The 72,089-nt window shown below is 42.3% G+C and overlaps 2 protein-coding genes and 1 long non-coding RNA gene across 3 annotated transcripts in view; 2 read left to right on the forward strand and 1 right to left on the reverse strand.

The window, feature by feature from the left end:
• Positions 1-497: 497 nt before the first annotated feature.
• Positions 498-12,383, reverse strand: LOC127582416 (uncharacterized). Its single transcript, XR_007958112.1, has 3 exons — positions 12,136-12,383; positions 8,485-8,614; positions 498-2,527 (listed from the first exon to the last, which is right to left on the reverse strand). It is a non-coding gene; the product is annotated as an uncharacterized LOC127582416 (long non-coding RNA).
• A 376-nt stretch (positions 12,384-12,759) lies between these two features.
• Positions 12,760-46,999, forward strand: smim7 (small integral membrane protein 7). The gene is made up of 5 exons (XM_052037636.1): positions 12,760-12,870; positions 18,283-18,324; positions 25,622-25,674; positions 41,445-41,535; positions 43,614-46,999. The coding sequence occupies exons 1-5, from the start codon at positions 12,845-12,847 to the stop codon at positions 43,627-43,629; spliced, it is 228 nt and encodes a 75-aa protein (XP_051893596.1). The 5' UTR covers positions 12,760-12,844; the 3' UTR covers positions 43,630-46,999.
• An 8,722-nt stretch (positions 47,000-55,721) lies between these two features.
• The window catches only part of crsp7 (cofactor required for Sp1 transcriptional activation, subunit 7), a 217,112-nt gene continuing 200,744 nt past the window's right edge, over positions 55,722-72,089 (forward strand). Inside the window, exon 1 of the mRNA XM_052037628.1 lies at positions 55,722-56,139. Coding sequence (XP_051893588.1) covers positions 56,077-56,139 — 63 coding nt within the window. The 5' untranslated portion in view covers positions 55,722-56,076. The remainder of the gene's footprint in view (positions 56,140-72,089) is intronic.

Below are 72,089 nucleotides of genomic sequence, written 5' to 3' on the forward strand. Positions count from 1 at the left end.
CAAAGAAAATGTAACCATTCTCTGTACAACCCATCCTAGTAAAAACTCTGTGCTTTTATCATTCCAGAGAATCTATGCTGCCACCTCTGTCGGGCCGGTACAAGAACATAAGAAATAGGAATAGTAGACCAACCAACCCCTCAAGCCAGTTCCATGAAGATCTTGGCTGATCTGCTTCAGCACCTTTTTCCGGCATTATCTCCATGATCCTTGATTCTCTTAATGCCCAGAAATCTATCAATCTGTACGGAGCATCTCCAACAACCCCAGCATGTCCAACAGCCCCAGGCAGTACTGAAGAATTCCCCTAGTGATGAATTGGACATTCCCCAATAACCAAGAGGGAACAGTACGTTATCAGACCCAATTTTCAGTCGTGCAGCTAGTGGGGATAACAAAAGATACCCCAGTCTTTGAGCTGCATCAAAATCCAAGTGAATTATTTGAAGCTGTCCACAAGTAGTGAGTGCTGCATGGGTTAAAAGATGGCGAGCAAGTGAGATAAGATATCTTTTATTAGTCACATGTACATCAAAACACACAGTGAAATGCACCTTTTGTGTAGAGTGTTCTGGGTGCAGCCCACAAGTGTCACCACGCTTCCGGCGCCAACATACCATGCCCACAACTTCCTAACCCGTACGTCTTTGGATTGTGGGAGGAAACCGGAGCACCCGGAGGAAACCCACGCAGACACAGGGAGAACATACAAACTCCTTACAGACAGCGGCCGGAATTGAACCCGGGTCGCTGGCGCTGTAAAGTGTTACGCTAACTGCTACACTACCGTGCCTGCCCACTTATAATGACAGCTCTGAGTCCAGCCGTGTGCTCAGCTCTGCCCCAGTCTCAACACAAGATTGGAGGTTCCTTGGTCGATATGAAAAATGCAATTTTAGCGACGCTAGGATTCGACAGTGGAGACCCTGTGGAAGGTATAACTAAGTGCAGACAGCGAAAGGGAGAACACCCCACAGTGTCTGCATATAGTTTCTGGCTTCACTTTGAGGGGGTCCAGTCCAGGCCTAAGTAGATACAATTTGTCTGCAGTAAAGAGACAGTTTTAGACATGCACTTTAGTCTCACATTGAACTGAAAAGTTCCAACAGGCCTGTAGTAATTTTGATCCCACTGATGATGGTCACACTGAGGCATGGGTATTAAGGAGAATGGCCCAGGCATGAGAGAAGGAGATGCAGGGGTCAGGTTCTGAATCAGGAAAGGCTCCAGGGATAACTAAAATGTTTCCTCTCCGAGAAAATACACAGGGTAACGTATGGAGAGATGAAGGTTGGGGTAGGGGGGCAACAGAGAAGTTATTGAAGGGGAATATCACAACAAAGGAGCATACCTTCACCCTATCAGGAAGATGGCAGTGGGGGCCAAAACCCAAATGCAATGGTTCAACTGTGGTACAGTGGGTCATTATGCCCAAACTGTGTGACAAAGTGGTTTTATAATCCAAGTCTCATCAAAGATCAGAGTTTGGAATGTGAGAAATCTTGGAAGTTGCTGGAGTTTAGTTGATGTGGGCATGTTTGAACGTTTGCTTGTGCATGATCAGTAACTTCCAATATTCCTATGTTTTAAAGTCTTAAAGTTTAAAAGTTAAAGTTTAAATGCTGCATTTAATTGGCAATAAGGTGGTACTCTTCCTATGCACTGCCGCACTAGCCCTTCTTGTGGTATAGGTCACGATGTGGGGATGTCGGTGCAGTCTGGGCAAACAACTGCAGTGCACTTTGTAGAACATACACACTGCAGCTACTGTGAACAGGGGTTAGGTGGTGGTGGAGTACAACGTCTAGGATGGTGGATGAAGGGCCAATCGAACGGACTGCTTTGTTCTGACGGTGTTGAGCTTCTGGGTGTTGTTGGAACTCCTGACATGCCTTACACATGGCAAAGCACTTGGTGTCAGGAGGTGAGTCACTCATCATAAAACACCCAATGTCTGACCTGCACTTATAGCTGGAGTACTTATGTAGCTGTGGCAGTGGTGGCCCCAGGATGTTGATGGTGGGGAACTTGACAGTGGTATTGCCATTCAATGCCAGGATGTTTTCCAGGTCTTGCTGCCTGTAGGTTGCCTTTTGGTGAGGGGTTGCAAATGGAACAGAACATTGTGCAATAATCAGCAAACATCCCAGTTTTAACCTTGTGCTGCGAGGACGGACGTTGCTGAAACAGCTGAAGATGGTTGGGCCTTGGTCACTGCCATGATAAATTTCCTGTAATGCCAACGCAGGAGTACTGGTAATGGGAAGGAGTCCAAATCTAAGAAACGTCACTTTCCTTCTGGTGGACATCGTTTACAGTCACTCAGATGAATCCAGCGTTCCTGGCCCTGTACTTTCACAGCTGTAGGAGTTTGGAGCAGTATCTGGAAGGGGCCTTTCCACCGAGGTCCCAATTTAGGGCACTCCCAATCTCGTATCAGTACCGAATCTCCAATTTCCAGGTCAGGCAACTCCGCATCCTGTCCTTCCCGTGGTTTAAAGGCGCTCTTCACCTGTGAATGAAGAAACTTTAAAGAGGACGTTAGCTGTCTGAAATACCTTTGTAGTTCATTCCCCATGATGTTAAGGTCAACCTGGGTGGGGGGCTGGGTGTCAGCATCCCGTGGGGTTCTTCCCGGACGTCCATAGACAATTTCGGTGGCTGACACCCCGTGGCCGAGTGGGGGGTAATTCTCATGTGGTATAATGCTAATGGGAGAACCTTCAGCCAATTTAGACCCATCTCTGACGCTAATTTAGCTAATTTATTCTTCAGGGTGCCGTTGGCTTGTTCTACTATACCCACTGCCTGAGGGTGGTAGGTGCAATGGAACTGTTAGAACATAGAACATAGAAAAACTACAGCACAATTCAGGCCCTTCGGCCCACAAAGCTGTGCTGAACATGTCCCTACCCTAGAAATTACTAGGCTTACCCATAGCCCTCTATTTCACTCAGCTCCATGTACCTATCCAACAGTCTCTTGAAAGACCCTATCGTATCTGCCTCCACCACCGTTTCCGGCAGCCCATTCCACACACTCACCACTCTCTGAGTAAAAAACTTACCCCTGATATCTCCTCTGTACCTACTCCCCAGCACCTTAAACCTGTGTTCTCTTGTGGCCACCAATTCAGCCCCGGGGAAAAGCCTCTGACTATCTACCCGATCAATGCTTCTCATCATCTTATACGATATGCAGTGCCTCGCACAACTCCTTATTTATTCTCCCTATGAAGTGGAGACCATTGTCTGAACTTATCTGTCGGTGTACCCAAACCTCTGTAAGCAATAACTTTACCACTGTTGAGGCCTTATTGTAGTTGGAAAAGCTTCAATCCATCTACTAAATACATCAACAATAATATGACAGTGCTTATAGCAATGTACACACGGTAATTCAATAAAATCAAGTTGTATACATTCAAAAGGACCCCCTGGCAAGGGGGTTTTGCCTGGGGTGCACCTCACCCCTTTCCCAGCATTGGTTTGTTGGCATATTAAACACGATCGTATTTTGCCTTGTGCTGCTTCCTCCAATCTGGGGTGCCACCAGGTACGCAGTAAGATGTTACTCATTCCCTCCTTGCCAAGGTGGGTGGCAGAATGTTGGCAGTCAATAAGCATCGGTAACAAGGAATCAGGTATACACACTTGACCGACTGGAGTGGTCCAGAGGCCATGTGACGCAGAGTCCGTACAACCGTGCGCCTTCCATACTTGTTTTTCTGAGTCGGGGCGTCCCCCTGTAAGTGCTATACAGTGACCATGTCTGGGGTGCCCTGCAATGTTATTGTTGGCTTACAAGCAACCGCCTGTTTGTCCGCAGTCGGAACAATATTAGTCCCCTGGTGAGCTGCCAATTTAGCCTCTGCATCTGCCCTGTTATTACCCTGTGTTACTGGGGAGGCGTCTGAGAGGTGAGCTGAACATTTAATGATGGCCAATTTATTAGGGAGGAGGATGGCCTGGAGGAGGTTCTTTACGTAAGCCACATTCTGTATGGGGCTACCTGTAGAGGTTAGAAATCCCCTGTGTGTCCATAGTTGGCCAAAATCATGGGCGACTCCAAAACCATAGTGGGAGTCAGTGAAGATGTTAGCTACTTTGTCCTTGGCTAAAATACAAGCTCTGGTCAGGGCAAAGAGTTCTGCTTTTTGGGCAGAGACTGGGGTCTGCAAAGAGCAGACTCTACAACATGGGAGTCGTTTACTATGGCGTAGCCGCAAAGGTGGGTTCCCTGTTCAGAAACAGAGGAACTACCGTCGACATACGGGTTTAAGTCTGCTGACTGGAAGGCCTTATCCGAAAGGTCCGAACAGGGTGTAGTCAAAAAGTGGTTTCGCATTAAACGGTCATGTGGTGGATCTGCAAGATCCTCCGGTGGGGCCTCTCTCTAGAAAGGAGGCAGGGTTAATGGTGGTGCAGTAGGCAAAAGTGAGGAGTGGGTTATTCAGGAGCGCTACCTCATATCTGTTTAAGCGGGCCTGGGTAAGGTGTTGCATCTGATGGGAGGTCAGGAGTGCCGTTACGATATGGGAGGAATAAACAACCACTGAGTGTTGCAGGGTTATACTGGAGGCTGCTGTTACCAGGGAGTAGATCGTTGGAAGCATCTGAGAGCACAGTGGGAGCCCCCTGGCAACTGGGTCCGGCTGAGTGGAGTAATATGCCACCGGTCTTTTTCTATCCCCATGGGTTTGAGTAAAGACGGCTATAGTGCAGTCCTCCAGGACATTCACAAAAAGCTGAAATGGGCGATCATATAGAGGGCATCCCAGGGCCGGGGCTCTGGCAAGGGCCTATTTGAGCTTATCAAAGGCCTCCTTTTGTTCCTCCGTAAGTTCAAAAGGTCCCTTGGACTGACTTGAAGCCAGGGGTGTGAGGTGCTTAGTAAGGAGGGCCACATTAGATAGCCATTGTCTGCAGAAATTTACTAAACCTAAGAAGGCGCGCATACCCTTTGGTGTCGAGGACGGTGGGGTAGCAATGATGGGTGTAATACATTCAGGAGTGAGCTGTCGCTCAGTAGCACTTAAAAGGGTGCCCGGAAATTTCACCTGGCGCTGGGTTCGTTTTACTTTCTGTGGAGGTATTACGTGTCCCCAAGAATGGAGTGCATTAAGTAAAATCCTCCGGGTTGGTTTTATGGTTGGGAGCCTGACTCATGGTTAGGCACATCTCCTGAGGCTTCCAAGGGGTGTATATTAGGATCGTAGGTTTAGTGCCCGCTTGGGTTGGATCGGGGTTGGGAACACTCCTATTGGGGAACTGTCTTTTAGCCTTGGCTCCCTTTACCTCATTCAACATAGGTGATGGGTCGGGATCTTTAGGGTCATCATTATCAGTGGTAGAATCGGAGTCATAATCGGTGCCTGTCTGAGGATCTACTAAAGGTCTGTCCCCTACCGAAAAGTTCCGTCGCTTGTCTGTGGCCTTAGAGCCATTCATATGCGGGCTTCCTCTCCGTCTAAGCTGATTTCTAGTTCGGGACGCAATAGGGTCATGGGATTGTCCTTGGGATGGGACTTGGCTAGCAGTCGTTGGTGGTGAGAGCAGAACGGTTTGCAGACTAGTCGCATTATATGGGGGTGGCAGTGAAATTGGGGGGTAGATAGGGGCTGTGGGTTGGACCATCCAATCCTCCTCATTTTTGTCTGTATCATTACTTTGGAACAACAGGGGCATGCCAGACATGTCGGGGGGTACCTCCACTTTATCCTTGTTTTCTCTCTTTTTATTCCTACATTTTTCCTTTTTTCCTGATCTACCCCTTCCCTCTCCCTTCTATTTCTATCAGCATCGTGGTCTCCACACTGAGACTTCAGAACTTCCCGACTCTTGGGATTTCCTTTTTCATCACACACACTAATCCCCCTTCTATGTGCATTATGTTCCCAACTACTCTGTTTAGATCTATTTGTCAGGTCTTCAGCCGTTTTCCTCCAAGTCGACATTAATATTTTCCATTTTTCCCCTGTATTGCCTTTTCTGCCTTTAGACACTTATCCACATCCCAAGTTCCCATCATGGCCATATTTCTTTCTTTTTCAATCTTTTTATTGAATTTCAAATTAATTCAAATTGATGTACAAAACATTAATAATTATATATACGGTGCGAAGAGATCGGGATAACAAGTTAATATATATACTCACAAGGAGTAAAATATATAATCTGGACCTCCTGCTCTCTTGCTAAGTGAGTATGATACAAAAAAAATTGAGAAGAAATTTAATTATATGAAAAGAGAACCCCCAAATCAAAAAAAAGTATAATAATAGACAAAAGCAAACACTACACTTCAAAAAAAAACTGGACTGGTATTTCTTTGGTTAAAAAAAAACATTATCATGTCATCAGCTCCGCTCCTCTAAATTCAAAGGTTATTGAAGGGGATTAGGAAAAGGTCAGTTTATATCATATGGAAATATTGAATAAATGGGTTCCAAACTTCCTCAAATTTAAGCGAAGGATCATCAGTACCACTCCTAATTTTTTCTAAGTTTAAACATGTTATAGTTTGAGAAAACCACTGAAATGTGGTAGGGGGTATAGGGTCCTTCCACTTAAATAGAATGGATCTCTTGGCCATTAACGTGACAAATGCAATCATACGACAAGCAGAAGCGGATAAATGGCCAGAATGCATCATCGGTAACCCAAAAATTGCAGTAATAGGATGAGGTTGTAAATCAATATTCAATACACTTGAAATAATATTAAAAATATCTTTCCAATATTTTTCCAAAAGAGGGCAGGACCAAAACATATGTGTCAGGGAAGCCACCTCCGAATTACATCTGTCACATATAGGATTTATATGGTGATAAAAACGGGCTAACTTGTCTTTAGATGTATGGGTCCTGTGAACCACATTAAACTGTATCAAAGAGTGTCTGGCACACATAGAAGATGTATTAACTAATTGAAGAATTTTCTTCCATGTCTCTGCAGGTAAAAGTATCTGCAGTTCTCTTTCCCATTCATTCTTAATTTTATCAAGTGTCTCTAGACGTATTTTCATAATCAGATCATAAATTATTGCTATCAAGCCCTTCTGATAAGGATTAATACCTAAGATTTTTTCTGTAATTTCAGTTTTATATGGTCTCGGAAAAGAAGGTAAGATAACTTTTAAAAAGTTTCTAATCCATAAATGTTGAAAAAAGTGTGATCTAGGCAAATTGTATTTATTAGACAACTGTTCAAAGGACATCAAACAGTTATCAATGAATAAATCATGAAAGCATGTTATTCCCTTCACTTTCCATAAAGAAAAAGCTAAATCAATTCTGGATGGTTGAAAGAAAAAATTAGATTGGATAGGACTTGATAAAATGAATTTATTCAATCCAAAAAATTTATGAAATTGAAACCGTATTCCTATTGTATGTTTAATTATTGGGTTAATCATTTGTTTACTCAATTTAGTAAGTGCGAAAGGGAATGAGGCTCCTTAAATAGAAGCTGATGAAAATCCTTGCACTGATTCATACTCAAGATACACCCACTGAGGACAGTGAATTACATCTAAATCTTGTGCCCAGAAAATTAAATATCTAATATTAATTGCCCAATAGTAAAATCTAAAGTTAGGCAAAGCCATCCTTTTTTAATTTTTGTAAATATTTCTTACTTAACATTGTGTTTTTATTCTGCCATATATATGAAAGAATTTTAGAATCAATAGTATCGAAAAAGGATTTTGAGATGAAAGTTGGAACTGCCTGAAATAAATACAAAAATTTTGGTAAAATATTCATCTTGACCGCATTAATTCGGCCAATCAATGATAGATACAATGGGGACCATTTAGTAAACAATTATTTAACGTGATCAACTAAAGGTAAAAAGTTAACTTTGAATAAGTCCTCTGGTAATTTTAACACCCAGATACGTAAAATAATCAGTCACTAATCTAAATGGTAATTGCTTATAAATTGGGACGTGCATATTTAATGAGAAAAGTTCATTCTTATTAAGATTTAATCTATAACCAGAGAACTCATGGCCATATTTCATTTCCCAATTTCTTATTGAGGCATGCCGATAATTTACGGAAGTTATTCTCATTTTTTGGGTGGTTTTTACATAATTTAGATAGTGGGGTATTGGACCCAGACTTATCGAGAGTTTGCCCCCTTTTTCAACCATAAGGTACAAATCGCTACAATTATCTGTAAGATCGGTCTCTTTCCTTCACCCGCTTCAGGTTCCTGACCTTTCCGTGGAGGACTTCCCCTCTTAAGAACCGGTCTAAGGCAGGGTGGTAGTACCGGAGAACCGATCTCAAAACTTATAACACTAAACCTTAAAATTCACAACCTTACAACCCAAAACTGGGGACTCAAACCCCTTACTGTTATTACTCCGAGGACTCGAACCTCCTCTTACCTGTGGCACTCAGACAGGTTCGCAAAGAGTCCGTCAAGAGGATTGATCAGGTGTCCGACTCCCTAAGAGGGATCAAGGCGAATCTTACCTTGTGGGCCCTTCCGTCTCAGGTAGTCGTTATCCCTGTCGATCACTCACACCGCTTCCGAGACCTCGTCTTGGACTCCTGGCTGGCTCGCCAAATTGTTATCCCAATTTTAAGTTCCCACTCCTGCCTGCTGCAAAATCACACAGTGCCACGGATTAATTCTGTTAAAATGCATTTATTACCAGGGACAATTCTCCGGACTCTCATGCAGAGTCTTTATCGGAGGTCTTCACAATACAGAAGGGCAGACATCAATTTATACAGTCCTTGTCACACACTTAAACAATGCGGCTGCACCAATTTCAATTGGGGAGCCGAATATACAAAGACAACCATCACACTCATCGTTTTAAGACCAACCTCACACTCATTGTTGAGGACAACCACCTGGTCTTGAGCCAGGGCCTTGCGTGCGTGGTATTTTTTAATTAGTTATATGTACGGTCACAATTTCTTAACCCTTTACTTCATTAGTAGTAAAGCTAGTGACTGTTTCTTTGTTTTAAACTTTTCCAATAAAACTTTGTGAAGCACCAAGTTGTTTTCAACTCATTTTTGGACTCCTGAAAGAACTGAAAGAAGCCTTTTTCCTCCAAACATACCTTTGCTCATTGTGGCCAAAAAGTTCTATTTTAACTTCTTCAGTCCACAGGATTTGTTTCCAAAACGCATCAGGCTTGTTTAGATGTTCCTTTGCAAGCTTCTGACACTAACTTTTGTGGTGAGGGCACAGGGAAGTTTGGAGAAAAATGGGTGCAGAATTTCATGAAAAGAACACCTCTCCAACTGTTAAGCACGGGGGTGGATCGATCATGCTTTGGGCTTGTGTTGCAGCCAGTGGCATGGGGAATATTTCACTGGTAGAGAGGAGAATGAATTCAATTAAATACCAGCAAATTCTGGAAGCAAACATCCCACGGTCTGTAAAAAAAGCTGAAGATGAAAAGACGATGGCTTCTACAACAGGATAACGATCCTCAACACACCTCAAAATCCACAATGGACTACCTCAAGAGGCACAAGCTGAGGGTTTTGCCATGGCCCTCACAGTCCCCCAACCAAAACATCATCAAAAATCTGTGGATAGACCTCAAAAGAGCACTGCATGCAAGATGGCCCAAGAATCTCACAGAACTAGAAGCCTCTTGCAAGGAAGAATGGGCAAAAATCCCTCAAACAAGAATTGAAAGACTCTTAGCTGGCTACAGTAAGCATTTACAAGCTGTGATACTTGCCAAAGGGGGTGTTACTAAGTACGGACCATGCAGGGTGCCCAAAATTTTGCTTCGGGCCCTTTTCCTTTTTTGTTATTTTGAAACTGTAAAAGATGGAAATAAAAAAGTAATCTTGCTTAAAATATTAAAGAAATGTGTCATCTTTAACTTTATGCCTTTTGGAAATCAGGTCATCTTTTACTCGCTTAGCTATTCACAGTAACAGAAATTTTGACTGGGGTGCCCAAACTTTTGCATGCCACTGTATGTCAAATGCAGGCGAATGGGACTAGTTCAAGTAGATAACTTGGTTGGCATGGACGAGCTGGGTGGAGGGGCCTGTTTCTGTGCTGTATAACTTTATGACTCTAAAACCACGTTTATGTAATGGAAAGTACTTATACTTAACTGCTTTTAAACTGTAATGACAGTCTCAACTATCAATTTCTCAACAGAGTGAACTCTCCTGTTTGGACAGGTCCATGTGATGGTCTTATCACAGTGGGATAGATTGAGCCTGGTGGTATGTGCCTTAGACTCCTGTATCTTCTGCCTGGTGGGAGAGGGGAGATGAGAGAATGACTTGGGTGGGTGGGGTCTTTGATTACACTGGCTGCTTCACCAAGGCAGCGAGAGTTATAGACTCCCTGGAGGGGAGGCTGGTTTCCGTGATGTGCTGAGCTGTGTCCACAGCTCTCTGCAGTTTCTTGTGGTCCTGGGTAGAGCAGTTGCCATACCAAGTCGTGATGCATCCAGATAGGATGCTTTCTATGGTGCATCGATAAAAGTTGGTGAGTGTCAAAGGGGACATGCCAAATCTCTTTAGCCTCCTGAGGAAGTAGAGGTGCTGGTGAGCTTTCTTGGCAGTGGCGTCTATGTGATTGGACCAGGACAGACCTAGGAACTTGAAGCTCTCAACCCTCTTGACCTCAGCACCATTGATGTAGACAGGTGCATGTACACCACCGCCTTTCCTTAAGTCAGTGACCGGCTCTTTTGTTTTGCTGACATTGAGGGAAAGGTTGTTATCATGACACCATGTCACTAAGCTCTCTATCTCCTTCCTATACTCTGACTCATCATTATTTGAGATACGGCCCACTACGGTGGTATCATCTGCAAACTTGTAGATGAAGTTAGAGCAGAATCTGGCCACGCAGTTGTGAGTGTATAGGGAGCAGAGTAGGGGGCTGAGGACGCAGTATCAATACCAATCCATCTTTAAGTGCTGCACTGAAATATGTGAATACAACATTAATATGTTGAAAACTAGGTGATGGACTAATTGGTAGGATTATTGTTAGAAAAATTGAGATATTCATTGCTCAAAATTATTAATTACATAATGCAGTTGTAATGGTTAAGGTATTGATGTCAAGGAGGAAATCATACAAGGAACAGAAGAATGTTGAGCTGTCATTCTCTAACTTAAAAACTTCAATAGATGAATTTTTAACAGCACTCTAAAACCAAGTGTTTGTCCCAGGAGCCTTGGCAAGGCCAGGCTACATTTCGTTATCGAGGAATAAAACACATCATGCTTTCTGGAACGCAGACAGGGAAAAAAAAGAGATCCTGACATTAATCCTTCCAGATAAGTCGGTTGAGTCAACTGTGTTGCTGGCATCAGGGTGGGCTTAGCAGAAGGTATTGTCTAAACAGGACAAAGCAAGACCACATGAGTGAAGTCAGAGATGGAGAAGGGACACCTAACCATGAAGGAGTTGGTTGTGGCACTTGCTTGTCTGTGATTGGTTCATTAAGGTCATTAGGCTGGTGATGGGCAAGGGGCATCAGCGATGGGTTACTTAACGTTGTGAACAAAGCACAAAAGGTAGGCAACTAACTGAAGGCTCTTTGAGGTGGAACCACTGGTTGACTTGACTAACCAGAGAAGATAAAGACCAAGAGGAAAATCAAGAAGACCACATAGGCACCAGGCACCTACAGCTGATGGGGAAATATCTCATTGTTCACTATTTGACTGACCATCTTATTTTTATAGGTTGGATGTCTCCTTTGCATTATTATATTCTGAGAATTATAACTGTAAACTTTTGTAAACCAATAAAACTGCTATATTCGTTGAGCCTTTGAGTAATCTGTCATTTTAGGAAAAAGTTAGTTTTATTATAATATCAATCTTATGCTGTAGGACTTGAATCCACAACAGCAACGCCACACTCAAAGCTATGATAAATTGAATAAATTTTGTTTTCAATTAAGTGACCACTCAGTGGCACGTCTTAGGTCCATTCATTTTCATCAATGACTTTCCACCAGCGCAAGGTGAGGGAGATATTTTAATGACATACAATTCTTGTTGAATTCAGCCTGTTGGTTGGATCACTTGTTTTCTCGGCAATGAAGCTGATGCACCAGTTGGTCTTTCAGCCAAGTGCTGACGAGGCCCGACTCTGCCGAACCGGCCACTCACCAGATGATCCATTGCTTCCCAGATCCGGGGGGATTCTCCTCAGATCGCGAACTGCTCCACGGCCATAAACAGGAGCTGTGGACGGGTGCTGGGGGTGGGGCACCGGGATTGGGACACCGGGATTGGGACAGGCGAGCAGGGTGGGCTCTTGGAATGGGAGGGGGGATCCCGGTGGGGTCGGGTCCCGGGGGATGGGGAGTTCGGGACCCCGGGGGTGGGGTACCGGGAGGGGGTCCCGGAGTGGGGGTCGGGTCCCGGTGGGGTCGGGTCCGGGGGGTGGGGGTCCCGGTGGGGTCGGGTTGGGTCCCGGGGGGTAGGGGTACCGGTGGGGTCGGGTCCCGGGGGTGGGGGGGTCCCGGGGGGTAGGGGTCCCGGTGAGGTGGGGTCGGGTCCCGGGGGGTAGGGGTACCGGTGAGGTGGGGTCGGGTCCCGGGGGGTAGGGGTCCCGGGGGGTAGGGGTCCCGGTGAGGTGGGGTCGGGTCCCGGGGGTGGGGGGGTCCCGGGGGGTAGGGGTACCGGTGGGGTCGGGTCCCGGGGGTGGGGTCGGGTCCCGGCGGGTCGAACGCAGGCCGCCGTGCAACCAACCTTGCTGGATATTACCTCCGCGTCACTCCGCTGCGGTTATTGGCTGAGCGGAAGGGAGTGCGCACTGTGATTGGCGGCGGCGGTTGCGGCGATAGGTTGCGCCGTGCGGCGGAGGCGGACGGAGATGATCGGAGACTTTCTGTTGTTCGGGTAAAGGCCGCGGGTCGGGACCGGGGGACCCGGGGGGACTCCTGTCGGAGGGGGCAGCTCTGGCCCAGGCCCCGGGAAGCGGGAGTGCGCAGGCCCGGGCCTGACGTGGGACTGGAGGGTTGTGGCCGGCGGCAGGGGTTGGGGAGGTGGGAGGGCGGCGGCTGTGGGTGAAGTGTGGGACCGGGGTGGGGTTGGGGTTGGGGTTGGGATTGGGATTGTGTGTGGGGTGTGGGTGGGGGGTGTGTGTGGCGGGTGTGGGTGGGGGGTGTGTGTGTGGGTGGGTGTGGGGGGTGTGGGTGTGTGTGGGGGGTGTGTGTGGGTGGGGGGTGTGTGTGGGTGGGGGGTGTGTGGGTGGGGGGTGTGTGGGTGGGGGGTGTGTGTGTGGGTGGGTGTGGGTGGGTGTGGGGGGTGTGTGTGGGTGGGGGGTGTGTGTGGGTGGGGGGTGTGTGTGTGGGGGGTGTGGGTGGGGGGTGTGTGTGTGGGTGGGTGTGGGGGGTGGGGGGTGTGGGTGTGGGTGGGTGTGGGGGGTGGGGGGTGTGGGTGGGTGTGGGGGGTGGGGTGTGTGTGTGTGGGTGGGTGTGTGTGGGTGGGTGTGTGTGTGTGGGTGGGTGTGGGGGGTGTGGGTGGGTGTGTGTGTGTGGGTGGGTGTGGGGGGTGGTGGGTGTGGGGGGTGGGGTGTGTGTGTGTGGGTGGGCGTGGGGGGTGTGGGTGGGTGTGGGGGGTGTGGGTGGGTGTGTGTGTGTGTGGGTGGGTGGGGTTTGGGATTGGGTGGGTGTGGGTGCTGGGTGGCTGGGGGTGTGTGGGTGGGTGGAGGGCTGGGTGTGGGGTTGGGGGTGTGTGGGATCAGGCTGGGGTGGGGAATGGGCTCTAATAGTTACTGACCTGTCAGTGCTGGTGATGCCCAGGTATACTTTAGGAAAACGTAGGCCACAATCCTTCCCATATGACTGCCTAAATTATGGTTTTAATTACTGTTGCCTCTAAGTTAGGCTCATGAATTTTGCACAACTTCACGTATAAGAGAGAATGAAGCTCGGATGGACAGATCCTAATTTAACCTGTGCCTATCAGTTCCATTCCCTGAACGGAAGACCTGATAAACTAAGAAACGATCAGGCTGTTCAACTCCTCATACCTGCTCCAACCTTCAATAAGATGATGGCTCATCTTTTATCTTCATATCAGTTTCCTGCACCTTGATTCCCTTTAAAAATCCATTGATCTGTCTTGAACATACTCAGCATTTCACAGCTGCCTTAGGCAGAGAATTCCAAACATTCACTTCCTTCTAGGTGAAGAAGTTTCTTCTCTGTCCTGAATAGCTCATCCCTCATATTTAGACTCTAACTCTTGGTTCCAGACACCCTATCCTGGAGAAACATCTACCTCTGTATTTACTTTGTCAAGCCCCAAAAAATTTGTATATTTGAAGATATCACCTCATTTATGTAAACTGTAAGAAGATATCTTTATTAGTCACATGTACATCGAAACACGGTGAAATGCATCTTTTGCGTAGAGTGTTCTGGGGGCAGCCCGCAAGTGTCATCATGCTTCCAGCGGCAACATAGCATGCCCACAACTTCCTAACCTGTACATCTTTGGAATGTGGGAGGAAACTGGAGCACCTGGAGGAAACCCACGCAGACACGGGGAGAACTTACAAACTCCTTACAGACAGTGGCTGGAATTGAACCGGGGTCGCTGGCGCTGTAATAGTGTTACGCTAACCGCTACACCACCGTGCCTGCCCTACCGGTTGGCCAAGTCTACTTAATCTCTCTTAATGCAACAAACTTGTCATTGCAGGAATAAAACTGGCTGTACGCCCTGTCACAAGTATATTCGTGGCATGGTAGTGTGGCGGTTAGCATAACACTATGACATATGCTATAACCGTTTACGCTATAAATGGGTTTCCTCCCACATTCTGGAGACCTGCAGCTTTGGAGCTGTGGGCATACTATGTTGGTGCCAGAAGAGTGGCGACACTTGTGGGCTGCCCCTCCCCCCCCTCCCCCCCCCTCCCCCCCCCCAGCACATTCTTAGTAATGCTAAAAGACGCATTTCACTGTGTGTTTCAATGTACATGTGACTAATTTATATCATATATTGTTCATTGGATTGGGAAGCAAGTCCTGTACATATCCAGATGCTGTATCTCCAGGGCCTTGCATAATTGGAGCAAGACATCTTTACTCTTGCATTCAAATCCTCTTGCAATAAGGACCAAATTACTGTTTTTCTTCCTAATTGCTTGCTACTACCAGCATGTTAACTTTAAGTGATTTGTATACAAAAAGACAACCAAATCCTTCTGAACAACAACACCTTTCTCCCTCTCTTTATTTTTTTTTACAAAAGTGGATGACCTCATTTTCCCCACATTATATTACATCTGCCATGTCCTTACCCATGCACGTTTCTCCCTGAAGCCACTCTGCCTGCCCCTCACAGCCCAAACTGCCACCTTGCTTGGTATCATCAGCAAACCTGGAAACATTACCTTTGATCCTTTCATCCAAACCACTGATGTAGATTGTGAATAATTGGAACCCAGTAGCTTCCAACCCATTTATTTCTACTGTTTTGTCAATTAACCAATCCTCACTCCATGCCAGTAAATTGCCCCTCTCACATTGTTTCATTTTGTATGGCCACTGATCGAAGGCCTTCTGTAACTCCCACTACACATCAGCTGGGTCACTCCTTACTATTCTGATAACTACAACCTCCGAAATCTAATTGTCATTTCCCTTTCACTTCATCATGTTCACTCTGCCCAATCCTATTTTAGTTTTCTAAGTACCCTGTTGCTGGTTCTTTAATAACAGATTCCAGCAGTTTCCCGATTAGTGACATCAGGTTAACTGGTATTTAATTTATTCCATTCTTTCTTCCTCCTTTCTGTAAGAAACACAATCTGTGGGAACTATACCAGAGTTTGTGGAACTTTGGTTGGATGGCATATAAGTGCATCCCCTGTCTCCAAGCCACCATCTTCAAAATCTAAGATGCAGGTCATCAGCTCCTGGAAATTACTCCAGTACTTTTTTTTCACGATGATAGTTTTCTTGAGCTCCTTATTCCTTTTGGACTTGTAAATCTCTACTATTTCTGGGAGGTTTTCAGTATCTTCTACAAAATATTTGTTTAAATCCTCTGCCACTTCCTTATACTCCAATATCATTCTTCATGTCTCAGCCTGTAAGGACCCATAGTAACAATCAAATCTTTAGCTTTGTACTTAACTGGAGAATCTCCTCCTAGCTGTTGTTACATTTCTACTAGCCAACTGTCATACTCTGCTATCCCTTATCAATGCCTTGTTCCTCCTCCACTGAATTTTTAATTTTTACAATCCTTACCGTTCTTTTCAGCAACATTAGTTGCCTTTTCCTTTGATGTAATGCAGGCAAGCCCTGTGTTATGCGGGGGGGGGGAGGAGTTGTGTTCCTAGAAAACGGCCTGTATTGCTATTTTCTATTGTGAGAAACAGCGTCATTTTGTGTTTATTTACATTTTTTCACACAAATTCCATGACAGTGAATTTTATTCTGTATCACAAATTTTTTGGGCGGTGATTTATGAATTCTGTAAGGGCAAATTTCTGTCACCTCATCGACCGTAACGTGAAGGTCGCCTGGATGGTCTTGATAACCATTACTGGAACATTTTTTGTATTGGGTTTTTGTGCCTTAAAGAGATAAATAATTTTAAAAATAGTTTACATGTAATATTTAAATGTTAGTTATTGCTTGTTTACTGTCATACCTCTTAGTGTGGGGTTTGCTGATACACTTTGTGTTAAATATCATTTTTATTGGCCATTGTGGTTTGTTATATTCAGATTGAACTAAATCATTTTCAGTTTATTGTTAAACCTTTTTCACATTGTTATCGCTTTTATCTAAAGGCTACATTTATAAGATCATCAATGAATCCTTTCTCATTACACAATGCTCAGTCAGAAATAGCCTGCTCTCAATTGAGGACCAATGATCAGACTTTAACGGACTGACCTGGACAACCATCTCCTTATTGCCCCAAAAATAGATTGGGCGGGCACGGTAGTGTAGCGATTAGCGTAACACCATTACAGCACCAGCGACCTGGGTTCAATTCTGGCCACTGTCTGTAAGGAGTTTGTACGTTCTCCCCGTGTCTGCATGGGTTTCCTCCGGGTGCTCCGGTTTCCTCCCACATTCCAAAGACGTACGGGTTAGGAAGTTGTGGGCATGCTATGTTGGCGACACTTGCGGGCTGCCCCAGAACACGCTATGCAAAAGATGCATTTCACTGTGTGTTTCCATGCACGTGTGACTGATAAAGATCTCATAAATGCATTCCCCACATTGCTACTGCTCACGTGGTTTGCCCAGTCTGTATGTTTGCCCAATCATGCCCCATGATTATTGCCTGACCCTTGTTACATGCGTGTCTAATTTACTGATTTTGAGTTTGGGGATCTATAGACAACCCCCACCAGTTTGTTTCTGCCCTGTGCTGTTTCCTATCTCTACCCAAAGTGGTGCTACTTAATGTTGTTTTGAGCTCAGTTGCTTCCTCTTTAATGTCTGGGCTACCACACCACCTCTTCTGTTCTTCCAGTTTCTTCTGAGAGTTAACTACAATATCCTGAAACATTTAACTTCCAACCTTGGTCATTTTCCATTCCTGTCTCTGCATTGTTTATTAGATCAGACCTACTTATTTCAACATGTGTCATTGAATCATGGATCTTGTAACCACTCATATGTGCATTCAGAATAAAAAAAACTTCAATTTTGTCTTTTTACCAGTGTTTTCAGCTCTGACTGCAATTCTTGAAAAAATGGTTTTGTTATCTGTACTGACCTGGATGATCTCAAAGGGCAAGCCTTTTTTAAAGAACTGATGTACTTTTAACTTAATGCAGAGTTATTTTATCTAGTCCACAGGTTTGACTGTCTTTTTAACCAGAGGCATGGTTCGAGGCAAAGACTTGCTCTCTCTCGCCAAAGCAACCAAGGCTTTGCCACAAACTTTAAATGTTTCTGACATTCATACATTAAAAGTATTGGTTTATTGTTGTCACTTGTACCGAGGTACAGTGGAAAAACTTGTCTTACATACCGATCATACAGGTCAATTCATTACACAGTGCAGTTACATTGAGTTAGTACAGAGTGCATTGAGTAGTACAGGTAAAAACACTGTATTAGCACTGTATAAACCTTCCAACAGTGAAAGGTTACTTCTCCAGAGGTGTCAAGCTTTCAGTCAGAAGAAACTAACTGAACACAGGTGTTTGGACAAAAAGAAGTAAACGTGTTCCAATTAATAAACTAGCGGGCAAAGGGAAGCAGCAAGGGTGGGAAATTATACAACATCAATTTTTTTTGTGTTTTCACTTAGTTTAATCTCTTGCAGCACCTTGCTGATGAATGCAGGAGCTGTGCTGAACTTCAAACTGTGAGTATAAACACCTGGACAGGGATGAGTCCGGGCTTCTCTGGCTGTATTGTATGTCTTTGTTCCATTCAGAGGCTTTAGAAAATATTATTGCCTGATTTTTTTTGATTGAGGAATGAGAATGATGGGGCATTGCACAAAGGGCCTTAAAGATACAACATAAAAGACTTTTCAGTTGAATTTGGTATTGAAAGTCCCTGTATTATGGAAATGTATGCTAGAAGTGCCTTCCCATGTGACTGATAACCATTCTCAAGGCTGTGGCTTTTGAGGGAGTGGTTTATTCTCTTATTCCTTTTTATTCATTCTTGAAATTTAGATGTTTTTGGCATGGCAAACATCTTCACGACTTGAATGTTATTAAGAAGGAGGCGATCTCCATTGTGGATCAGGAGTCCCAGACTGGTCAGGGAACAGTAAATGACTGGAAACTACCTCCAATGTGTTCACAGCTTCTCCTGTCCTGGCAGCTGACCTGCTGTGAGCCAATTGATGTCAGCATAACTGTTTCTCACCTCAGCAGGAAGGTCACCAGTTTAAGTCCTACTGTGCAAGTGACTCTGTAACTGAGGAGACTCCTCGAGGAAGTTCTTCATCATCAGAGATGGCATGACAACCCATAAATGTAAACATTGCCACCTTTTGGATAAGCATTGAACAAGGTTGGCTGAAGTCCCAGATTGTCGTGAAATATACTGATTCTTCTTTGAGTACTTTTGCTTATTAGTTTAAAAGTATTGGAATGGTATAAAATATATAATGAAAAATTGCCCTTTCATTATATTTATTGTATAGGTTACAAGGAGTCTGTTAGCTTTCTATTTGGCATGAGCCGTGAGGGGGACTGTTGGCGGACCGTCATGGAGGGGCAGGAGGAAGTGGGACGTTTCAAGTGCATGTCCAAGCAGGATTCGCAAACTTATTTCATTCATCAACTGATGCGACCCAAAAACAATGGATTATCTGGTCTTGTGTTTATTTGTTGTGGAGGCAGATCAATGATAATTTTCAAAAGGGAATGTATACTTGAAGGACAAAAAGTCACCATGCTGGGGAAAGAGTGGGGAATGAGAAAACTTGGAATACTTTGTTGACCCAGTTACCTCCGTAGGGTATCAACTGACGTGTCGAACAATGGGACTCTAAACCAAGGTTTAGTAAAACTTAATCTTTACTAGCACTCAAGTTCACATTTGATTACTGTTCCAACTTGTACTAAATCGCAAGACTCACGGCTTGGACTCAAATACTATCCGTGTGGGATGAACTGACCAGGCTCATTCCGACGGTGGTGGTAGTCTTCTCTGAGTTCTGAACTCAGGACCTCCTCACAATGGTTGTTCCTGGGTTATCGCTACTGAGAGAGAGAGAGAGAGATGCTGGGAACCACAGAACAAAGAAGCACATTGAAGGAAGGTCATGTGATGGATGCCTAGTTGGTATCAACATGAGAGCATAACTGAGACAGCTTCACAGCTCTGTGATGTGACCCTGGAGAACTGTGCCAACAGATTAGTGTTCTGGGAACCACCATCCTGTGAAAGGGACAGTCTGATGAATTGGAAAGTATGAACAGGCATCTTATAATTAAAGGACTCTCTAGCCTGATTAGAAGACATCCATGTCTTGTTTACCCAGTCATTGAATGAGTGACAATTTGAAATGCTTGACTTCAGAACTGTGAGAGTCCTGGGCCAGGGCAAGAACAAAGAAAGCCCTCAGAAGATCAGAGGAAAAACCATATGGAAGAAGGGCTGTCAGAGATATTGGGAGCGGTAACCTGGGAACAACCATCGCAAGAAGGAGGCACACTCGGAGAAGACTACCACCCTCGTCGGAGTGAGCCTGGCTAGTGCATCTCACATGGGTGGTATTTGATTCCCAGCTGTGAGTCTAGTGATTTAGTATAAGAAGTGATAAGTTGGAACAATAAATCAAATGTGAAGTTACTAGAGGTCAGTGGTGCACATGCGTGCTTAATTAACTCCAGTGCTAATAAGGATTAAGTTTTACTAAACTTTGGTTTAGCGTCTCTGTGTTTGACATGTCAGTTGATACCCTATAGGTATAACAGGGTCAACACTATCATTCCCTGAAACTTCAATTCTCATAAATCCACATGCCTGCAACATCTGCTGGCTTGTACTCAAGGAGAACAGGTGGTCTCCTCCAGCAAACGGCATGAGTGATACAAAATGTACTTCTGCTCCATGCCAGAAGCAGTCACCCCTTCAGATATTGTTGCAGCCCTGTCAGCCTCTAAAGTCATGTGCAGCTGACTCGCCATCAAAGATATGTGATTGATTCACCTTTTAAATAACAAAGGTTCTGCATGGAACACTGTGAAAGTACTTAAGAGTGCGGCTGATAAAGGACAGCGATCTTCAGAATGTGGGCTTTATTGAGGAAGGAATGAGTTATTTTTGTTTTAAAGTATTATCTACATTTAGTTTAGAGTCACATCCTTGTAGGTTTGAACTCTAGGTTTCAGCTGAAGTAGTAAACAAGTAGCTTTCAGAGAGGCCTACATTGTAATTGTGACTGGAAAGCCCATTACTATTGAAGTTTACTCACTAGTCAGTTGAAATCAAGCAGTTTAGTTTAGGTGTTCAACAGTGAGGCTCGTAAGTCAGAGGGGTCCTTGAGTTGTGGGCTTTACTGAGTAAGAGGTCTTCAGTATGAAGTGGGGGCAGTAGATTCAACTCAACACTGGCATTGATTTGAAAGTGCAATGTCAGTGCAAGTCAGGTTGGCTAATGAGTGAGTAGCTCGTGAGTACTTTCTGCTAAATGTCTACTTTAAAAGCTGTCAGAAAAGGTGAATGTAGCTTAGGAAAGATAAGAAGTGGGGGGAAATAGCCAGCTGTTTGATGCATTTCTAATAACAGGTTAAAGGTCTACACTACCCCAAGTACAGAAGGTAATACAAATATATAAAAAAGGGAAAATAACTAATTGCGTATGATAATTGAGTGATTAATTCATATACATGAAGGATGACAGGACAAGGTGATTTGTTTGGCTATGCATGAAAGAGTTACTGGATGCAATGGGATCCAGAGCAAACACACTTGCAGAAAATGTTTGAGGTCAGTAAATCAGGGAGGGACAATTACATGGACACTTTATGCCTGGAAGTGGTCAAACCCCATAAAATGGGATCTTCTGATTTGGACAGTAGTCAGAGGCGAGCGCTTGTGACTGCAAGTGAGGGAAGTTAGTGGTCCGAGAAGGAAGGAGTGCAGGAGCATCAGCCTCTTCAGTTATCCAAAGGTTTTATCAGCCTCTTGGGATGAACTAACTGACCATTACATTGTGGTAGCAGAAGACTTTCAAATTGGAGGAGCAAATGAGAATTAGTGGTAGTAAGGGTCAGAGTAGTGAGAGACAAACATTCCACAGTAGCAAGAGCAAAAGTTCAGAAAGTTTGTTGCCTGCTTAGTAACAGTGTTCAGGACATTTGCTCAAGGCTGCAGAGGAGCTTCTAGTGGGAGAGAGAGGATCCAGTCATTGCGGTGTCAAGGGCAAGACAAAGAAATATATTCTGCATAGTCAGTATGAGGGCCTAGACATGTAATGAAGAAGTAGAAGTCATAGAGTTACAGTCGTGCAGCATAGAAAGAGGTACGTCAGCCGACCAAAATTAAAGGCACAGAGTCCCTTATGGAAGGAGTGTACAGGCCCCTAACAGTAACCGCACAGCAGGACAGAGTATTAAGGAAGAAATAATGGGAATTAGTCAGAAAGGTACGACAATAATCATGTGGGCCTTAAAGTACTTCTAATGAAAAAGTAGTTGGACAAAGGAAGCCTAGATGAATTTCTAGTGTTTTCAGGATGGTTTCTTAGAACAGCATGTTCTGGAGTAAATAGAGAGCAGGGTGTACTGGACCTGTACGGTGCAATGAGATGAGACTAATTATTGATCTCACACTGAAGGTGCCCCAGCAATGATCATAGTACTATTGAAATCTTATATTCAGGTTGAGGAAGAGAAGAATGGGTTCAAGATGAGAATCTTAAACTTATTATGAGTAAATAAAGGTAGAGCCAGCTGAAGTGAGCTGGCAAAGTAGTTTAAGGAATCAGTGGCAGACATGTAAGGGGATCTTCAGAAAATGCAGAATAGGTGCATTCCAATCAGAAAGAAGAAGTTTCCAAAGGGCGTGCAAAAAGAAAAAGTGTGTAATTGCACGAGGGTGGCAGGTTAGAAGACTGAACAGAAAATATAAAAATAGCAAGGCATGACTAAACAAGTAATAAGGAAAAAATTGAGTGTGATATAAAGTTAGCTGGCAATACAAAAACAGATAGTAAGAGTTTCTATAGATAGAAAGAGTTTAAAAAATAAACAAGTGTTAGTGCTATGGAAAGTGAGTCCGGGGAGTTAATAATGGTAAATGAGTAGATAGGTATTTTATCAGTCGTCTCTTGAGGATGTAAGTAAAATCTCAGTAATAACTACACATCAGGAATAAGGAGGATCACAGGGAAAATCTCAATCAGTGGAGAAGTGAGACTGAACAAATTGTTGAAGCTCTGAGTCCTGATGGACTTCATCCTTGCATCTTAAAGGAAGCAATAGTGAGCTAGTTGATGTGTTAGTTTTAATTTTCCACAATTCTAAGTTTGGGCAAGATTCAATTAGGGAGGGAGGTAGAAAGCGGGTAACTATAGGCCAATTAGCCAACATCTGTTGTAGGGAAAATGTTGGAATCTATTATTAAAGACATTATAGCAGGACACTTAGAAAAATGCAGGGTTACCAGGCAAAGTCCAATATGGTTTTGAGAAAGAGAAATGATGTTTCACTGACTTCAATAGAGTCACAGTCATGCAGCACAGAAACAGGTCCTTCAGCCCACCCCATCTCGACCAGCCATCTACACTCATCCCATTTACTGGCACTTGTCTAGATACTTCTTGAATGTTGTGAGGGTCTCTGCCTCCACCACTGTCTCAGGCAGTGCACTTCAAACTCCAGCTGCCATCTGGATGAAAAAAATACTTCCTTATATCCCCTTTGAACCTCATACTCCTTACCTAAACGTGTCCTCCTGTTTTAGACACCTTTGCTTTGGGGAAAGGTTTATTCTGTCTGTCCTATCTCTATGCCTCTATCGTCCCCCTTGGCCTCCTCTGCTCCAAGGAAGATAAATCCAGCCTATCCATCTATCTCCATAACTGAGACACTCCATCACAGGCAACATCCTCTGCACCCTCTCCAGCAGAATCACCTCCTTTCTATATCAAGGTGACCAAAACTGCACACAGTGTTCCAAATCTGTGCTCACTGATGTTTTATAAAGCTACACCATAACTCCCCTGCTGTTATGTGGATGAAGGCTGGTATCTCTTATGCCTTCTTTGCCACCTTATCTACCTGTGTTACCACCTTCAGGGGTCACAAGAGGTTCTGCAGATGCTGGAATCTGGAGCAAGTCCTGATGAAGGGTCTCGACCCGAAATGTCGACTGTTTATTTCCCTCCATAGATGCTGCCTGACCCGCTGAGTTCCTCCAGCATTTTGTGTGTGTTGCACCTTCAGGGGTCATTGGACTTGCTCCTCAATACTCCCTGAGGCTTGACCATTCATTATGTACGCCCTACCCTTATTTGACCTCCTCAAATGCATCACTTTTCACTTATTGGAGTTATTTGAAGAAATAATATATGCCGTGGATAAGGGAGACCAGTGGATATACCACACCTTGATTTCCAGATGGCATTTGATAGGGATCACACCAAAGGTTATTGCAGACAATTAAAGCTGATTGAGTAGGACTTGCATATTGGTGAAGATAGAAGATTGGCTGGTTAATAGGCAACGGAGAGTGGGCATGAATGGGTTTTCTGGTTGGCAAGATGTAATGAATGGTGTGTTACAGGAACTGGTACTGGGGCCTCAACTTCTTCAAAGTTATATAAATGCCTTGGAACCACTGAAAACATGGTTACTAAATTTGCTGGTGACACTAGAAAGTTAAGAAAGTAAGTTGTGAAGGGGACATAAGAAGGCTACAAAGGCATATAGATAGATTAAGTAGGGAAAAATATCTGACAAATGAAGCATAAAGTGGGAACGTGTGAAATTGTCCATTTTGGCAGGAAATATAAAGGTAGCATGTTATTTAATTGGTGAAATATTGCAGAGCTCTGAGATGCAGAGGGATCTGGGTGTCCCAGTGCACGATTGACAAAAGGCTAGTAGGGAAGTACAAGAAGCAGTTAGGAAAGCTGATAGAGCGTTATCTTTAATTGTGAGAGGAATATAAAAGTAGAGAGGTTACGTTTCAGTTATGTGGGGTATTGGTGAGATCCCGTCTGAAGTCCTGGACCTGAAACATTAACTGTTTCTCTTTCCACAGCAACTCCCTGATCTGCCGAGTGTTTCGAGCATTTTCTGTTTTTATTTGAGATTTCCATTACCTGCAGTTATAATTTTCATGTACTGTACAAAGGGTTGTACTGTCTATTATGGTAGGGTAGTAATGCATTGGAAACAGTTCAGAGGAGGTTTGGTAAACTTGTACCTGGAATGGGTCGATTGTCTTTTGAAGGAAGATTGTATGGTCAAGGCTTGTTTCTGCTTGAGTGTCGAAGAGTGAGAGGTGACTTAATTGAAACGTACAAGATCCTGAGGGGCCTTGACATGGCAGAAATGGAGAGGATGTTTCTGCTTGTGAGAGAATCTAGAAGTATGGAGCACTGTTTAGAAATAAGAGATTATTGATTTAAGATGGAAATGAGGTAAATAATTTGAGGATAGTGAAATATTTTGGGACTTTATTCCTCAAAGGTCGGTGGAAGCAGAGTCTGAACATTTTGGGACTGAGGTTGATAGATTCTTGATATCCAAGGGGATGAAAGGTTGGTGGGAGGATGCAGCCCTGAGTTTGCAGTCAGATCAGCCGTGACCTTGTTAAATGATGGAGCAGGTTTGAGGGACCGGGTGCTCACTCCTGCTCCTAACTCGTATGTTTGTATGTAGTCAGAGAAACCTGATATAATTTCAGCATGGAGCTTCAGTAGAGTGTTGCATGGGGATTGATGTCATCTACATGTGCTCTGTCCTGTCAATGAGCTCATCATGTTTCGTCTATGTTTCAGTGTCCACAAAACATGTAGTCCAGCCACATCAGACTGATGTAAACACTAAAACCAAAATTCATTTATGGTCGCCCACAACAACATTCATCTACACATTGGAATTTCTGGATCGATGTAGCTGTCGGTCTGGTATCTCTTGCTTGCACTGTGTGACTGATTGAATGGCTTTTTTTCTTTTTGTATTTTAGAAAGAGAAAAGAACTGCAGGGTTTTGGAGAAGATGGGCGACAGTTGACTACAGGTAAACAGGAGTTTTTTTTCAGGGCTTCTAAATTAGAATTTCCTTCTGCAATGTGATCCTTCATTATACCACTTATGTTATTGGAGCCAGTATGATCAATTCCATGTGAGAGGGAGGATTATTATTCGGTAGAGTCCCAACTGTTATCTGTTCCATCTTGCACTCACTCACTCACCAGACACACATCACCTGTGTCTATGTCACACAACTGTTGATATGTAGGTTTGCAAAATTGCCACCACACTAGTTTGGTGAGTTTTGAACCAGCTCTAACCTCCTGTCATTGTTGTCCTGACATCAACTACTCTGTGTTGTTCACGTTGGTTTGGAAAGGAGTTTTAGCAGTATCAATCTGAATTTCTCAATTCTATTGAGGAAAATACTTTTCAGTAGGAAATGGGAGATATGCAGCTCAGAACTGTGTATCTAAAAATAAAACCAATGGGTTAGTTTGAAATGGTTGGAATTTTCGAGTTATGTAAAATAGAACTCATATCTCAGAAGAAGCATTCCTAAGTTGCATTGAGGAGAACCTTTTTAGTCAGTATGTAGAAAGCTCAGAAGTGAGAGGGATGGGGGGGCAATTTTGGATTTGGTTTTAAGGAACGAAACTGGGCAGGTAGCAGGAATATCAGAAGGAGAGCGTGTGGATGGTAGTGATCGTAATTCAGTTAGATTTAGCATGGTAGTGGAAAAAGACACAGGTAAAATGGGAATAAAAATTCTTAACTTGAGTCAGGCCAAGTTCTTTCGCTGAGAGGTGAGAAGGCGAAGGCAGTCAGTCGCTGATCAGAAGGTAGTGTTTCAGAAGGAGACTGAGGTTCAGGATAAACATATCCCCACAAAGGAAATGGGTGAGACTGCCAAATTGTGGGCCCTCTGAATGGCAAAATGCAGAGAGTAAAGTAAGGTAAAATTGGTTTATTATTGTCACATATATTGAGGTAGTGAAAAACTTTCTTCTGCATGCCGACAATACAGATCATTTCATTACGTCAGTGCATTGAGATAGTATGAGGGAAAACAGTAACAGAATGCAGCATGTAGTATTACAGTTCAGAGAAAGTGCAGTGCAGACAGGCACTAAGGTACAAGCCATGACGAGGTAGATTGTGAGGTCAAGAGTTCACCTTATCGTACAAGAGGTCCATTCAATAGTCTTATAACACCAGGATAGAAGCTGTCCTTGAGCCTGGTGGTACGTGCTTTCGGGTTTTACTAAATTAGAAAATCTGGTAAAAGGTACTGTTAAAATTTATCTTCTGTCCGATGGGAGGGGGGAGAAGCGAGAATGTCCAGGTTGGGTGGTGTCTTTGATTATGTTGGCTGGTTTACTGAGACAGTGAGAAGTGTAGACAGAGCCCATGGACGGCAGGCTGGTGTTCATGATGTGCTGAGCTGTGTCCACAACTGTCTGCAGTTTCTTGCGGTCTTGGGCAGAGGCGTTGCCATACCAAGCCATGATGCATCTGGACAGGATGCTTTCTATGGTGCGTTGATAAAAATTGGTGAGGGTCAATGAGAACACGCTAAATTTCTTTAGCCTCCTGAGGAAGTAGAGGCGCTGGTGCACTCTCTTGGCCATGGCATCTACGTGGTTGGACCAGGACAGACACGGCAATAATGGGAAGTTTACGCCAGACACTGAGAGTTTAGTACAGCAGAAAGCTGAGTAGAGTATAGAACAATCCCAGGTAAAGTTAAAAGAGGAATTAGGAAAGTAAAGAGAAGGCATGAAAAATTGACAAGTAAAATCAAAATCCAAAGATGTCTTTTATGTACACGAGAGCAAGATGGTAACTAAGAGAAGAGTGGGATCTGTTGGGAGCAGAAAAAGTAATCTGTGTGTGGGGAAGAAGGGTGTTGGTAGGGTTCTCACAAGACAAGGGAGCAGAAGTAGGCCATTCGGCCCATTGAGTCTGCTCCAAGGAAAAGAAAGGGAAAAAGGAAAAAGAAATGGGGGGGAGAAAAGAAAAACTATTCTAATCCCAATTTCCGGCCTTATCGCCATATCCCTTGATACCCCGACTATTTAGATATCTATCTTTCTCTTCCTTAAACACCTCCAATGATTGGGCCTCCACTGCTGTACGTGGCAAAGAATTCCATAAATTAACCACCCTCTGGCTAAAGAAATTTCTCCTCATCTCTGTTTTAAACCTGTACCCTCTAATTCTAAGATTGTGCCCTCTGGTCCTGGACTCACCCACCAAGGGAAACAGCTTGGCCACATCTACTCTGTCCAGGCCTTTCAACATGTTAAATGTTTCTATGAGGTCCCCTCTCATTCTTCTGTACTCCAGTGAGGACAGTTCTAAATAATATTTTGTAGCAGTCTTCACAAAAGAGGGGATGATGGCTCAGTTGTAAGAAGAGTGTGAAATGTCGGATGGAATAAGCATAATGAGAGGAAGTATTGGGGTTTGAAGAATCTTTGAAAGGGGTAAAACATCAGGCCTGGATATAATATATCCCAGGTTGTTTAAGAAAAATAGCAAAGGAAGAAATTGAGGAGGCTCTGACCATCAATTTTCAATCTTCGCTGGCTTCAGAAGTAGTACCAGAGGACCGGAGGACTACTAACATTGTACTGTGGTTTAAAAATGGAGAAAGTTTTAAATTGAGTAATTTAGTTTAACTTGGGTAGTAGGAAAGTTATTGGATTCAAATTTCAGAAACAGTGTAAACCTCCATTTAGAAGTGTACAGATTAATTATGGATTTATTAAAGGAAGATTGCATCTGATTAACAGTTGAATTTCTTGAAGCAGGGTTATAGAGTCATACAGCATGGAAACAAGCCCAATTGGTCCATGCCAACCAAATGCCCTTTCAAGCTAGTCCCATTTGCCCACGTTTGGCCCATATCCTTCTAAACCTTTCCTATCCATGCACTTTTCCAACAGTCTTTTAAAAGTTATTGTTCCTGCCTCAACCAATTCCTCTGGCAGTGCATTCCATATATGTACAATCCTCTGTGTGTAAAAAAAAAGTTGCCCCTCAAGTTCCTATTAAATTCCCCTCCTCCCCCCCCCCCACCCTCCACCTTAAACCTGTGCCCTCCAGTTTTTGATTCCCCAACCCTGGGGGAAAAAGACTGAGTGCATTCACCCTATCTGTGCCCCTCATGGTTTTAGACACCTCTATAAGGTCACCCCTCAGTCTCCTATGCTCCAGAATCAGAATATCACTGACATGTGACATGAAGTTTGTTTTGCGGCAGCAGTATAGTGCAAGATATAAAATCTATAAATAACAAAAATAAATAAATAGTGCAAAAAAATAATGAGGAAGTCTTCATGGATTGTTCGGAAATCTGATGGTGGAGGGGAAGAAGCTGTTACTGAATCGTTGAATTTGGGCTTCAGGCTCTTGTACCTCCTCCCTGACGGTAGTAAAAAGAGGGTGGTGAGGGTCCTTAATGATAGATGCTGCCTTCCTGAAGATGTCCTCGATGGTGGGAAGGATTGTGTCCATGATGGGGCTGGCTGAGTCTACAACCCTCTGCAGCCTCCTGCGATCCTGTGCATTGGAGGCTCCGTACCAGGCTGTGATTACCAATGAAGGTAATGATATTAATGTAGTCTTCATGGATTTTAGCAAGGTTCTTGACATGCTCCCACATTCCAGCGTAATCAATAAGTCCATGAGATCCAGGGGAGAGGGGCAAATTGGGTCCAAACGGGTAGAAAACAAAGGGTGATGGTTAATGGGTAGCTTTTGTGAATGGAAAGCGATTACCAATGGATTCCACAGAAGTCATTTTTCAGTTCCTTTCTTTTGGTAGTAAATATGTAGCAGATGATGTTAGAATTGGTTCTTTGGTTGAGAGTGAGGAGAAAGCTTTAGATTGCAGGAAGATATAAATGGTCTGGTCAGTTGGACAGCGATTTGTGAGGTGATGCATTTGAAGAGGTGCGACAAGGCACATGATAAACAGAGTCTTCCGAAAGGACTGGAGGTACAGAGGGACTTCAGAGTGTACATCCAAAGGACCTTAAAGGTAGGGGGACAAGTAAATAAGGTGGAGAGGCATATGGAAACACGAGACTGCAGGTACTGGAATCTGGAGCAAGACAAAGCGCTGGAGGAACTGAGCAGGTTGAGCAGCATCTATGGAGGGAGGTGGACAGTCAATGTTTCGGGTCAAGACCCTTCATCTGGCCTGGAAGGCACATGGAATGCTTTCCATTTTAGGTGAGACATAGAATATAAGAGCAAAGAAGTTATGCTAGAATTATACGCAATACTATATGCTGGAATCAAGCAAATCCCTTGAGGACTATATGCGATGTAGGAGTATATTTAAGAAGGGAATCAGGAGGGCGAAAGGGGACATGAGATATCCTTGGCTGATAATGGAGAATCTTTAAAGCTTCTATACGTATATTAAGAGCAAAAGGGTAAATAGGGAGAGAATAGGTCACCTTAAGGATCAGTATGGTTGTCTATTGTGGAGCCATAGGAGATGGATGAGCTCTTAAAAGAAATTTCTCATCTGTATTTACTGTGGAGAAGATCATGGAAGCTAGGGAGCTCAAGGAAGAGAACAGTGATGTCCTGAAACCTATTGATATTATGAAGGTGGAGCTGTTGGCCTCTTTAGCTGCATAAGGGCCTGACCAAGTGTATTGTAAAATATTGTGGGAAGCTAGGAAAGAAATTGTTGGGGCCATGGCAGAGATATTTGTATCAATGTTAGCCACGGGTGAGGTACTGGAAGACTGGGGAGTGGTTAATGTAGTGCCTTTATTTAAGAAGGTCTGCAAAGACATTGGGATGAGTACTTGGATGGGAAGGGTTTAGAGGGATGAGCAAATGCAGGCACATGGGACTGACTTGGTGAGCACCATGGTTGGCATGGATGAGTTGGGCTGAAGGGCCTGTTCCCATGCTGTATTATTCTAAGACTCTATGACAAGCCAGGGAACTACAGGCTGGTGAGCCTAACATCAATGGTGGGAAAGTTGCTGGAGGGGATTCTGAGAGACGATCCATGTGCACTTAGAAAAGCAAGGACTGATTAGGGATAGTCAGCATGGCTTTGTGTGTGGGAAATCGTATCTCATGAATTTGATTGAGGTTTTTTTGAAGAGATAACCAGGAAGGTTTATGAGGGCAGGGTGGTAGATGTTAGCAAGGCCTTTGACGAGGTCCTGCATACTAGGCTGGTTCGGAATGTTAGATTACATGGGATCCAGGGTGAGCTGGCCAATTGGATACAAAACTGCCTTGGTGGTAGGAGCCAGAGGGTGGTAGTGGAAGGTTGCTTTTCAGATTGGAGGCCTGTGACCAGTGGTGTGCCACAGGGATCAGTGCTGGGTCCGCTGTTGTTCGTTATATAAATGATTTGGATGAGAATGTAGTTGGCATGATCAGTAAGTCGTGGATGACACCAAAACTGGTGGAGCAGTGGACAGTGAAGAAAGTTGTTTAAGGTTGCAATGGGATTTAAATCAACTGGGGAAAGTGGGCAAAGGAATGGCAGATGGATTGTAACTCAGAGGAGTGTGAAGTGATGCATTTTGGTAAGTTAAACCAGGGCAGGACTTGCACAGTAAATGACAGGGCCCTTGGGAGTGTTGTTGAACAGAGAGGCCTAGGGTTACAAGTACATTGTTCCCTGAAAGTAGAGAGACAGGCAGACAGAATGGTGAAGAAGGTTTATGGCACCCTTGCCTTCAACGGTTGTGGAATTGAGCACATGGGTTGGGACATCATGTTACCAGACACTGGTGAGATCGCACTTGGAGTATTATTTGCAGTTCTGGTTGCCATATTATTGGAAGGATGTGATTAATCTAGAGAGGGTGCAGAAAAGATTCACAAGGATGTTGCTAAGACTGGAGGGCTTGAGTTATAGGACTGGGCTGGGATAGGCTGGGACTGATTTCTCTGGAGTGAAGGAGGCTGAAGGGTGACCATATAGAATTTTATAAAATCATGAGGGACATAGATAAGGTGAACAGTCAATGTCTTTTTCCCAGCATAGGGGAGAAAAGCTGGAGGGCATAGGTTTAAGAGAGGGCAAAGATTTAAGGGGGACCTGAGGTGCAAGTTTAGAGTGATATGGGCCAAACACAGGCAAAAGACTAGCACCTTGGTCGGCATGGACAAGTTGGGCCTAAAGACCTATTTCAACGCTGTCTACAGCTTGTCACCACATTACAGCAAAGATGTATTGCACAGGAGAGGATGCGGAGGAGGTTCACTGGTATGTTACTGGGACTGGAAACTGTTCATTAAGAGGGAAGATTGCTTAGGCTTGGACTTGGAAGCTGAGGGGGGAGGGGGGCCATAAATGACATGTATAAAATTATGGAAGGCTAGAGGGAGTAAACAAAAGCAAAAGGGTGAGAATCCAAGGGCATAGATTTAAGGTAATTAGAAGGAAATGTGGTAAAATGTTTTCCTGCAGAGTGCAGCAGGGCTTTGGAACTCCTTGCTACAGTACTCGGATGTTCACTTGAAGAGCTGTGACCCTGTAGAGCTAAGGAGAGCTCTTCTTCCACTGACCCGGAAATGATGGATTTTCGTACATCTTCTCTGATTCTGAGATGAAACGTTTAAAGTGCTGGCGTTTATTTGTTGAGGGGTTAAAATAGAGATATAAATAGTTTCTGAAATATTCAGATTTGTGAATGTGTGAATGGAATGACACCAAGCATGGAGAATGGTGCACATCCCGTGCTCAGCCACCAGGTGGCAGGCCTGGCTAAATTTCAGCAGCCCTTTCCCTTCATTCTGTATGGCCTTACGTTGCCAAATTTCCCTCAAGACGCCAAAAGTAATTCTCAAAATTTAGATTATTCCAGTTTATTGAGACTGCATTGAAGGTTTGTAAGGGTACAAAATTAAAAGCTAATGTGAACCCAGCCCAATCCTGGCTAATTCAAACCCCACTAGAGCCCAGAAGGGATTTATAATTTTTTTGATGCTCAGTTTGAACTCAATGCACAAAGTTGTATATTGTTGAATTTAGAGCTGAGGGGAAGCGGTGCAGTGAGAAACAGGAACTAGTTTATGTGCTACCTGCAGTTCCCTAGCTATTTGGATCCAATCCTATCCCACAGTGCCAGAAGCATCTGATCCAATCTAATCCCTGTGTAAGGGCTTTTCATTCTTTGCTTTGACCCCAACCCAATGAAAAGTTGTGTCTGTTTAGTCTCAGGTCAGATATCAAGACTGTACTATGAGATTAAAAGTCTGAAAAGCATAACAGAAGAATCAAGTAAGGGATTTTTTCAAAGTCAGCAATACCATCTTTAAGTTGAGATGTTGGACTGAGGTACTGTCTGCCCACTGAGTAAGCATAAAAGATGTTAAATTCAAAGAGTCATTTGGTGAAACAAAGAATACTAGACCCAAGACATTCTATTGCTCAAAGCCTGTACTTAGAGAGACAGATTCAATACTGTTCACACTCCAAGTTTATCTAGTGGGTAGACTTATTCTGATAAAAATGGATCCAAAAGATTCTGCTGTTGATGCACATCACTGTGAACAATTAACAGCACTTGATATAAATCAGAGTGATACTGTTAACAGGAGTTTCCTCGTCATTGTTTTGCAGAAGAGCAATGTGTTTCTTGACATTTTTCTGGCCAATGCAACCTTAAAATAAATGATTTGGCCACTGTCACATTACGTGAAAGATCTTGCTATGTGAAAAATGTGCCATGGTATCTTGTTACGGTACATCAGTGGCTGAACTTAAAAACTAGCTAATCTGCTTTGGGTAACTGAGTCTGTGCACTTCACTGTAGAAACGAGAGGTTGCTCTTTCTCATTTCTTGCTTTTTTTTTCCTTCTTGTTTGTTCCTTTCTCATCTGTCTTTATCTACTGTTTGTCTTTCTCTGGTGCACTGTCTAGCATCTGACTTTGGTTTATCCTATCCCCTACCCTGCAAAGTGGTGTACCACAGGGATCAAGGCTGGGACTGCTGTTATTTACCATGTACACAAACATGGATTTGAGAATAGCGAATACAATTTGAAATGAGTAGATGGCACAAAATTAGAGGGTATCGTTAATGTGGAGAAAGACTGCAAGAAAAAAATCTTAACAGATCAGGTTTAATTTAGTTAAATGCAGTGTGGCTGGAGGAACAAAAGAAAAAAAGTTCTGCTGGAGTGTAAATCAGGGACTAAATAGAAAAGTGATAATGCAAGGTAATAAAAACAAAGAGGAGGTGATAATCCAAAACAATTATCTGAAATTACAAATTAGGAAGGAATGCTGAAAATCTGCATGAATGGTAGGAATGTGATGATTTGAAATTGTTGAATTTGTACTGAGTCCAGGAGTCTGTAATGCGTCCAATTAGAAGATGAGATGCTGTTCTGGGGTTTTCATCTAAACAGACCAGAATATTTCTTGGAAATATGTACATAAAGTGGTAGAGGAACAAAACAATCTGAGGATGTGGGCAATGTGGTCAGTGGTTCTTATTGCTAAGGATACCAGTAGGTAAAATCTCTCTCCTTCTACATATTGAATTTTATCTGCCTTTTTATTCTTTTTTCTAGCACTGGTGTGCAACCTTCATAGAATCATCCAGCATGGAAACAGGCCATTTGGCCCACCATGTCCATGCGATCTAATGGGCACCCTTCTATATTAAGCCCATCTTCCAGCACTTGGCCCAGAGCAATTCAGTTCCTCGTCTACACACCTCTTAAATGCTGTCAGTGACTCTGCTTCCATCACTCTCTCCAGCAGTGTGTTTCAAGTATTCACCACTCTCTGGGTGAAAAAGGTCCCCCTCAGGTCCCCTCGAAATCTCTTCCCCCTTACCCTAAATCTGTGTCCTCTAGTTTTATCTACTTCTGATATGGGGAAAAGTTTCCTGCATTCTACCCTCTCTGTACCCATCATAATGTTATAGACCTCAGTCATGTCTCCTCTCAACCTCCTCTGCTCCAGGGAAAACAGATCCAATCTCTCCTCAAAATTGAAATGCTCCATCTTGGGCAACACCTTGTTGAACCTTCTCTGCACCCTCTTCAGCACTGTCACATCTTTACTATAGGTGGTGACCAGAACTGTATGCAGTCCAGCTGACCAATGCTTTATAAAGTTGGATCATAACTTCTGTGCTCGTGTATTCAGTGCACCGACTAATGAAGGCAGGTGTCCCATATCCCTTCTTAACCATGTTGTCTACCTGCGCTGCCACCTTCAAGGATCTTTGCAAAGATCTTTGCCAGAATTTTATACGCTCCTCACCAGAGAGGGACAGGTGTACATATATTGCTAAAAGGTTGGAATGCAGGTTACAAAAAAGGCTATCTAGAAACCAACTACATATTTGAATTCATTTTTGAATATTCTTTATCTCCTTAATACCTGGATGAGGGCAAAGCAACCAGTAAAATTCTCTGTTGCTGTAACTAACTGCCTGGATGGAGTACTTTGAGATGTTATCTTCGTTTGTAGCTGTTGGCAGGTGTATTCTGTTCTGGCTAACTGCTTTATTAATCTGCATATGACACATCTCCCTATTTGTGCTTCATTAATCTACATATTGTGCCACGTAGAGTAAGAAACGTTTGGGAACTGCAATTATTTCAGTGAATTTACTTCGCTCTATCTATTCATTTGACACCAGAAGGAAATTTTATTCCTGTAGGATATGAGAACACAATTCTTAGATGAAGAGCAGGATCCATCCAAATTACCTCTCTCATCTTGTCTTGATGAGTTGTCATCTAATAAAACAGGTAGTCTCTGTGAGACCTACAATGGACCTACAATTCTGGTGGAAACTGCTGGGCACAATTACACTTAGCCATACATTGTACACTGGGTTAACCATATATGGGAAGAAATCCACTCACACCACAGCAGAGCAGAGCACTGGCTTTTTCATGGCTGGTGGTGCGGTTGAGAGAAGTAATTGTTTTCTGGGTTTGTTCCAACTGTTTAACTTTTCGTTTGAAATCCATGGTTTTGTTTTGTTATCTTAATTCCTATCTTTTATTTTGCTTGAAGCATAGTCCCTTGCCACCATCTCCATTTCTTTCTCCCTGTTTTCTACTTCTGTAAATCTTTATGATGTTCATTCTGTTGCTTTTTCCTTCTCTGGCACCTCTGGGGAATTGCCAGAGTCTGTGCTCCAGCTGTGGCTGCTGCTTCAGTCGCTCCTGGATGGGAGGAGGGGAATAATTTACCTGGCGACAGTTGAAATCTGATTCCCTGGTGACTTCTAATCAACAAGGTCTCCTGTACACCAACAAAGGAAGCAGTTGCAGGCAGTTTACCTCCATTTTAGATTGTGTTATTTTGTCTTCAATCACATGCTTCCTAAACTCGTGACGCAGTGAAACTAAGTACAGGTCTGCTTCAGGTTACAAATGCCTGACTCATGGACACCATTTGGTAGACGGGTGGGATGGACGGGGATAGATATACCAGCTGGGGTGGGGCTGCAGATGTCTTCTCCTGGGTGGGAACGGGACGTTACCTTGTACCTCTACCCCCCCACCATGGGTGGAGCTGAGCAGAGCTGGGGGCACTGAGCAGGCTCACTCGCTCAATGAGTCAGTGAGGCCGGCCGGCAGCCGTTCTTCCTGCGCCTGATCGCTCTCCCGTCACAGCTGTTTCTGTGATCCTCTCGCACACGCTGTTAAGGTTACGAACTGTTAAGGTTACGAACAGTTCCCAGGAATGGAACCCTGTCCTGGGGGCTGCCTGTACAGCACAGCATCTGCAGCTTATGGGAGAGAACGTCATGAACATAAGAAATAGAAACACGAGTATTCAGCTCTCATTCTCACTTTGCCATTCGGTAAGATCACAGCTAATCTGTTACCTCTACACCACTTACCTGTGCTGACACCATATCTCTGATTTCCTTAATATCCAAAAAGATATCAATCTCTGTCTTAAACTTGCTCGGTGACTGAGCCTCTACTGACCTCTTGGGTAAAGCATTCCAAATACTCTCAACCATTGGCAGAAGAAATTTCTTCTCATCTCAGTCCTGAATGGCTAAACTCTTATTTTGGATCTAGGCACCTCAGCCAGAGGAACTATTAAGAGCCCTTGATTGCATCTCATCTCTTATCCCCTCTTCTCACGGGTAGGGCAAGAAAAGAATTCTCCTGAGCATCACCTGACACATCACCATATTTTACATTTGGTGCACCATCCTTCACAACTTCTGTCAGTTTCAACAAGATCCCACCATCAGACACACAATCCTGCCCTCTCAGCATTTTGAAGGGATCAGACCCTTGACGACTTTCAAGTCCGTCCTTCTGTTCCCACCAACCACGTCCTGTCTTGTGGTTCTTTCCTATGCGACCACAGGAAATGCACACCTGCACTTTCACTGCCTCTCTTCCCACCACCCAGGGACCCAAACAGTCTATTCAAGTGATGCAGCGATTCACCTGTAGTTGTTCCAACCTAGTGTACTGCATTCAGTGTTCACAATGTGGCTTCCTCTACTTTGGAGAGACCAAATGCAGATTGGGGGATATTTTTGTGGAGCATCTGCATTAAGTCCACAGGAGTGACTTTGAACTTCTGGTTCCCTGCAATGTTAATTCCCCGTCCCACTCACACCTGACTGATCTATCTGTGGCCTCCTGGGCTGATATAACAAGGCCCATTGCAAGCTTGAGAAACCATATCTCATCTTCATCTGAGCATGTGGCAGCCTTCCAGGTTCAACATTAAATTCCCCAACTTTAGGTTTAAGTTTGTATCTGAATTGGCAATTTCTGTCTGTCATTGTTTTTGCTCAGTTTTTCTATTCATATAGTTTAGTCTGCTGGGTATGTCCAACAGCCTTGCTATCAACAACGCATCACACAGGCAAAGAAGCATAATATGCTTCCAGCTGCCACTTTAACTCATTTGACCTTGCCCTATTCAAGGTATTCCTATTGTTCTACCCGTCCCTCTCTGCTACTGAAAACTAGCTTGTTTCTCTCTCTCCCAGTTCTGAGAAAGGATCCCAGACCCGAAACCTCAGCTGTTTCTCTTTCCACAGATGCTGCCTGACTTGCTGAGTGTTTCCAGCATTTTCTGTTTTTTTTCCAGATTCCAAGAATATGCAGATTTTTTGATTTTCAGAGGAAATATAATCCTTGCATCTATCCTGTCAATCCCCATAAGAATTCTGTATGTTTCAATGAGATCATGTCTCATTCTTCTAAACTCCAGAGAATATAGGTGTAGTTTGCTTAATCTGTCCTCATGGAACATTCCCTTTATCCCAGGATTCATCCGGTAAACCTTTGTAGCACTCTCTTATTGCAAGTATTATTTTTCCTTGGGTAGGGATATTGGATTGGACCATAATATTCAAGGTGCTGTCTCATTTAGGCCCTGTATAATTGGAACAAGACATTTTCACTTTTGTTCTCAAACCTGTCTGCAATAAATGCTAGTGAGTTTGCCTTCATGATTGCTTGTTGAATCTGCATGATTCGGGTAGAAATATATGTAGGTATAAGTGAAGACCTTTTAATCTGTCACCGTTTTAAAATAGTTTACTTTTTCTCTACCGAAGTGATAGGTTCACATTTTTCCACATTGTATTCCATCTACCATGCCCTGTCTGTGTCTCATTGAAACCTCTTTGTATTCTCCTCACATCTCGCACCACCACCCAGCTTTGTAAGGCCAATAAATATGGATATATTACACTTGGGCCTTGTCTAATTAATTAATGTAGGTTGTGAGCATCTGGGGGCTCGGCAAACTATCTTTCATACACTTGCCAAATAACTATTACCTGCCAGTAACCACACCACTTTCCTACTAGTTTTCATTTCATATTGTTGGATACTATGTATTACCAATTACTTCCTATTGTTGTACACCTTTGATTCTGTGCAACACCTTGTTTAACTTCCCTACATACTTGCTGAGGTTTTCTTTCTTGTTCTAGTTCTGAACTTGTGTGTATTTTTGCAATCTCTCAATTGGCCTCCAGAATTAGTCCACTGTTCATGAGAATTCCTTTCTGGGGTCCTCATTTCTAAGCACGAATAGATTTAAAATTACACAAATGCAAAATATACTCCAGGGATAATAAAAAGTTATGAAACTATTAGAATAAAATGGTTCTTATATAAACATGCTGGAAACACTCAGCAGGTCAGGCAGCAATTGCGGAAGGAGAAATGGTTAATATTTCAGATCAGTGGTCCTTAGTCGGATTTTCATTGACTCCAATGTGAGCCCTCTCACTGAGTTACCGACTGTAGAACTTAATTTCTTGACAAATTCCACTTACACAGCTGCTTCAATACAGTAAAAGGTCCCAGTGAGCATCACAGCAGCTTTTTTTAAACAAACTTTGGCATCAAAGCACATTAGGAGGGATTGGTCAAATGGCCAAATGCTTGGTCAAAGATGTAGATTTTAAGGATTTGAAAGGGGAGGGACCCAATATCCTTGATTGACATGAAGGCAAGCTGTTTTCATCTCTGGTTGTTTCAGACCACAATTTCTCGCTAGTAAGACAAACACAGGCCTTCACTTCCTGAAGACTAGCTGGTGAGCAGCCAGCCAAGTTTTCACTCAATCTCTTGCAATCTCCTTCTTTGTACTTCGGCACTTGGATATTTCTGTTCACTTTCTTCCTTCATTATTTATTTAAAACGTGTTAAAATTATGTCTTTTCATTGTATTGTTAATTATTTGGTCACGCCCTCATCATGTGACATGGTTATCCCTGCCCTGGGCCCCATGCATGCTCCTGACACCTGCCTCTGGGACAGAATGTTGTGTTGGGCCTTCTAATACAACAAATCCCAATGTCATAATTTGTTGCCATGCTATAGGAAGGATGTGAACGCACTGGAGAGGGTGCAGAGGAAATTTACCAGGATGTTGCCTGTAATGAAACGTTTCAATTATGGGGAGAGACTGGAAGAGCTGAATTTGTTGGGACCTGAAAGAGGTGTACAGAATTATGAGGGACATTGAAATGGTGGAATGAGAAAACTTTTCCCCATTAAGAGACCTCTAAAAATCGATAGCATAGATTTAAGGTGAGGAATAAGACAGTTAAGGGGATCTGAGAAAAAAATTTCACCCAGAGGGTGGTTGTAGTCTGGATACATTGCTTGAATGGGTGGTGCAGATAGGTACCATCACAATATTCAAGTATCTAGATGGGCACTTGAATCGCCAAGGCTTAGAAGGCTACAGACCAAGTGCTGGTAAATGGGATTGGTGTAGATGGGTACTGGGTGGGCAATGATGTTGGGGGGGGGGCAAAGGGCCTGTTTCTTTGCTGTATGGCTCAATTTATCCCAGTGAAACTGTGATGGAGACTCCTCCAGGAACCCTGCAGCCCTACTGCTCAGAATCTAGTGTATGTCTTATAATTGGTGTTCTGCATAATTTTTTCATAGTTCTAATGAACCCACTAGGACTTTTTAACCATATTAAAGCCGCTATGTTAAGTGAGATTTGTTATAAAACTTAGTTCTACAGCCCATGGCTCCAGTGATTGGGATTGATGAAGATCTAACATGCATGGCTCTGAGTTAAGCATGTTGTCTTTTCACCTTTGGCACCTGAGTTTAAAGACTTAACAAACTTAAATTGATGTAGCATCATTTGGGTCCCTTTCAAGAAATACCAAAGCATTTTACTGTTACTAAAGCCCTTTTGAACAGTAATCATTGTTGTGATGTGGTAGACAAGGTCTCATTTGCATACAGCCAGATCCCAAACATGATAATCATTTTACTATGTTAGTTGAAATAAATATTGGCCAGGACACCAGGATGAACTTGCATTATCTTTCCTGAATATTTCCTTGACATCTTTTATGTCCACTTGAGCAGGCAGGTAGGATTTGAGGTTAACAGTTCTGATAGTGCAACACTCCCTCAGTTCCAGAGTGTTTACCTGCACCATGTGCTTGTGATCTGGGGTGAAATTTATATAGAGGATCTTCTATCTTGGGCTAGAGTGCTACCGGCTCAGTTGCAGCTGATGACTCCCCCATGAAATCAATTTAGAGCATCTCAGTTTCATTCCTGGTTGGTGGCTGTTGTACAAAATGGAAAAGGCACCTTGGCCACAGCCACCAGCACTAACCTTAAAGCACTGTGCTGCATCTATTTTTATATGAATGTGATACATATCAGGTACAAATTGGAGACCCAAGAAGATTGCTTATCTTCCTTAGTTAACTTGGAAATGAAAATGATTGCTTGATCTAAGTGGGGACGTGCTGGTATTTTACTTAGCACATGACATCCCAGGCTGAATGTCTTTTAATGATCATAGATTCACAGAGAGGGAGAGGGAGAGAGAGAGAGAGAAAGAGAAATACAGCATGGAAACGGGTCCTTCAGCCCAATGCCCACATTGACCATTGAGCACCCATTTTTACACCAGTTATACCTGAACCCATTTTATTCTCCCCCACATCCCCATCAACACCCCCCCAGATTCTGCCACTCATCTATACATTTGCAGTGATTTACAAGTCAACTAACCTACCAGCCCGTACATCTTTGCGATGTGCGAGGAAACCAGAGCACCCAGAGGAAACCCATGTGCTCACGAGGACAACACACAAGCTCCATGCAGACAATGCTAAAGGTCAGGATTGAATCCAAGTCGTTGGAGTTGTGAGGCAGCAGCTGTGCCATTGTGCTGCCCGTATATAGAAATTATTCTCAGATCAAATGTTGAGAAAAGTTTTCCTATGCTTGCTTGGTTCTGGTGATGTAAACAAGAGCCAGCTTGAAAACTGCTGAAATTAACTGATGACTATTGACTTTTCTCAGGTGATAACATAAGAGAGTTCCTGCTGAGTCTGCGCTATTTCCGGATCTTCATCGCCCTGTGGAATATCTTCATGATGTTCTGTATGATTGTGTAAGTCCAGAAACTGCTACTTCACCATCATTAATTCTCTGTTTTAAAGAAAATTGCTCAAGTAGCTGGTGTTTTACATCGCTTAGTAAGACCCTGTTTCAGCTTCTCTGGATCACCAAATAAAATTGAGGAATCAATTAATTGACCCTGAAAGTTTTGCTTGACTTTAACTTATCAAAAATTGAGTGTTAAAAATGCATTCAAATCCAACCAGACAACATGTACAAAACCACTGGATGTCTGTTGTGTTAAGTTATCAATCCTGATTCACCACTGTCTCTGATGGGAAAGCCTTGCTTCACCCTACTGTGGTGAGAAAGGAGCCTTGTGCAGATTTTCACCTTTGGCAGTCTGTGCCTTCAGCTATCTCAGCCCTGATGTCTGGAACTCTCTCTCTCTCTCTGATCAATGCACTACAAATAAAAAAAGTTGTTGATGCCGTGATTTACAGATATACAATGGCCTAACTCAATATCCATAACCTATACATTCCTGGTCCACAATCCCAACCATAATGACGTGCAGGAAACATGACAATCTTGCCCAGTGTTTGATTAGCAGGAGCTCAGCCAGGGCTCAAGTGCTCCTAGAAAGAGAAGGGAAGAACCTCGGACTGCATTTCATCCATGACCAGTAAAAGATTACTGGAACTCCTATTAAGCGCCACAAGTTTAATTGTTCTTAGTTCAGGTAGGGCTCAGAAACATGGCGAGTGTGAGTTAAAGACTTTCAAATTACCTGCCCTGGGTAGTGAAGCACATGGAAAGGGAGTGTTAATGATTACGATCTTGCTGAACATCCAGAATAAAGCTTCACTTGGAGCTTAGCATTAAAAATAAATGGTGCTTTGCCCATGTCCTGAGTATCAGTTTTTTTTGCTTAACATTCTTGTGGCCAAAATAATTTCATGATCTATGTGAATAGTAGAATATTTCTCCAATAACATTGTGTCCATGGCAAAGTTTGGAGCAGAGAGGTGTGAGATTGCTGCAGCTGATAAAATATACCAATGTGTAGCACCCGTTCCCAGCTTCCTTCCATCAAACAAAAATTTGGTAGCCTGTATGGGTTGTAATAATTGTACTTATTAATTGATGTCCATTTCAAATTGTGACCTTTGCATCTTTCAGTTGTGGTGCACTGTTTTCTCTGGGTTAGCACATTGGTATTTCTATACAACTTTCTACTACAAACACCCAAAATCTCATTGTCTTCTCGCAGGTTTTTAAATTTCATTCTCAGGATGGAGGCATTGTTAATGAGACCAATAATTAGTTACCTTGCCTTGCCTTGGGAAATTGTTGGGTCACATTTCTGAACTATTTGCAGAGGTTTAATACAGCTGAGTGGCTTGCTCACATATTTCAGCCAGCAGTTAAAATCAACCCAGATGGTGTGGCCTGGAATCACATATAGGCCGGATTGGGTAAAGGTTTCCTGACCCCCCTTCTCCAAGCCGCGAAGGGGGTGGGTGGGAGTCATAACTTTGAGATGACTTCCATCCAGCATCTTCCTGGATTCTATTGGTTAATTGTAACCCCTGCGATTGAAGAACCAGAATAAATTCTGTTGGAGGTACCAGTCGACTTCAGAGACTTGAGCCAGAATTCAAGCTGATGCTTCAGTGCAATGCTGAGGAAGTCATGTGGTTTAGGTCAGTCATTGAAAGGATGATTCATCTTCCTCCTTGGGTGGTCATAAAAGATCTCTTGGCACTGCCCAGAATAGAGAACGGGAATTTAGTATTTAATAATAACCGCAGTATTAGTAATCTTGTACAACAGCCAACATTAAGCTAGATTTTCAGTCAGTCGTCATTGTTGTTTGTGGCATCTTGTTTTATGCTGGTTACTTGCTACGTTTACCAACATTGAGAACATCTTTTAAAAATAAAAGTGACTGTTATGATTTTGAGATATTATGAGAATATAAACAAGCTATATGCAAATTCTTCTCTTTGTCACATCAGTGGGGTATCTTTGGGCTATGCAAGTATCCTTGTAAAAAACCAGCTGTTTTAAAAGGAATTAATTATGTCATAAAGATGGCTGATCGAGTTGTTTTTTGTTGGCTTCCAGGCTCTTTGGATCTTGAAATCTATCAATGCTATGGAAAAGGAGCAATCCTGGGACCTTCTGGATTTGGATTCTTAGTCATTTCTTTACTTGTTGAATTATAATTTTTACATTTGATCAACCCTAAGGTTCTGGCATGGGTTTTACACACCTTCAAACAGTTACATACATCTAAAGTCCAGCTCTACAACAGCAGCTAGATAAGTGATAGCAGCCAAAAGGAATATCTATCCAGAGTTTTCCCGCCCTCCCTGGATAGATCACCTGTTCAGGAAATTTCCCAGATACTTTCACACTGCAGAGTTGAAAATGCAGGATCACTGCATCATATTCAGTGTTCTTTTGGGTTCACTCCAGAGACAAACGGATATATATCTAAAATGTCAGCCCCTGTGGAAATTTGCCTGTAGAAAAATATTTTGAATATTAAATTTATGCTTAATGGATAAATAGATTGCCCCTTGCTTCTCAAATTGTTTTTTTTTTCAAAGAAATGAATTTTAAAATAGGATATTGTGTTAGAATTGAAGTTTTTTTTATGCAGCTAACTAGTACTAACAAATCTGGTATCAAAGAGGATTTCATGGAATCACATGTGGGCTGTATACATCACAAGGATAAGTAAGTCAGTGTGGAAAGTACTGTGCTTACCAATATCACTGACTCTATATAGTTCAGAAATAACAGCTGACCCACAGGGCTTTATAAACTCTGGAGATGATGAGATTCTTCCCTTTTAAGCAATCTTAAGTCTATGCTGATCTGTATTTTGCACATAATAAATCCCTTCTCAGTTCCATATTTAGTGCACTTTTTTTGCTTATCAGATGATGTTTTGTGCAATGAGAGAACAAAAAGAAAAATAAATGTGATTGATGAAACTGAATCACAATAAAATGTTGAATTCATGCAAGGGAAATTTATTTCAGTTTGATTTTAAATTTAAATTTATTCTAATGGGCTGTCCCCACCGTTAATCTGCTTCACACAAATTCTAATCATGATTGACTGCCCTTTGTACATTTTCTCAAGGGTGTTATATAACCAAAGTGGGACAGTACTCCAAGGAGCAATTCTGATTGCAGCCTGCAACTTGCAGTCAGCACTTGTCCTGTTTTTTTTTGTCACTTGTTTTTAGCCTGTAGCATGCCTACATGGAGTCAGTGAAATGAACACTTTGGTGGGATGTAGATTCATTGTGACCAAAATGGCCATCACTTACAGTATGGTTTCCCTCAAATTACTAGGTATTGTTGAAAAAAATTATGTCCCGTTTATCTCCAATCCTCTGGGTTCAGGTGCTATATTTAGGATCAGTGGCCATTAATTGCCTGCTTGGTTTCTCATCAGTGATAGAAGTTTCTCTTTTCAAGTTCTTTAAGCTACAATTATATACTTTCTGGTTGACCAGTGATCTGTGTAGTGTTGGTGGCCGAGGTACTGATGGTTTTCCCCATTACTTGGAAACGTGTATTTCAAAGCAATAGTCCATATCCAGTGAACTTTTGTAGGAGTTACTTGAATAACATTACCATGTGTCAGAAGGACAGTGCTTTATTGGTGATATGCGATGATGCTTGACCATTATGTATTGGATATCCATGCTCATTATTGGAGGAGCTGCCCGATAACTGGGAGAAACCGCCTCCTGCACGTGCTATAAGTAGCTGCCATTGTGGCTAATTGATCTATTGCCCTCTTTTGTGTTGAAGATAACAAGTTATAAATGCAGAGAAAACGACATAAATTGGGGATGAGTGAAATTATAGATGTCCACAGTGAGCATAGATTGTAATTCAGCAAACTGCTGCTGTAATGTGCTGTCCCTGACAATAACCCTTCTGTCCACTGGTCTGCAGCCTGATTCATTGATTTTCAGTTTTCTTATAAATTTGTTAATAATATGTTGGACAACGGACTTGTGGCTCTCAAATCATGGTGGTTCTAATACTTCATGTTCTCACACCATCACATGTACCATAATCTGGTGTCTGTTCACAAAAACTAACTATAAATTAAAGCTCTTCTTAACCACATTTGTGCTTTGGATACAATAAAATGTGTAAACACTTATTTGCATCTAAAGTATGTGGGACTACCTCTGTTTTTCAATTTGTCTATGTTGATGAATTAAATCTATTATATATTAACTTTAAGACATGTTTTGTAGTATGGAAAAAAAAGAGTAAAATGGGGCAATCAAAGATACAGGAAAACTCCATTAATCTGGCATGCTCGGGACTTTGTTGGACAAGCAGATTTTCTGGCTATTGGGTGTCATTAATTTATTACTCATGTACCAATGGATTTTTAATTCACAGATGCTACACAGTAAAATTTCCAGTGAACCTGGTATGTTTCGAAGAGTGCAGGAAATAAGGCTCCAGTAAGTTTCAAGGGAGCATGGGAAACATAACCAGATGAGTTTAAAGGGAGCATGAGAACTAAGGCCGCAGTGTATGAAAGCAGCACAGGTTTTGCGCAGTAGAGTGGAGCTCAAGCAATCATATTCTGTTTAGAAACTGAGCTCACGATGTAAGAGAGTCAATGCAACATCACTGTTTCCTATTCTACAGATTTACACTGCTTTTTTTTTCTGCCCCTTCAATGCCACATGGACTGTCTCATTTCTACCAAACCTCCAGACTGTTCAGCCACAGCTGGAATAGTAGATGCAGCTGATCCAATCAAAGAGTTACTGGTGAATAATTTGAGCCAATATGGTTTAAGGAAACATTCCTAGGAATCAGGCTTGCAGAGTGCTAACATTTGTTGGATTGGGTAAATCTCTGAGAGGATAACTGGGATTCAATTATGTTCTTATGAAGAGGCAGTTACTGTTTCCTTTATTATATACAAAAATGCACCACATACTATTTCTTGATCTGAATTTCCTGCTCTGAAGTATTAGCATTTGGCAGTTTTGAATGCTAGGGTTGGAATTGCAGAACGTGCAAACCTGCAAAATCCTAGATTGCAAATGGCTTTGCTATTTTTGGCCTAAGAATGCTACTTTAAAGTGGAATGAAATGAATTTCTGTACCAGAATAATGGGCGGTAAATTATATACCTATGTTTGAAGCAGTTCAGATATCCTTATTTAACCATTGAAACAACTGTAAGAAACCTCTTCCTGACCTTACAATCAGCAGGAGCTGGATTTTGGCAGTTTTCTGGTAGCTGTGGTTTTCAGTTGCCTGTGTAAATAGTAAATGACTTTGTACTAATTCATGTGGGTCAGTATGGGCAAGCTGCTGTTTTCAAAAGAAACTGTTGCAATAACTTCTCATGTAATGTTTGTCTCAAACTGCATTGCCAAATTTAATGCCATGGGTGCATCTGTGTATTAAACTTGTAATTTTTTAAATAAACAAGAATCCTCTCCCAGATTGCATAGTTGCTGTACTTAGTAATTAGAATGGCTGTAACAATTCAACCAGACCTTTCATATGAAAATGCATCTTGATTTTTAAGGTTGGTGCATAAAGCAGAGTTTGTGAGAGACATGACTGATCTTTGGATTACACGTTTATGTTGGTAGATCTGGTATGCAATAATTTTTCTTTCCTTTTCTATAATTTCATTGTGTTAAATGACTCTGATGGGCCTGATGCTTGAACAGTTAGCTGTAAATCTGGAAGTGTGTAATTAAACACTTGTGGAAAGATTGCAGAAACTTATAGAACATAGAATAGTATAGCATAGGAACAGGCTCTTGGGCCGATGATGTCTGCGCCAAACACGATGCCAAATTAAAATTAAATCTCTTCTGCCTGTCCACGATCCATATCCCTGCATATACTGTACACGTATCTGTCTAACTGCCTCTTAAATGCCACTATTGTATGTTTCCACCACTACCCCGGCAGCCTTTTTCAGGGACTTACCACTCTGTGTAAACAAAAAACTTGGCCCACATTTCCTTTGAACTGCCTCCCTTTCACCATGTCCTCTAGTACTTGACATTTCTACCCTGGGGAAAAAGATTCTGTCTACCCTATCTATGCCTCTCATAATTTTCTACTTTTTTGTTGAGTACTTTAGTGACAGGTGGGTTTATAGTACCCTTGTATGTTAGAAAATGAACAAGACTTAAAAAAAACTGCAGATGCTGGAAATCTGTAATAAAAATGGAAATGCTGGAAACAAAGTCAGGCAAGACATCCGGCATATTAAAATATGAGTTTGTGAATTAATAGACAGTACTTCTGCTAAGTATCTTCCATCGTGAAGGACAACAAAAACTGGAGGTTCCTTCTGGGCAAAAAAAATCAGTCATAAGCACAGAAATAGTCCCTTCAGCCCACCATGCGTATGCTGACCATTAAGTATCTATATTAATCCCATTCACTAGCACTTGGTCCATAGCCTTCAATGCCTTGGTGATTCAAATGCTTGTTTCCACCTTCTCAGAGTACATTCTAGATTGTAACCACCCTCTGAGTGAAAAATTCTTCAGATCCGCTTTAAACCGCTTACTCCTCACTTTGAACTTAGAGACATCTGCCGCGGAGAAAAGTTTATCACTGCCTGGTCTATGCCTCTCATAATTTTGATAACTTCTATCAGATCACCTGTCAGCATCCTTTGCTCCAAGGAAAATAAACCCAACTATCCAGTTTCTCCTCATGACTGAAATGTTCCATCAAGGCAACATTCTGCTGCATCTCCTCTGTACCCTCTCCAGCACAATTGCATCCTTTCTATAGTGTGGCAAGCAGAACTGCACACAATATTCCAGCTGTGAGCAAACCAATGTTTTTTTAAAATTGTACCACGATTTCCTTGCTCTTATATTCTAAGCCCCAGCTAATTAAGGCTATCATCCCATATGTCCTCTTCACCACCCTATTTAGCTGTGCTGCTACTTTAAGGGATCTTTGGACTTGTATTTCCTAGCAATCATTCACCCTATCTTTATTAGACCTCAGAAAATGCAACATCTCATAATTAACATGATTAAAATTGCATGATTAAAACTGCTCTGCCCAATTTACCAGCTAATCAATATCATGCTGGAGCCTAAGACTGCACTCCTCACTATCAACAAACTCACCAATTCTTCTGTCAATTTACTAATCATGCTTTGTAGTTTCACATTTAAGAGATCAATGTACATAACTGATCCCCGTGGTACATCACTGGTTACATGCTTCCCATCACAAAAGCACCCTCCACCATCACATCTGTCTCATATTACCAAGTCAACTTTGGAATCCAATTTGCCAACTTGCTGGATCCCTTGAGCTCTTATCTTTTGGACCAGCTTTCCATGTGGGATCCTGTCAAATGCGTTACTGAAATCTATGTAAACCACATCAGTCACACTATCCTTATCAATATATTTAGCTACATCTTCAAAAAAAAAATCAATTATATTTGTCAGACAAAGATCTCCTACCAACAAATCAGAGCTGACTATCCCTGATCAATCCCTGCCTTTCCAAGTGTGAGTTATAGCAGTGTGAGCAAATACACACAGGAGATACTGAGAAAAAATGTATAAATTACATGAATTTTTGGGGAACTGTTAGGGATAGTGGTGGAGATCAGAGGAAGGGGAATTGCAGGTTAAAAATGCCTTTGCGGAACAAAATGACAACTCCATGTGTGACACATGAGGAATCATAATTACTGAAATGGAAATCAGATTTATTGCCACTAAATTTGGGATCAAAAATTTTGCATTGTTTGAGAAACGAAAATAGCTCCAACAAATGGTGTTTTGCTAACTTTGTAATTTATCTTTGAACTGTGTTTTCTAACATGTCACAGTAACATACTGCAGATAGTGGAAATCTGAAATAAAAACAAAATACTTAAAGACTTGGCAGCATCTATGGAGATAGAAATGGAATTAATAATTAAGATCAATAACCTTTTGTCAGTAATGCTGATGAAGATTAATCCGTGGTTGCTGACTGACCTGGCCAAAATGTGAACAAACAAATGAGGGTAAAATACCTGTGAACCATGTGTCAAGTCAAAGGAGAAGATCATATTCCATGTATTATTTTCCTGCTGTTGTAGAGGTATATTCCCCAGCCTCTCCTTTTACTCTCTCTCTCTCTTCCCCCCCACCATCTATGATTCATTCGTTCAGGATGTGGGTTTTGCTGATTTATTGCCCATTTCCCAATTAGCCTCAAAGATGGTGATGAACCACCACATTGAATCACTGTGGTCTCTCTCATGAAGATACTCTCACAGTGCTGTTGGTAAGGGAGCTCCAGGATTTAGACATAGTGCAGGTCAGAATGGTGACTTGGAGGAGAATGTGCACGTCGTGGTATTCCCATGTACTTGCTATTCTTGACCTCCTTGGTGGTAGAAGTTGAGGGTATTGGATATGCTATTGGAATAGCACAGGTGAGTAAATAAGTGCATTCTGCAGCTACTGTTTGCTGATGATGGAGGCCTCTTGGAAGTCCAAAATACCACATCAACTCAAAATTATGAGGTTGTAATGCATAGAACAGACAGACATGCCTACCATAATTTTCTAAGTGCGCTAACACCATTTCCTTTAGAATGAATTCCAGTATTTTCCCCAGCACTGATGTCAGGTTAACTGGTCTATATTTCCCTTTTGTCTCTCTCCCTCCATTCTTAAACAAATGGGTTACAATTGCTACCTTCCACTCTGGAAAACATTCCAGAATCTATGAAACTTTAGAGGATGAGAAGATCAGCACCTGTCAAAGTACTAGGGTTCAGGTCTTCAGAACTTGGGGACTTATAACTTTTAGTCCCATTAATTTGTTCAATGCTAGTGTTTTTTTTATTACTTTAGACCTGTAGTCCTCCATTATTCTCAGGTTTTCTGTGCCTTCAATGAAGGTGCAAGCAAAATATTTATTTATCTGCCAGTTCCTTTCCTCCAATATAATTTCTCCTGTGTTAGTCTGGAAGGCCTTTCTACAAAGGTTTTACTATCTTTTTGTTTCTGTTTCTCATAAGTCAACTCTCATATTCTGCTGCCCCATTTCTTATCAATTCTGTGAACGTACTTTGACTAGTTTTGGAATTTCCCACACCTCAGACTTGCTGCTCTTTTTAGCAGTGTTGTAAATATTTGATCTAATACTATCTACAGCTTCTCATGATAACCATGGTTGGACCATTTTTCCTGTTATTGATTATTGATAAAATAATTTATTGATTATTTAAATATTAGCCATTGCTTGTTTGCTATCATCCCTTTTAATGAAGTTTGCCAATACACAATGGCTAACTTATGTCCCGTACCTTAATATTTTGGTTTATTCAGACTTTGAACCAAATAATTTTCTTTCTATATAGAAAATATCACATTATGTTCACCATTCACTAATGGCCCCTCAACTACTGGATCATCAATTTCTCATTACAGAACGTGCTGCCATGGGAGGCAGTGGAAGCAGATATGATAGCAACATTTAAGAGGCATTGAGACAAACACGTGAACAGGCAGGGAATTGATGGATATGGCAGATGGGATTAGTTAGATTGGCATCACGGTTGCGCGGATGAGGTGGGCTGAGCAGCCTGTTCCTACGCTGTACTGTTCTACGTTCTGATGCAAGATCTAAAATAGTTTGTACCCTTGCACAGCCATTACTGTTAGTGTGTACATATACAATTCTCCCTTGTTGCTTCCCAGCTTCCCCAAACTGACTGTAGATTGCATTTTCTGAGCTGAGGCTCTTCCTTTCGACTGCCTTTATCCTATTGTTCTGTTTGTCAGTGGGATTTATCAGAATTTATTCTGTGCATCCTTCAAAATGCCTCAGCAATTCACAGGATTGCACCTCCTCTATGAAATCTCAGCAAGCTAAAGCTGGTAATACTATGCTGGATATACTTAATAAAAATGAGCAATGATGAGGCCTTGAAGAGATATATAGAACAGAGAGACTTCAGAGTAAAGGTACATAGTTCCCTGAAAGTGGAGACACAGATACACAGGGTGGCAAAGAAGGCATATGGCACACTTGCCTTCATCAATAAGATAATTGAGTACAGGAGTTGGGACATCATGTCACAACTATACAAGTCATTGGTGAGACCACACTTGGAGTATTGAGTGAAGTTCTGGTTGCCCAGCTATAGGAAGGATGTCATTAAGCTAGGAAAAGGCAAAAAAGATCCAGGAGGATGTTACCAGAACTGAAGGATTTGCGTTATAAGGAGAGGCTGGCACATTTGTCCCTGGAGTATAGGATGCTGAGGAGTATAAAATCACACGGGGCATAGAATAAGGTATTTTTCCCAGGATAGGGGAGTCTAAAACTAGAGGGCATAGGTTTAGGTTGAGAAGGGAAATATTTTCACTGAGAGGGTAGTGGGTATATGGAACAGGCTGCCAGAGGAAGCTGTAAAGGTGGGTACAATTACAACCTTTAAAAGACATTTAGAGGGCTAAATGTATAGGGACATTTTAGAGGGATATGGGCAACTTGGTTGGCATGGACATGTTGGGCTGAAGGCTTGTTTCTGCACCATATGACTCTGAGTATTTAGATATTTTTGACCAAGATTCTTGAGTTACAACCTCAGTTTATAACATTGAAACTAATGGGAAAAGTCTTTTACATTTATCAATTTTCACTTTGGTATTGGTTTTCAGATCTGGTTAAAGGGAGAGCCTTTCAATATTTTTTGATAATATTATTATAAATGGAATGTCATCTTGACTGAAAACTGCCAGCAGATCAAATAGGGAAAACTGGTCTATCTACCCAACCAAACCTTGTAATTTGTCACATCTTCAGGATCTATAAACTTAGAAGCTCATATTAAACCCTGACTTGTGATCTACTAATGTACTCATTATTCCAACAGAGGCAGATGAAGTCATTCCCAAGAAAGTACCTGTTCCGATTTTTGATTCAGTGGTGAGCCTACTGCTGGACTGGAAGGAAAAGAGTATGAATGACATGTGAATGAGTGGATGGGGAGAAAGAGGAATATTGAACAGTCAGAAGTAAAAGAAGGGATAAAATTTTTTTATACAATTGTAACATATCAAAATGTTCAAGATTGAAAATATGTTAAAATTATGAGGAAATGCAAATACAAGTTCTGATTTACATCAAGCAAATAACTGAATGATTAAAATATCAGTGTACAGTACCTACAAAAGGGACAGGTACAATAAACCAGATGGAAGAGTGGTAATGAGAGCAAGGAAGGAACTTCTATCAACTTCACACTTTAGTTTATTCAGTAACACACAGCACTTTACAGAAATGAAATCTGTCCCAAGTCTCTAACCTGAGGTTATGACTCCTAGATTCTCCAGCCAGGAGGATCATTACCTTCTTTGTGTCAATGAGAGCACCTTTCACTTATCTGAACTTCAGCGAGTACAGATCCATCCTACTCTCTCTGTGGAAGCCCTTTTCATCTTAGAAGTCAGTTGAGTGAATCCAAGGTAAGCCTATCCTTCCTTACATCAGGAGACCAAAACTGTACATAGTACTCCAAAAATAATTTTACCTAAGTCCAACATCATTGCAGTAAGACTTCCTTGTTCCTACACTGTAATAAGGGCAAACAGATCTTTCCTAATTGCTTGCTGTAACTCATGTTAACTGAGTGGTTCCTGTACGAGGTCACCAAATCCATCCATATACCAATGTTTATGAGATTCTCACCTTCAATCCTGTTACTGGGCATCATATACATAGCATTTACCTTGACTTTATGCCCTGGTTTTCAATCAGTAAAAAAACTATCTAAGCAACTGAAGCCTGATGCAATCGCTGAATTCATGCATTATTCTTCAATCATTGTTGTTTAGTTCACAATGGCTTTTGCTGATTTTATGATCATTGACAAATTAAGAAAACAATCCTGCATCTCTTGTAGGAAGATGTTCTTTGTGTTATTTTTCCTTTAGTTTTTTTCTCCTATTCAACTTAAAGGTAATTTAAATCTTTTACAATTAATAATCTTTGTCAACTCCCAGGTATTTCCCTCCCAACCTCTTTAACCCATGTTCAATAGAACCATACCAAAACAGGTTTTCCTATCTATATTGAGTATTAACACCGATTCCACTGAGTGTCAAATCATTTATTTCGGTGGCTGGAGTTTCCACTTCCTGGTGATTGTAATTTTCCTGAGTTCCTCCGTTCCTTCCAATTCACAATTTACAGGAATTCCTAGTACATTACTTATATCTTCCATAGAGAAGACTGATGCAGTCCCTCAAGCCTGCTCCACCATTCGGTGAGATCTTCTGCCTCACAGGAGCCATAGATCATGCGCTCCTTTCCAACTCACTGCAACCCTGGTTCCCATTGTCCCTTCCCACTCAACGGGGCCCTGAATCCCACAGACCATTTCCAACTCATGGGTGCCCTGGTTCCCACGTTCCCTTCCAACATAGTGGGGCCCTGGATCCCACGTTCCATTCCAAGTCACTGGGGCCCTGGTTCCCATGTTTCCTTCTAACTTAATTGAGCCCTAATTTCCGTGCTCCCTTTCAACTCACTGAGGCTCTGTTTCCTACACTTTCTTTCAACTGACCAGGGTCCCGTTTCCCACACTCCCTTTAAACGTTATGGGTATACTGGGAAATTTATTATCATACTGTGTTATAGCTAAACGAAGTGAATTAAAAATGTGTTGGGGTATTAATGGGAATATCATTCAACAGTCCAGAAACTCTTGTTATTCCAGTGCCACCAAATCCTGATACACAATACAGATCTGGAACAATGCAGTCTACATAATTGGAGCAAGCTTCTCTTCTCGTACTCAAATTCTCTTGCAATAAAGGCCAATGTACTGTCTGCCTTTTTTGAATGCTTACTTCCTCTTCATGTTAACTTAAAGTTATTTGCTTTAAAATATACCCAAGTCCCTTCAAATACCAATACATTTCAAACTCTCGCCATTTAAAAATACTCTATTTTCTCTATCAAAGTGGATGACCTTTTCTTTTCACATTATATTCCATTGGCTGTGTCCTGCCCATTCAATTAACCTGTACATACCCCCGCCCCCCCACCACCAAACTTTACTGCATCCTCCTCAGAGCCCATACGTAGCTTCTTATCATTACCCAAAGGGATTTAAGTAAGTGGAGATGCAGGAGACTGCAGATAAGTACTTGTTCTGCCCATGGATAAAGGACATGAAATTGAAACTAATTGGTCGGCTCTTTCTAAGAGCAGTCATAAACCTGATGGGCCCAATGTTGATCGAGCACCGTGATCGGCATGGACTCAATGGGCCGAAGGGCCTGTGTCCCTGCTGTATTGCTCTATGCCTCTATAAAAGGTATCTGAGGGGCAACGTTTTCACCCAGAGGGTGGTCAGTAGAGCTGCCAGAGGAAGTGGCTGAGGCAGGTACATTAACAACATTTAAAAGGCACCTGGACAGGTACATGGATAGGAAAGGTTTAGAGGGATATGGGCCTAGCTGAGATGGGAATCTTGGTCGGCATGGACCAGTTGGGCCGAAGGGTCTGCTTCCATGCTCTATGACTCTTGTGATTAGGACTGGCGTGGACTGAGGGCGCAGGCGGGCGATGCCAACATGTTGCTTGCGGTCCCGCCCTCCCGCCAGCAGTGACGCTGCAGCGCACATTCGCGGCGCCCCAGCTCGGCCTGAGCTCCCCCTCTCCACCTCACATCTCCGACAAGGTTCCTTAACGGCAAATTACAATAAAATATTATATTTGAACATTCCGGTTGCCCTGGACGCGATACGGTTACCACACGTTTACACGAAGAGCTGCTGATGAGCGGCTGACCCGCGTTCCTCTCTCTCTCTCGTTCGCTGCCAGCACCAGCCCCGCAACCCTGGCGGCAATCGCCATTAGGCCCTCCGTTGCCATGGAAACTTGGCGCCCGTTCCCGCGCCGCACGCTGCTCCCGGGTGTTGGTGTGGGGGGGGGGGTACAGTGCGCGTGCGCGTCCAAGCACATGCCGATGTTGTGTCGTCCGTACGCTCAACCACGTGGCGCGATTATGACGGCGTGGTGGTGGGGGGGGGGCGCGCGCGCGCTCACGGGCACGTGCTTCCCTCCCGCCCCGACGCCCGCGCGCGCCCCCGGGCCGTTAGTCCGCTTCAGGAGCGCGCGCGGATTGTGACGCGCGTAAGTCGGAGGGCTGGATTCCCATGGTGCAGCGCGCGGCCCCAGTCAGACTCGGTTGAGTGTTGGCTGCGCTCGGCTCGGGCCGGCTCTGGTCGTGCGGTGCGGGCTCGCTTCAGGCAGTGACACCCAGCCGGAGAGACTGAGGCGCACACCGGACACACCGAGTCACCCGGCTGTGTCGCGACGGAATATGACGGTTCCTACCGGCCTTGCTGCAGCCGCCTCTCTTCGCAGCTACTTCCTCAGACTCTGCGCCTGTTGTTAGCGGGCCTCCCTCCCCCAACTCCCCGTCCCTTTCCTTTCCCTCTTCCCCCCCACCTACTCCTCCCCCCATCCCCTCCACCGCCACGCCGCCGCCGTCGCACCGCCGCCAAATGACACCCACCCCGCAGCAGATCAAGGACCAGCTGCTCCAGGCCATAGACAAGGATGCCAATGTAAGAACCAGGCCGTGTGTTTGCACGCAGGCCCCGGGATCGGGCCCTTTGCCGTCCCGGGTCTGAGTGTGTGTATGTGAAAGAGCGGAGTGAACGCGGCCTAGCGGGCAGGCTTTGAATCTCAGACCCACGATGAGTGAATGTGCCCAGGGCCGATTAAGACTGGTCGGGTGGGAAATTTCCCGGGATCTGTGGCTTTCGCAGAGCTTGGTGATCAATCTACGAGCTGTGTATAGCAGCAGAATTCTTCTAAACCATGGGAGCTTCCAGCATTAACAAGCCTTTATGACACTCTGTAATTCCAATTTTTCCACAAATCACACGCACAATGATTTTCCAAAAGTATATATAAAGTTCTAAATAACTGTTAATGTTTCTAGTTATCTTAATCGTGGGGAAGTTTCTCATTAAAATGGTGACCAACTGTTGTACTCCTTACTGCCATCTTTTTAAAGTTAGCTGTAGTCCTTGTGAGATGGCTGTAAAGCACGTTTACTGAAAGTGTGAAGCTGATTTGTGACATTTAATGTATTAGTCAATTTGGTAAACCTGAGAATATTTCATTAAAATTATAGGGAGAGGAGTTGCAAAGTGAGATTATTTTCCTCGAGCCAGCTCCCCCTCAGGAATTGAAAATAGGAATTGTAGTAAATGTTCGGTCTGTGGAACTGAGTTAAACCTTTTAATGTTTTAAGTAATTATTTAGTGTTGGGCAGACACATACGGGATAGTAGCTAAAACTGGCAAACAGGAAGTAGCTGTTGGAATGATGGGTAACTTGAGATATCCGAATAGAATTAGATAGGATCAAATCTGATTTGAAAGCACAAAATTTTAGGATAATTCTAATCTAATGTAAAATAAAAAAGCGAATCTCCTGTAAGATTTTTGCTGGGCCATATAGATCATAATTTTTGATATTTTAGATAAAATCACAGCCTCATTGTGTGTTAGAGGAATTCTGCTGCTTTAGAGCCAATGTTCTAATGGTTTCAGTGTGTTTGAATTCATGTATATGTTTCTGACTTTAATGCAGAAATTATTTAGCAATTAACATTTTTATTTTGAAATTAAGTGAATTTCTGAGTAATAGTGTTATAAAATCCAATAGCATAAAACTGAAAGCTTAAGTTTCTGAATTAATATTCAATGTATGTAGGAATAGTGCTAATCCTTAAGGGATAGTTACACTTGCTGTATATTCCAACTCAACTTTGCTGTGCGTTAACCTGGTAGTGTGGTATGGTACAATGGTTCTGTGTCTGAAAGTTTCCCTGCTGCTCTTGCATCTACTCAAAGGTTGAATGATCTGGCACCAGGGGATATTCTGCAGACAAAATAATGCAAGGAGTGATCCCTTTTTAAAACCTGTTTTGATGCCAGTGATATTTTTGGTTGAATGCGTTCCAGTCTGTCCTCGGCATGGTTGTTTTGTTATGCTTCACCGGTTGGATACCTTAATGTTGTGCTGGCAGTCGTCTTTTCTAGTTTACTGAATATTTTTCTTGTTCATCAGATTTCATAAGGTTTTCCATAAGAATATTTGAATTTCAGAGAAAAAAACAGATTGCTGGAAATACTGTCAAGTCAGGCAGCATCTGTGGAAAAGGAAACAGAGTTAATGTTTTGGATCGGTCATGTTAATTCTATTTCTCTCTCCACTGGTGCTCACTGACCTGCCAAGTATTTCCAGCATACTTATTTTTAATTGCAGATTTCAGTTTTTTCAAAATGTTTTTTTCCATTTCAGCTTTTACTCATCCTTGGGTCTTAAAATGGTTGTGAGTTTAAACATTTATTTCCTTCATTAGCATTTTTTCAAATAATACCGGGTGATGGGTTGAAAATTCTAACCCATTAGTAAATCTGGCATCATAAATATAATGTTAGAACTTTCAACACCTGACCCATACCAGACACTGAATCCACAAAAGATGGTCAATCTGGAAACTGTTACTGATTTAAGAACCATAACTACAATGGACAAGACAGAATTTGTGTATTATGTGCAATGCAAGAACTAAGTTTCCATTGTCTGGTCTTTGGATGTCCAAAAAAGTTGCATTCAGTGTGGAAGATGTCTGTATATGTACCAGTAACTATGGCTGAGTGTAATGCTACTTATAGTCTCCATTTGTTTTGAGATTGCTGTTAGAACTCAGTAACACTGAAAGACATTTTTATACAGGCTCTGCTGTATTTTCAAGGGGAACACAAATTTGCAGTTAAACTGTGTTGCTACCTTGTATTTGACACTATATTCTGTCATTCTGCGACTTTGTGGATTTCTGCTTTTGGGGAGTGATAATAAAACTTATCGTTTTAAGTGGTAAGAAATTGTCATTTCTATATTTGACACATCTTCCATGCAGGGTCTCATTATGGTTGCAAAACATGCGACTGGGACTCTGGTCCCCATCCTTCTGCTTGCTGTGCCTGCAGAAGTGAATGTGTGAACCATTCCACAGCCTGTTGATAACAAGTTAGGATCTCAATAAGAGTAAGAGAATTGGAATGCTGTGTCAGCCAGTGCTGAGCAAGCACCCCTGAATGACATATTGAGGCTGTTTTAACTCGAGGGTACTGTGCCATCTGAGTGCATCAACTCTAGAATTTATGACCAGGGATGGAATTGTTAATCTCCATATTCTCATTTGTGTGGCGGTTTGTCTTATCTACTTTTCTGGGCCACCATCTAAGATTATGCAATAGCAGCTGCTGGTTATGAATGCAACCTAAGTACCTTGCCTCCCTGCAATTGCAGATTCCACAAATGAGTTTTGGGTGATGGACTACTTGGGTTCAATTTTTATTGTTTGTGAAAAGTTGAGTATTAAAGAGCTACAGGCACCTACTGTGAGAGCACTAACTTTGTCTGCACTGGTTCCCGCTGTGGAATCACCTGGTCTACCTATGGAAGCAAATTACTGCAGATGCTTTGCCAACAGATCTGGGCAGGGACTGCAGGAAAGGTTTTCTTGTTTCTCACAGAACTCCCGAGATTCTGCCACCTGGCCAGGGTTTTCCTTGCTTGTTCTTCAGAAGATACACAGAAGGTATATTATTCCAGGCTCAGTGTCATGCAGTCAGCATGAATTCTAATTACTTATTTTTGAATTTGAACAGTTATGATTTTTAAGTTTAGATTTTTCTTTTGAGGGACATTTACAAGTTGAACTTCCATTGCTTATATCATTTGAGATTAGGGGGAAAAATTGTATTGAGTGCCTCAAAGTCTGAATGCATGGTTTAGTTCTTGGAGCAGATTTCAATTCAGGCAAAGTTCAGAATTTGACTTTGATCATGAAAAAGAATCTCCATAGAGGAAATTGCCATTTAGCCAGTATTGTATATAGTTTCTCATCCAGCTTTTGAATCATAGTTACACAGTGCTTTCTGTTGTACAATATGTTTCCTTATCTTTGTCAAGCACTGCTTAATGTGATTCTTGAACTTCACTAAGGTGACAGGTCTGTTAAAGGACCTTATTTAGAAATACTTGAGTAGCTGTTTAAGAGATATTTGACTGGAACAAGGAGCATAATTTATTTGTTTCATGTGACTAATTGTGTGCCTTATTTCCACATCCTAGGGTAAAGTTTTATAATCCAGTGAGATTAAAAAAAGCCTTGTTTATTCCCTAGTGGGAATAATTATAGCTTCAGTAGAATCTCTAGTTGGATTTCACTGGTGGTCTTCATGAAAATTACCATAGGTGGCTCTTTGCTCTGGAAAGGTAAGTACTTGACTTTCACGATGATTGGTAGACTGCAGATGAGTTGTATAAGGAATATCACAAGTAGTATGCCTTGTTTACTGACATTTTCAGATTGATGAAGGGTTCTATTGAATCTCTGGAAACAAAAAGATGGCTGGATAAATGGGCCAAGTGAACTCTTCTGTTCTGTCATATAAAAGTTTTAAGAGAGTATAATACTTCCTTTACTGGAAACATATTTTTGTACTGCTTGATTGTTGAGTGTAGGCTGCATCAAGACCTGAGCAATATTTAGAGATGTACTGGTAAGTAGCAAGTACAGGCCATCCCTGGGTTATGAATGCCTACTTTGTGGACACCCCTGCATTGTGAATGAGCTCCCATAATATTCAATTCAAAAGTCTGACATACATACTTATTCATTCCTACCACTGACTGATCTAGTTTCCTTCTGTGTCTTTGATGTCATCCATTATAATACTGTGGAGGTATGGTTACCATATTGAGTGGGTTTTTTTGTGCATTTTCTGACTTATTGAGAAAATCGACTTTGCACGTAGAAATGGAACCTGTTCGTTACCTGGGAATGGTCTGTAATGTATGCTAGACAAGTGTCCACAGTGTATACCTACCTTCTTGATACTCAATGGCTCATCATCACCAAATTATCACCACCACAGTATCTTGGTGGGCTGCAGTTGAATAGAAATTGAACTAAACCCGTCACAGAAGTAAAATGACGATGTGAACAGATCAGAAACTGGGTCTTCCGTAACGTGACTTATTGATTCTTCAAATGTTCCCTTCTTCGACAAGGCACCAGGAATGTGATGAAATGCTGTCCACTTGGCTTGGAGGAGGGCAGCTGCAAAAATACTCAAAACTTGGCATGATCCAGGGCACTGTAGACTGGTTTATTGGCACTCAGTCTATCACACTGTCTTCATGAGCAGAACACCATAAATGCAATGCATTTCATCAACAAAACGCAATGCAATTAATTGCCAAGGGTACTTTGACAAAGCTCCAAACTTGCCATCTCCAACAGGACCCCATTACCAAGCATACCTTCCCCTCCCCACCCCACCCCTTTCTTCCTTTTGCAGGGACCGCTTTCTCCGTTAGTTCACTCCTCCCCTCCCACCCTGGGAACTTTCCACTGGTCCCGCCATAGGTGCAACACCAGCCCCTACACTATCTATATCCAGGGACCCAAACAGTCCTTTCAGGTGAGACAGAGATTCACCTGCACCTCCCTTAATATCATCTACTGCATTCGGTGCTCCAACTGTGGACTCCTCTACATAGGTGAGACCAAATGCAGACTAATTGACCATTTCGCAGAACACCTACACTCTGTCCGTTGCCAGTCACTTCAACTCCACCTCCCACATGACCACAGATATGTCAGTCCTCTGCCTCCTCCGCTGCCAGGAGAATTCCAAGTGCAAACTGGAGGAACAGCATTCCATTTGCCGTCTTGGAACTTTGCAGCCTAACGGCGTGAACATTGAATTCTCCCACTTTAGGTAATCCCCACATCCCTTCCCCACAAACCCCACCCCCCCACCATGCTGCTTCTTTTCCTCCCTTTCCCAGCCTCCCCCTCTTTCTGCCCTTTTTTCCTCTCTCTCCTTACCTTTGATCCATCCCCTGGTGGATCTGCTCTCCCCTCCTCCCCCGCACCTGCCTATCACTATCTCTTACCTGCATCTACCTATCACCACCCTGTGCCCACCCCGCCTCCCCTCTTTTGTCCACCTATCACTGCTCTGCTTCTCCCTCCTATATATTGGGCTTCCCCTTTTTCTATCTTCAGTCCTGAAGAAGGGTCCTGACTCGAAACGTTGACCGCCTGCTTTTCTCCATGGATGCTGCTTGACCTGCTGAGTACCCCCAGCATCATCATGTTTTACATCTAGATTCCAGCATCTGCTTTGTTTCTCCAAAACTCGCAACTTACTGAGAATGCTGAGAGTATTGGGTGCAGGGGGCACCAACTAAAAATTCCGTTCTAGGTTGAATACTGTCCTGATTTAGAAATAATTTGCTGTTTATTGTCTCAATACTGGAGCAGTGGGGGTATGTTCATCAAGATACTGTAGCACTTCAAGGAAGATGCTGACCATGACTTTTTCGAGGGCAGTTAGTTTTGGGCAATAAGTGCTGGTTCTGCCAATTATGCCCACATCCCACAAATTTTAAAAGAAAAATTGCTTGGGATATTGGAGAAGATCAAAGCAAAGGAAGTGTAAAATTTTCCGATATCTTTTACGGACCTCAACTATATTCCTGGAGATGTAGTGTTGAGCAGTGTTTTGTCTTGAGAAAACTCTTCTTGACTGAAGGGCTGGGTTCTGCATCCAATTATACTTCACCTTACCTCGCACAATCGACTTTATCAGAAGGTGACTAAATTATCTTTAAAATTTTATAAATTGGAAGTATTTTCAAATGGCGGGGATAAAAGTAAAGTTTTTAAAACATTCATTTATTGCAATGTCATAATTATTCTATATAGCTTCTTGATATAAGACTGACATTTAGTCCATTGTTAATGGTTATAATCACAGTTTTGACCTCTTCCTGTTTGACTTGATTCACCTCTTGATCTGGTTTCACGATAGAGATGTGCTTTTACTGTGGAAAACTGACGTTGCTGCTGGTCTCTAGTTGCTGAACATTACTATGTCTTGTCTGATTTGATCATATTGCTAAGTCAAAATTTGCAATCATTTTGGGATTGGGCAATCCTTACTTTTCTTTAATCAGAATAAACCTATTGTTAAAATATGCCTCCTCTGTTGGTTGATAGGAAAATGCTTTGAAATGCCATTCTGTGATTTCATTAAGGTTTGGAAATAGGAAGATATTACTTACGTTGACTGCATTAACAGTTGGAGTTTTCATCTGCATGTACCTTTGTTTTGAGTGGCTTGGTTAACTTGCGATGTAATTTGGGGAAATAAACTGTGTATCGAGGATTTTACTCTCCACATTCTAGAATCCAACATGAATGTGGCCTCAAGTCTTAAAGTGGGATATTTTGGGGCAAAACTAAATCGGTGAGTAGTCTTGTAAACTGTCTAGTAGCCCTGGTCACCATAGAGCAATTCTGACATTACAAAACGCCCTTTAAGGAAGACTGCCACTCAGGTTCATTGTTCTCATGTGATTTTTTTTGTTCCATCAGCAAGGTGCACTCGGGTCAGATCATTGTTGAGGATGCTTTGAATAACAGATTTTTCAAGGTGGATGTTTTAACTTTTTGAATAATTTACTTTCTTATTCTGAACCTTTTTTTGTTATAAGTATACTTGCAAAGTCTGTATTTGTTTTCAGTGTGTTGGTTCTGGTTATCATCGTGTAATAATTCTTAATCTCTGAAGATAAACGTTTTAATTTTAGTCTATTGCTTAACATGATTCAGGATTTGTGCTAGTATTGTGTTGATCTTTCTATGGGGGATCTAGAATGCCTTTAAACAGTTTAAGTTGATATATATGGAAATGTCTCTTTGTACAAATCTTTGCATATTTACGTCCTTGTATTATAATATTTGGTGGGGAGTGGAAGTGTGGAAACAGAATTGGGGTCTTCAACTTGGAGAAAAATGAGTTTTAAATTTGTCCTCTGTACGGCTCAGCAATGGTTTCCAGTCCAAAACTTAATGCACGGCCTTAGTCAGTGTTCACTTTCCTTTGCTGTCTCTCCATATTGTTCTTGATTAGATCCTAAATGGCCACAACGAAAACAAATTTTGTCTAATGGGAATGGAACATAATTGTGGGTTCTGGGTTGTAGTTATGCTTTCAATACACAAATTCCAAGCAAGCTTGTCACCAAACTCTGGGACCTAGGACTCAACACCTCCCTCTGTAACTGGATCCTTGACTTTCTAACAAACAGACCACAATCAGTGAGGATAGGCAGCAATACCTCCGGCACGATTATTCTCAACACTGGTGCCCCACAAGGCTGCGTCCTCAGCCCTCTACTCCCTATACACTCACAACTGTGTGGCCAGATTCTGCTCTAACTCCATCTACAAGTTTGCAGATGATACCACTATCGTAGACTATATCTCAAACAGTGATGAGTTGGAGTACAGGAAGGAGATAGAGAGCTTAGTGGAATGGTGTCATGACAACAACCTTTCCCTCAATGTCAACAAAACAAAAGAGCTGGTCATTGACTTCAGGAAAGGGGGCGGTGTACATGCACCTGTCTACATCAATGGTGCTGAGGTCAAGAGGATTGAGAACTTCGAGTTCCTGGGAGTGAACATCACCAACAGCCTGTCCTGGTCAAATCACGTAGATGCCACAGCCAAGGAAGCTCACCAGCGCCTCTACTTCCTCAGGAGGCTAAAGAAATTTGGTTTGTCCCCTTTGACTCTCACCAACTTTTACCGATGCACCATGGAAATTATCCTATCTGGATGTATCACGGCTTGGTACGGCAACTGCTCTGCCCAGGACGGCAAGAAGCTGCAGAGAGTTGTGGACACAGCCCAGCGCATCACGGACACCAGCCTCCCCTCCTTGGACTCTGTCTTTACCTCTCATTGTCTTGGTGAAGCAGCCAGCATAATCAAAGACCCCACCCACCCGGGACATACTCTCTTCTCTCCTCTTCCATGAGGTAGAAGATGCAGGTGCCTGAGGGCACGTACCACCAGACTTAAGGACAGCTTCTACTCCACTGTGATAAGACTATTGAACGGTTCCGTTATACAATGAGATGGACTATGACCTCACGATCTACCTTGTTGTGACCTTGCACCTTATTGCACTGCACTTTCTCTGTAGCTGTGACACTTTACTCTGTACTGTTACTGTTTTTACCTGTACTACATCAGTGCACTTTGTATTAACTCAATGTAACTGCACTGTGTAATGAATTGATCTGTACGATCGGTTTGTAAGACAAGCTTTTCACTGTACCTCGGTACAAGTGACAATAATAAACCAATACCAATAATTGTCTTAGGGGCAGATAGGATTGCAGAGTCAGCCCTGCTGTTGTCAGACCATGTTTGTTGTACCCATAGTTCTGAAACCTGATGTGTAAGTGTTGTTCAGTGGATGAGTCAAAAAGCATTCAATGTGATTATACAGGTTATAAAACAACACAATTATGCATAACTAATTGTTGCAAAGAAAATTTAAAACTCAAATTTCTGGCTCTGTGTTGTGATTTTTGTGAAATATTCTTGAACTTGCTGCTGAATGATGTGTTTCTCTGCATTGGCTTAAGGAGTCAAAATAGGTAATTATTTATGTAAATTGCGATGATATGATGCATTGCCCATAAGTAGTCAGATCTACCAGTTGGTATCCTTTCTTTTGCATGCCAGTTTGCATTAGTGAAAATGGATCTGATTGTGGACTGCTTGCAAGAAACAAATTATCTCTCGCTGTTTGCAAGTGACACAAGATACTTGATCTGAAAAACAGGCAAGTGCCAGTTTGTTTTCTTTTCTCTCCAGGACTGTATTTGTGTGTTAAAGTTTTTCAAGCTTTGGAGACATAACAGACTGCGAGATCCTGGAATCTGGAGCCAAAAACAAACTGCTGCATGAACTCAGGAGGTCAGGAAGCATCTGTGAAGGCAGAGGAATAGTTGACGTTTCAGGTTGAGATAAGACATAATTTTGACAGGATAATTTTGATGCGGGGTCTTGACCCGAAATATCGACTATCCCACTACCTTTACAGATTTTACCTGACCCGCGGAGTTCCTCCAGCTGTTTGTTTTTTGATCAAGGTTTTAATAGTTGCATTAAATAGTTGTACACAGTGAAATTTTGAAAACTATTTTAATTTTGGAAAATATGTTTTGGACCATAATGACTGTTAAGGTATCATCAGGCTGGCAGTGCAGATGTTACATTTCCTTTCTGCTCGTGAAGCTGAAAATCATAAGGATGCTGTTATTGTTATGGTTTTCATTTGATACTTGGTCTTCTAAGTTTTTATTTGGAAAAAAGTTATTGGAAAAAATGCAAAGGTGCAAGATTTATTGTTATTGAAACACTTTCAAGGTGGGAATGAGAAATGGAGTATTCTAGTACATAATTCAGTCTACCGATAGCATGGTAACTTGCTTTCATAATTGCTAGCAGAAAAGGCTTCTTTTGGCTTGAATAGGCTTTTTAAATGCTTCTATATTAGTTGCATTTTTCAGAAAGGAGCAGGATCTGACTTTTGTTCTGGAAGAGCATAACAGCATAAAACTCAACTTGCCAACTGGAAGTTATTACATGTTGAGGAAATGTCATGTACCTGGAGAGATTTATTGGTCTGCTCTGCTAGTGATATGTCTCGAGGCTTATTTAAAGCTTGTCCTCTTGTATTTTTTTTAAATGTTTTTATTTTGGATTGAAATAGATGGTTCAATGAAACTGTCTAAAGAGTAAAAATTTTGCAATTTTTTTGTCAGAGGCTTTCAGTTTGATAAATACTTTATTCAGCTTTAATAGCTGGAAATGGCATTCTGAAATAACTGAATCAAGAATATATCTGATTTTAAAAAATCTATAGTATATGTTTGGTGTTCTGTCCATAATTCTGTATCAGCTTATTTAGTTTGGGGGGGGGGGGGTGACCAGGGAAGATGTGAGCAGCTATTGAGAAAGTGTAACATTTTAATCTCTCATCTTGGATGAATTAATATGTTAGACACGTGCAACATAAGAACAGCAATTTCCCTTCCTTTATCCCACCACAATAAAAAAAATATTAGATTTTGTGTTTTTTATGCTGCTTTGCCAGGCAAGCATAGAACTTTGAAAACATGGAAAATGCAATGTGTGCAACAGGATTGGAGCAATGAAATTGGTAGTTGTTACTTGGAATTAGTTTATTATTTTCCATGTATGTTAGATGATCTGTAGAATTTTATTCTTGAATTGATTTTGTTCTGTTTTCCTCCAATTCTGTTGGAGCAAAGTTGTTTTAAGATTGTGGTACTTGTTAATACATCTGTGTTCTTTGGTGTCTTTTTCACTTTCAGGACTCTCAGTAGGCTTAAAAGATGGCAGGAAAGCATAAACATGTAAAGCTGAGAAGTGTTTAATTTAGAATGTAACTAATTGCTGTCCATTGAAGCAATGGCAGGAGTTGCGTTCAATTTTAACACTAAAGTTTTTATTTTGTCATATTGGGAGCTTGGCGCCATTGGCAAGGCAAGCATTTTACTTCCTTCCTTGCTGTTGAGAAGGTGGTTGTGAACTACTACAGTTCTTTTGGTGACGGTACTCGCACTGTGTTGGGGAGGGAGTTCTAGTATTTAGACCCACTGAAGAAGAACTGGCAATATATTTCCTCATTGGGAGATTTTGTGGGGTTTGGGAAATGCTGTAAGAGTTGCCTCAGCATGTAACTGCAGTGTAGTTCATAGATGGTTAAAAACTGCACTTCCTGTGTGCTGTTGGTAGACGGAATGAATGGCAGTGGTTGATGTCGTGAAAGTCCTGGATGGTATTAATGTTGATCATTGTAGGAGCTGTACTCATCCAGGCAATTGGAGGGTATTCCGTTACTCTTGCACCTGTAGACGATGGAATGGATTTGAGTGTCATGAGGTGAGACACTCGGCACAGGATACTCTGCCTCTGTCCTGCTCTTGTGGCCATGATATTTTTGGTTGTGGTTGGCCACTTGAATTCCGGTCAATGGTGATTCCACCCCTGCACCCTCTCCCCAAGTTGGTTGTGGAGGAACTCTGTGACTGAAATGCCATTGAATATTAAGGTTAGGGGGTTAGAATCTCTATAGGTCTCATTGAAGATGGTCATTGCCTGGCACCTCAGTGACATGATTTTGCTGCATGCATTTGCAGCAATCTTGCTGCATGCGTTTGCTGAGGAGTTGTAAATTAATTGAAAATTGTGCAAGTATTAATTAAACATCCCTACCTCTGAATTTTAATGACAGAAGGAATATCGTAGATGAAGCAGCTGAGTATTGTTGGGTCGAGGTGGTTACCTTGAACTCCTAGAATGATGACCTGGGCTGGAATGATTGACCTGTGACAGCTACAGCATCTTCCTTGCACAAGGCACAACTCTAACAATTAGTATTTTTCCCCTTGATACCTTTTTGACTTTGGTTTTACCAGGAGCTTTTTAGTGGGTCACGTCATGTGCTGATGTGAAGGGCAATAATCTCGCCCATCTGGAATACAGCTCTTTGGTCTCTGTTTGCACCAATGAGGTCTGGAGCCAAGTGGGTCTGGTAAAACCCAAAATGGGAATCAGTGAGCAGGTTATTGGAGAGCAAGGACACTGCACCATCTTGCTGATGATTGAGGGTAGATGGACAAAATTAGTCATAATGCATTTGTGTTGCCTTTCGTGAACAGGGCATACCTAAGCAATTTTCCACATTGAGTAGCAGCTAGGGTTGTACCCACATTGGAACACCTTGCAGCTTGTTCTGGAATGCAAATCTTAAGTATTATAGTTGTGATATTGTCTGGTTCGATACTACTACTGTATCTGCTGCCCTCAGCTCGCTCTTGGTATGAGAAGGATTGAATCAATTTGTGGTGGTGGGAATATCAGGAGGAAGCTGAGATGGGTTATTAGCAATTCTGGTTTACAAAGGAGCAAAGCTATACTTGGGAATTATCCCAAGTTAATAAGGTGATCAGAATTAATATTTTGCACTGAGTGTATTTCATTCATAGAAAACCTACAGCACAGTGCAGGCCCTTCGGCTCACAAAGTTGTGCCAAACATTGTCTCTACCTTAGATGTTACTAGGCTTACCCATAGCCTCTATTTTTCTCAGCTCCATGTACCTATCCAAAAGTCTTTTGAAAGACCCTATCGTATCCGCTTCCACCACCGTTGCTGGGAGCCCATTCCACGCACTCACCACTCTCTGAGTAAAAAAAAAACTTACCCCTGACATCTCCTCTGTACCTACTCCCCAGCACATTAAACCTATGTCCTCCTGTGGCTACCATTTCAGCCCTGGGGAAAAGCCTCTGACTATCCACATGATCAGTGCCTCTTATCATTTTATACACCTCTATCAGGTCACCTCTCATCCTACATTGCTCCAAGGAGAAAAGGCCAAGTTCACTCAACCTGTTTTCATAAGGCATGCTTCACAATCCAGGCAACATCCTTGTAAATCTCCTCTGCACCCTTTCTATGGCTTCCACATCCTTCCTGTAGTGAGGTGACCAGAACTGAGCACAGTACTCCAAGTGGGGTCTGACCAGGGTCCCATATAGCTGCAACATTACGTCTCGGCTCCTAAGTTCAATTCCATGATTGATGAAGGACAATACACTGTATGCTGCCTTAACCACAGTCAACCTGTGCAGTTGCTTTGAGCATCCTATGGACTCGGTCCCCAAGATCCCTCTGATCCTCCACACTGCCAAGAGTCTTACCATTAATACTATATTTTGCCATCATATTTGACCTACCAAAATGAACCACTTCACACTTATCTAGGTTGAACTCCATCTGCCTTCACAATGCTGATTTTGTTAAATTTTTAAAACTTTCAGGTATGACAAAATGTGAACATTGCGGAAGGGAAGGCTGCTGGAACCAAAAATGCTTTGATAAAACTTCCTTTGAAAAAGTGTCTTCAAAAATCTGCATGTATATTTTCCAGTGGTTTATCAGGTGACAGTTATGCTATTAGACCAAATGAGCCATTTGGAAAATGCAGCATTCTCCAAATTTAGGCTTTCTTTCCTGATATGTTCCTGTGGATCTGCTTGGAAATTCCTAGTAAGTAGGGAAGTTGTAGAATAAAAAAATGGTTTAATTTCTGTTGGCAGACTATTTTATGTTGTATGCCAGAGACTTGTCAGTTTGTGATCGTCAAATTTTGCAAGGTGCTTTCCAGTACTTGTGGCAATGTGAAATGGGCTAATTACTGAAACAGGATATGTATATTTCTGTGCTCCTTAGTTTTTTTGAACTAGATCAGTTATAATCCATTGCTCTACAATGCTGTTTAACACTTGGTGTGCTGTGAGTTGTTTAACTTGCCTGCATACAGTATGGCTATGACTAGCCTTGCACAATACTTTCTCTTGTGAAACAACTTTCCTGTTGGATATTAATTTTGTAGGTTCTCTGCAACCAAGTCAAACTACAGTGCTTTGAGTTTTCAATTGCCTAGTAACAGAAATGCTTAAACTATCTTGAGCTGCAAAAAAAGGTAAAATTTTGGTGGTTCTTCAATATTCTAATGTTTGGAATCTTTAGAGGAAGTTGAGATGGATCATCTGGCTATTTTGGTTGAACATGGTTGCAAATGGTTCAACCTTTTCTTCGCATATACATCTTGGGTCTTGCCAACATTGAGGATATGGATATTCTTGAAGCTCCCTCCCATTAGTTTGGATGTGTACTTCAATAATTTCAGCTGTTTTTAACCTTTTGGATCACCATTCACCACAATATTTTTGCAGCTACAAATCTCAACTAAACCTTTCCCCCACCATTGATACCTAATTCTCAATAACTATTCCACTGTGTAAGAGACATTTGGCCTGGAACAATTTTAACCTCTTGCAGAAATCTAAGGTCACTGTAAACCACTTTCTTATTTTTCCTTATTTTCTCTATTGCAAATTGTTTATTTTGGTCAGGGGAAAGGCAGTAACTCCCTTGCTCTTCTGAATAGTTCAGGGCTCTTTTAATTCCACTTAAACAGACCAGGCCAAGGTTTAACATTTCATCTAACAGCAGAATCTGATTTATTATCACTGACTGTATGATGTGAAATTTGTTGTTTTGTGGCAGCAGTACAGTGCAAAGACATAAAATTGCTACAAATTACAAAAATAAATAAATAGTGCCAAAAAAGGAATAACGAAATAGTAATCATGGACCGTTCAGCAATCTGATGAAGGGGAAGAAGCTGTTTCTGAATTGTTGAGTGTGGGTCTTCTGGCTTCTGTAACACCACCTTGATGGCAGTAACAAGAAGAGGGCATGTCCTGGTTGGTGAGGGTGTATAGTGATGGATGCCACCTCCTTGAGGCACTGCCTCTTGAAGATGTCCTCAGTGGTGGGGAGGGTTGTGCCTGTGATGGAGCTGGCTACGTGTGCAACTCACTGCAGCCTCTTGTGATCCTGTGCATTGGAGCCTCCATATCAGGCGGTGATGCAACCAGTCAGAATGCTCTCCAACGTACATCTATAGAAGCTTGCGAGAGTCTTTGGTGGCATACCAAATCTCCTCAAACTCCGAATGGATTAGAGCCACTGGCATGCTTTCTTTATGATTACATCAAATGTGTTGGGACCAGGATAGATCCTCTGAGGTGTTGATACCCAGGAACTTGAAGCTGTTTACCCTTTCCACCGCTGACCCCTCAATGAAGACTGGTGTGCGTTCTCCCGAGTTCCCCTTCCTTAAGTTCACAATCAATCCCTTTGTCTTGCTAAGATTGAGTGCAAGGTTGTTGTTGGGACACTAGTCAACCAGCTGATCTGTCTCACTGCTGTACACCTCGTCGTCATCGGAGATTCTTCTAACAACAGTAGTATCATTGGTGAGTTTGTAGGACATCAGCTTGGTTTTCTGTACTTGGGTGTCTGGAGTGCAATTTGAACCAACAGTCTTCTGGTTCAATTTTTTCCTTTTGGTCAGATGAACCAAAGCTGAATTAAGATTTGCAATCTAACTGGTGATTGGAATTCTTGCAAATTAAATGTAGTTTGTCATGCATTCCACCTGCTGCTTGGAGGTTTGGATGGAGCTTGTTCCTAATGACATACTTTGCCTATCCTCTGACACTAACAACATATTGAAAACTCTTACTGTTGGTTGGTCTAATAATTAATCGACTTGTCTACCACCCAGAAAGTTGTCAAGTGAAATCTTTACATTGTTTATATTGTCCCTGATCTATGTGTAGAACTGGAGCAGCAAATATGACTTGATTCAGAAGTAACTATTTTCAGAAGGTGGTACAGATAATAAGCTCAGCCAGCGTACTTTGCAATTATGAAGCCTTTAGGAATATTAAGGGCTTCAAAAATGATTGGAAGCAATTTATGTCTCAAGACTTCATAATTGCAAAGTTTGATTCTATAGTTTTTGAATGTACAATTTTTATATTCTGGAATAAAATAAAATGTTCAGTTCCTCCCAATTTTTATTTAAAACAAAAAGCAATCAGAAGTGTCAGATGTTGACATTGGTAAATAGTCAGTGAACCTTCCTAAAATGGTCAGTATTTGGAA

This window comes from Pristis pectinata, chromosome 24 (genome assembly GCF_009764475.1).
Source record: "Pristis pectinata isolate sPriPec2 chromosome 24, sPriPec2.1.pri, whole genome shotgun sequence".
Classification (NCBI taxonomy): Eukaryota; Metazoa; Chordata; class Chondrichthyes; order Rhinopristiformes; family Pristidae; genus Pristis; species Pristis pectinata.

Coding starts and splice junctions, on each gene's coding strand:
- smim7 (XM_052037636.1), top strand. CDS start 12,845: ATGATCGGAGACTTTCTGTTGTTCGG. Junction 18,325..25,621: donor GCTGTGCTGAACTTCAAACT/GTGAGTATAAAC, acceptor TTTGTATTTTAG/AAAGAGAAAAGAACTGCAGG. Junction 25,675..41,444: donor TGGGCGACAGTTGACTACAG/GTAAACAGGAGT, acceptor GACTTTTCTCAG/GTGATAACATAAGAGAGTTC.